This window comes from Peromyscus eremicus, chromosome 10, assembly GCF_949786415.1.
Source record: "Peromyscus eremicus chromosome 10, PerEre_H2_v1, whole genome shotgun sequence".
NCBI lineage: Eukaryota > Metazoa > Chordata > Mammalia > Rodentia > Cricetidae > Peromyscus > Peromyscus eremicus.
In genome coordinates, this window is record NC_081426.1 from 23,506,399 (window position 1) to 23,577,549 (window position 71,151).

A 71,151-nucleotide genomic window follows, 5' to 3' on the forward strand; every position below is an offset into this window, starting at 1 on the left:
GGGTACAGATTTATGAAAAGGAATGCAATTTTACACAATCATGGACAGGGCAAGATAAGAATTCAAGAAGCCATCGGAGAATTAAAAAATCAATTGGATCCATTTTTTTAAAAAATGGTTTTGCATGGAACCTGGACCAAGGACCCTGTCTTTTCTTTGCAGAATTGTTTTCCGGGATGCAGATGAATTCAGATATCAAAGCTTGAACTAGAATCCATTACTAAAATAGTTTAAAAGTTGGCAATTTTTTTTTTTTTTCAAAAAAACGAAAGCAATTTTACAATGGGGATTGCTGAGGTAGGCACAAGAAGTCAGGCATAAAGCACAAGACAGATTGTTTGAGTGGGTTGGTTGCTGCTCACTAAAGTTCTTCCCTTGATCTCTTAAGTATGGAGGTCATTACCAAGAAATGGCTTACCATGAGTGAGAGCTGGATCCCTATGGCTCCACCCTATGAGCTAGTGAATTATGGCTAATTCGGCTGTTACAGCCACTGGCTGGCTGCATTTGAAACTTTAAAACTTGACTATCTGCAAAAAGGAGCAGTGTGGCTACAAGCCTGAGCTTTAATGGAATATACATCCTCACAGAGAAGTTGGAAACAACCGGAACTGAAGTCTTAACTCACCTTCGGTGTCATCTGTGGATTTAGTGAAATACTGACCATCCTCAGGTCCAGAATTCCAGCATCATTTATTCTTTTAAAATAAATTTTTAAGAACTTGATCCATTGTATTCAGTACCTCACAATCAAAGTTGGCAAATGATGAATGAATGATTCAAGCATTGCACCCGGTGGAAGCTGAAATCCATCTGTGAATGGAACTGAAGTGAACGTGAATGCTGACTCTATCCTGGAAGCATTTTTATACCATCTTGAAATTTCAACAAACTGGCATTTGCCAGTTTATCCAGCTGTCTTTCAAGAATAAAAGTTGGGGTTTTCAAGGATCGCCTCTTCTATATTTTAAATGGATTTTCAGTATAAATGATTTTTCTAATCGAGTTAATCCCACCCCATCAAAAGGTATTCCTAGAAATGTCATAGACCTAGGCAACTTTGAATTGAATGGGAGCTAATGTTCTTTCCAAAGTTTTTCAGGTATTTGTGTGACACCTTCTCAAGAACCAGGAGGCAAGTAACCCCACCTCCACAATCTTAGTATTTCTTTTTAACTGCATGCCTGCCCTTTATTTGAGCTGCCTTTTTAATTTATTGCATATCCTTTTTATTATCTTATTTTGGTATTCAATCTATACAATCTTTTTGTATTTATTGGGAAATAAGTAATATACAAAAAGGTCATTTTCGTGTCTGTGGCTGAGAGGGAAGGAAATATTTGTGTATATAAAATTAGGCTTTGAAAAGAAATTAGACTGATTCAGAATATTATTGATCTTAGACTTAAAAATGGAGGAGCCACAAACATTGGTGCCCTTACAGACTATTTCTCTACTCTCATCGTCCACAGTAGAATTTTTAAACAGATTTTTTTAAAGCTTTTCTTTCAAATTTTTCTCCGTTGCAAAGAATGTTTCCTAAATTGTATGGGAGCAATAGTATTTTGATGTTCTAATGACATCCGTATACTTGTACTGTATTTTGTACTACAAGGCAGCTGTTTTCAATAATGTCCTGCTGTATTTACCTATGTGTTTTGAGTGTGTGTTTCTTTGCTGCGGAGAACAAATTCCTACTTTTAGTAAAGGAGCTGAGAAGCTAGCATTAGGTTGCAGAAACTGTTTATAGTTTCAAACTCTGAGGCAGCAATGAAAATTAAGGTTGCAGCTATTCATTGATTGCTGTAACGTTTTCATTTTCCAATCATGTACAATTCCTGTATAGACCAACTTGTTTTCTTGCTTCAGTGGTGGTTCTGTTGCTCAGCTGCAGTGAGCCAGTTCAATTTTGCAAAGGTGCAGTACCTCTCCTTTTCAAGGGGTTGGTTTTTGTTTTTTGTTTGTTTTTCTTTTTTCTTTTTATTTGGCTGAATTGCAGTAACTAGCCTTGCCTTTCTATTCTGTAGAAATGACAGGGTCTTCACAATCCTTCACCAGTGGCTACTAAGCTATAATTAGCTGAATAGAAAGAATGTGGAAGTGGTCTGAGGCATATAGAGTATATGCCAAGAACACTACCATATATGGCATCAGCTTTGGTTACCAGAGAAATTTTCTTAGTCATTAGACCATATAACAGTAATATATCATATGTAAATCTTTAGATATCAATTTGAAAATCCTCCAAAAAAAGGAGCAAAGAATGCATAAGCTATGTGTTGGCAAAAGTAATTTATATTAAAATTTTGACCTGCCTTTGTAAGATTAAGTGGTAAATGTCATAGTGGTGGGTTTTTAAGTCTTAACCAATCTCTAAGGTTTATTTCTCCTGCAGGGGGTGGTTCATGGCCTCTCTTCCCACTGTAGGAAGATAGCAGAAGGATGGGGATTAACTGTAGCATTTCACTGATCCTCATTCCAGGGACTAGGGACAATAGAAATCTGACAGTGTGAGAGTCAGCTCATATAATACTAGTTTTTTGAAGGCGCTGGTTTTTGTTAACCCCTGTCAGAAAATGGCCTTGTACAAATTATGAGAAGTACCAACTTTTCTGTTTTGTTTTCGAAGTGCTACTACGAATGGTTTAGAGTTGTATATTTTTTCCTTTTAAATTTGGCAGATATCCCAGCTAATGAAAATAGTCACATGCCCAAGAAGTTGGGGCAAGAACTCCATTTCAAATGTTGTTGATATGTTTGTTTCTCAGGCTACTGTATACAAAAATGTGTCTTTAAGAAAATCAAAGAGAAGAAGAAAATTCTATGCAGAGACCCTACTACTTCTTAATGGTTTCTATTGTCCCTACACATCATTTCAGCAAGTCTAACAGCAGTTCTTGTCAGCAAATTCTTCAGTGCATATGCTGCACAAAACAAAACATAAATCTGCACAGCACCAAAAATCAAACAAAAAACCAAAAACCCAGACACCCTATGTATCTGTTGGAGGCATGTAGGTGGTACAAATGACTGTAGCTGTGAAGCACACATGGCTACTGTCATGTCACTTTCCATAAGTATTTACTGCAAAGTGATTGAGAGGCTTTTGGTTCAGGCAGCCATTAGCCTCCTGCTTCCTTTGTTACCTCTGGATCACTTTGCAGTAAATTGCAGGTCTTTTAAAAGATTCAAGCTTCGGTTTTCTCAAAACAAAACAATTATCCTGTCTTACCTGAAAATGCGGGGTTGTGGGCAAAAGAGGCTGGTTATAATAATGCCCTCATATTGAGTGGTCTGTAAATGGCTGCACACTTCAGGCATTAGAGTTGCTGAGGATGCTTTGTTAATGTGATCTTGACTGGCTTTACAGGGGTGTAGAACAGTCTACACAGGCAACTATTTGCATCCACCTTGCTCTTGAGGTGGATGGAAGTAAGGAAAGGCTGGAGTGTGTAAGTCATGCACATAAGTATTCTTCACTGTAAATTTCGTTTTCATTTTTAACCCAATTATGGTACTTTGTCCAATGCACAACTGATCTCTCAGTAGATATTCATTTGAAAATAGTGTGGCCTTGACCAGTGAGAAGGGGAAGAAGTGACTTATGCTTGTGTTAAAATGACCTGTTTGCTGAGAGTGGTCGTTCTGCACACTCGTAATACCATGGTTTTGATTGGGGAGAGTTAATGGTTTTGACCCTGAATTTAACTGAGTTTTCTTCTATTTTTAGGAAGTATCAGAATTGCTCTGATGAGTAACAAAGTGAACTGCTTTGATGTCCAATCTCAGGTTTTAAAATATAGTGGTATAGAAGCCCACTGTTACTAATTCTTAAGATAATTTTAATTTAGTGTACCCTAAAAGTCACATGCATAAGGCCTGTTCAGAGAGCAGGGCCTCCACCTTTTTGCTCCTTTTCCACTTTGTACTTACTTCACTTGAAAAGATGTCAAGTGACTTTGCATTGTATATTTCCATTTTAATCCTGACGTAGTTCTCAAAGATGAAGCACTTTTGAACATGAAATACATGGATCATGTGTGATGTGGATCATGGTTTCTCAGGCCCCTAGATAATCCACTTCTGAGTATTGTTCTATGTAAGGAGAGTAGAGCTCTTTGCTAATGGTAGAAAGTTTGTATTCTTGATTAGAATGCACTTGCTAGTTTCCAATGGATGGGAGAGTAAACGATGCTGCATTCACAATTGAATAAGTTGCTCTCCCTTGAGCCTTAAGGTAGCTTTTTCTTTCCTGTCAACAACAGCACTGAAGTCATAGTGAGTGAATGAGATTGTCTGTTTTCAGGGTTGCTTTAGAGTACTGTAAATCAATTAGCTGTCTTCCTAAAGAGTCATAACTCCCTTCAATAGACAGGATGGTGGGTGTGGGGAGGGGGGCTAGGGAAGGGAGAGAGGTAGTTTATAGAAAAGAAAAAAGAAAAAAAGAGCCACGTTTACCTTAAAATATAGAGAAAAAAGAAAAAAAGTTCATGTCCTATCCTGTTGGAAATTTCAGATGTAAGGTGGAAATGGCAAAATATAATTCATTTCCCCTGCTTTTAATTTAGAAAACCTAAGTTATTTTCAAATATTAGCCCCCAGAAGTTTCAAGAGCTAGCTAGACTCATGAACGATGAATTCTAGAGCAGAACTTTCAAGAGGTAGCTACACTCATAAATGATGAATTCTCTAGGTATCTCTGACTTTGCTATTTAAACTTACCCTTTTCAGTCCTCACAATTTGAACCTGGTTTGATTACTGAAAGATTAAATAAACTTATATGTGAACAAATGGGATCCAGTTGTCAAGACTGAAAATTAAATTTGGAAAATGCAAAAAGAATGAAATTGCACCATAAAGATTTATTACCCTAGTGAGTCCCAACTTAAGGCCTTTATGAATGTATTTTATATTTCCTAATGAAATAGGAAATATTCACCAGTGTAATCATGTAACCACCTGTATTCACTTTTACTTTCATTTGAAAATCAAATGCCTCCTGAATTGGACATTCCAATTGGGATAGGTAGAGAGCCATGTTGAAACAATAAATGCCATGTTTGTAGTTTCAGTAGGACTTCTAAGAGTGAGAACAGAGCTTTGTTAGAAGTTAATAAAGCCTTTTCACGATTCTAACACTTTGGAGAAAGATTTTAACCATAAACATGAGGTTCTATGATCAAATTTGATGTCTGCTACATTACAACCCACTGGGATCAGCTTTGTGCTCTGGACTCCTGAGTCCAGCGTTCCGCAGAGAAAGCAGTAGTGGGTCTGTTCAATGTCCACTAGTGAAGTGCAGAAGGCACAGGTGTGTCCATTCTTCCCCTTTAGGAACTCTTCAGTGGCTAACTTTTTCAACAAAATGCTTACTTCTTAAAGGCAAAATATTTTGTGTCCTGTGTTGCAAGATCAGATGGTTAGTAAATCTTAGTGTTTGGAAATAGAGTGACAAGGAGTTTGTTTCTTCCCTTTTAAATGTCTGTCTGAGAGAAATACAGATGCCGGAAAGTCCAAGAAAATGAGCAGAATTATAGCCCTGAGCACAGTGTGTTGGAGGAGGTTTTATAATAAACCCTTTTCTCCAAGCCCACATCACTATCTGTTGAACCAAAGCTCTCAGGAGTCTGAAAAGTCAAGAGGTTGGGCAAAAAGTCTAGAGACTTGGCTGTAGGTCGTCATGACTTACATTTTACAAAGAGTCTGTGGTTTTGCGTGTTTTGGTGGCAGGCAAGTATATTTTAGTTACTTTTCCGTGACCTTGGTGTCTGAAATTAAGATTGTCGGTGTATTTGGACTTTTTTTCCTGAGGTTAGAACAGTTGTATTAGGCATTTACGCTTGTGAATCTTCATGCAGGCGTCTTTCCAGTCCTGTGAGTTCAGATGACACACTTTGTGTTCTGTAAGAATCTCACTGCCTGTCCTGTCTGCCAATGGCTCTGTTAAGCTAGGCTCTTCACTCCAAAGCTGGGGCTAATGTCCCAGTTGGGAATCTCCAGAAGTCATTTGAATGAGTTTAAGCCAAATCTCGAGCAGGAGACAGCTTCTTGCTCTAGATGTACAATTAGCTTAGGTTGGAAATTACTCTAAAGAGGGTTTGGAATGTCTTTAGTCTGTGTAAATACCAACATGCTTCTTCTGCATCGTGAACCAGTATGTATGCCTGTGTATGGGTTTGTAGAGCTGGTTTCTGCTTCAAGTGAAGCTGCACCTTTGTTTGTAAGGTCCCCTCCACCCAGAACCCTATAAACATTTGTAAATAGAACACTAAAATTTGTAGCGGTAGGATCAATTTGGGAAATATCTGCTGAGAGACCAAAAAGTTCATTTTTTTAAGTACCTTGGTTAAAGAGTAAAGATTATTCCTCTTATTTTTTAAAAGAAGAATGCACTTTAACAAACACAGCTGCATGGGCAATTCAACAATCCATGAAGTGCAGTACCCATCCAGAAACCACACTTCCTGAAAACCGTTCAAAGCAGAGTCCACACGGGCTGGTGGTCTCACCGCCTGTAGGTTGAAGCTTAGATTCTGATGAATTGTGAGACAAGCAGGGCTGCTTCAAAGAGCAATGTGAATACAGCCAGAAGCTTCAGACAGGTCTGTAAAATGGCGGGTCCCGTATTTACCACTAACTAGCAAAACTGACAGAAAAACTCATAGAAATACAAAGTTTAAGAATCCTTCCTGCTGGTGTGCACTCCTTCCAATAGCAGACTTTTGCAAATGGAGTTTTACAGTCTATATTTAAAAAATTGTATGTTTGTAACAAATAAAGTATGCGGAAAAGTGAATGACAGTCTTGTGTCGTCGTCTCTTATTTAAGGGATTGCATGGTGATTGGGGAGGGATCTGTTACCCATTGTGGTTCACAGATGGGTGTGGGTTGCAGGGAATCCCACCTGAAGTGGCTTGAGATCATCTGGGTTTCTGTGATCCTTTCTAGTAAGGCGTCTGTGGAGTAAGAGTAGATAGTTTTTTATGCTTTGGTCCATAACTACTTCCTCTTTTTGGTTGTGTTTAGAAGGGCTCACAAAAGCTTGCTGCCCAGATGTTCCCTTGTTTATCAACAATTGAAGGACTGACCAAGCAACAAATTAAGCCAGTCTTCTCTTGCCCAAACGATAAAGGAAAAACAAAATGATTGTGTCCAGTAGTCCTGGCCAGAGATTCTCAAACTGTCTCTGGAACTGCTTTACACTTCATATCCAAGGGAGTCTTTCTGGGCTATATCCATGGATACCTATCAGACTAGATATGGGATGTTTTTCTAGACAAATAGGCACACATTTGATCCACTGTCAGAATAGCGACACCATTCCATTTAGTTTCCGGAGCACACCATAGTCTTGGGAGAGTGAGAACGGCAAACATAAGCAAGCAGACTCGAGAAGGTCTCCGAATTCTGATCACCTTGGAAAACCGTCACACTAGGCATCAGTCTGTGTAAGTGACATCTCTGGAAATGAATGATGGAATTGGTGAAAATGGGAGCTTAGCTGGGTGTGGTGGCACAGGCTTTTAATCTGAACTGGATCTCAGTTCAAGGCCAGCCTGGTCTACATAGCAAATTCCAGGCCAGCAAGAACTACATAAAGAAGCACACAACTTTAATCCCAGCACTCAAGAGGCAGAGGCAGGCAGATCTTTTGCCAGTTCGAAGCCAGCCTGGTCCACAGAGGGAGCTCAGGATAGCCAGACTACACAGAGAAACCCTATCTAGAAAAACAAATCATTTAATTCTTTTTATGAAGTAATCTTACACAGAGAGAGACAACACTTGGATGCATACACATAATTTTCCTGTGATTATGCCTTTGTACAGTCCGGCGCTGGCTATCAGTGCTGAGATAGGGGTACTCACGTCCAGGCCAACTGGATCAGAATCTCGGGAGTATGAATTCTGGTGTGTGGACCTTTTTAAGCTCCCCCAAGGTGATTTTACTATGTAGTCAGGACCTAGAACCAGTGGCTTGTGGGATCTTAAGGTACAGGGAAGGGGACACGATTGAAGCCTTAGGGATCCTGCCAAAGCATTCCTCAGTGTACAGCATTTCCTTGTAAACCCCGACCCCATGCCTGAATGCTGCTTGCTAATGTGGAGGTTAAAAATAGAGGATGCTGAGAAATCCTCCAGCATGGTCTTCAGTCCCTTGACTAAGAAAACCTGGGGTGAGTTTTGCATAGAGAACCCATTGGCTTGCTTGCACTGGAGTTACCCAAAGCCTTGAACTACAGATTCCTGAGTTTGGGTCTAGGAAAGAAGCTGTACTTCTAACAAGCCGCCTGGCAGTGTTGATACTGTTGGTTTGAGTACTGAACTTAAAAGATGACCTACAGGACCAATGAGATGACTCAGCAGATAAAGGTGCTTGCTGCCAGTTCTCATGACCAAGGTTCAAATCCTGGGGACCACATGATGGAAGGAGAGAACTGACTTCCAAGGGTTGTCCTCATTTCCACTTATACCATGGTATATACCCACACGCATACACAAAAAATAAAATAATAAAGTCAGGCGGTGGTGGCTCATGCCTTTAATCCTAGCACTCGGGAGGCAGAGCCAGGCGGATCTCTGTGAGTTCAAGATCCAGAGCGAGATCCAGGACAGGCACCAAAACTACACAGAAAAACCTTGTCTTGAAAAAACAAAAAGCCGGGCAGTGGTGGCGCACGCCTTTAATCCCAGCACTCGGGAATCAGAGCCAGGCGGATCTTTCTGAGTTCAAGGCCAGCCTGGGCTACCAAGTAAGTTCCAGGAAAGGCGCAAAGCTACACAGAGAAACCCTGTCTCAAAAAACCAAAAAAAAAAAAACCAAAAAAAAAAAAAAAAAAAAAAGAAAGAAAGAAAGATAAACTGTAAAGTAAGGTGCCTTTAATCCCAGCACTCTGGGAGGCTGAAACAGGAAGATCAATGTATTTTAAAAAAAAAAAAAAAAAAAAAAAAAAACAGCGTTTCTCTGTGTAACAGTCCTAGCTCTCCTGGAACTCACTTTATAGACCCTGCTGGCCTTGAACTCAGATCCTTCTGTTTCTGCCTCTTGAGTGCTGGGATTAAAGTCATGTGCCATTGCCTGGGCTGCATAGCAAGACTGTATGTCAAAAAAAAAAAAAAAAAAAAAAAAAAGGTGTGAGGAGGGCCGGAGCAATGGCTCAGTGGGTAAGACCCTGGCTGCTCTTGCAGAGGGATTGAATTTGATTCCCAGCGCCAACATGGCGGCTCACAACTGTCTGAAACTCTAGTTTCATGGAAACTACACAGAGAAACCCTGTCTAGGACCCCCCCCCCAAAAAAAAAACAGAATAATTTAGTTCTTTTTATGAAGTAATCCTACACACACACAGACAACACTTAAATGCATACATGTAATTTTCCTGTGATCTTTTCTTCCCCATAAATTTCCTGTCCCTAGCCTTTAAGGACATTGCATATATGTGGTTCACAGACGTATATGCAGGCAAAACACCCATACACATAAAATAAAAATCTTTAATCTTTTTTTTTTAAAGGAGAAATCACAACTGTAATCCCAGCACTCAGGAAACAAAAGCAGGTGGATCTCTGTGAGTTCAAAGCCAGCCTGGTCTGTGTAATGAGTTCCTGAACAGCCAGGGCTATGTAGAGAGACCCTGTCTTAAAAACAAACAAACAAACAAACAAACAAACTAGTGTGCATCTGGAGGAGGATCTTTTGGCACATCAAAGCTTCTTAGGGCCTTCAAGCAAACCTCACTTGCAAGGGAATTGCTGAGACTTTGGAAATGAGCGTCCCCTGGTGGTCATGGTCAAAATCCCCTAACTGTATTTAGGCTAGATCATTCATAAATTCATTCATTCAGTTAGTTATTGGGTGGCTAGTATATGCTATACTAGATGTAGAAGACATTGTCCTCAGTCAGGATGGAATTCATAGTTTACCCAGGAGAAAGTGTTTAAGAAGCACTAAGACAGCAATGGATGATTTCATCACAGTTTAGCCAGGAGAAAGTGTTTAAGAAGCACTAAGACAGCAATGGATGATTTCATTGTCTGTTCCATTCCTAACTCAAACATTTGCTCCTTACAAGAGACAGTGGCAGAGAAACTGCAAGAAATGCAGGACCCCCACACCTGTAACCCTGCACTTGGGGGCATCTAGATCTCATAGTGAGCATGAGGCCAGCTGGGCTACGTGAGACTGTCTCAAATAAAACCAAGCAAATCCCAACAAATGCATACACCTCTTCTCTCCAAACGCACTATGTAAAGATAGCTGAAGGTAGCTGCTGTTGAAGAGTTTGGCATGCATCCTTTTGAATGTTTCGATAGGGTGCTTTTAAATCTCAACGTTGGTAAGTGGCCATTGCATTTACATATGCACTGATTTTTAATCAAGAAAAGAAGGACTGAAGAGATGGATCAATAGCTGAGTACTTACCGCTCTTGCAGAGGACCTGAGTGCAATTCCCAGTACCAAATCAGGACACCTCTGACCTGCACTCATGTGCTCATACCCACACATACACATAATTAAAAATAAAAACTTGGGGTGCCTTTAATCCCAGAACTTGGGAGGCAGGGGTAGGCAGATCTCTTAGAGTTTGAGGCCAGCCTGGTCTACATAGTGAGTTCCAGGACAACCAGAGCTACATAGTAAAACTCTGCCTCAAAAAAACAAAACAAAATGTAGTCGGGCATGGTGGGATTAAAAGTTTGAGCCACCATGTGCCACCACACCCAACTCTGAGATACTTTCTGATGAGCATGCCTTATTGTTAAACTGTGCCCCAGACACGTAACTATTATGCAGAAATTAAATTGAAAAATAATTTAATGCTTCCTTGTGTTAAGTTCCACTCTGACACAGATGAAATGAAATGTATTGTGTCTCTGGGGTTGACAGAAAAATGTCTTTATTACTCCGGCTCTGATAGAGCATTGCACACCACACATCTGCTCTCCTCTCTGAGGGAACACATTTCCCTTTCAGACAAGCACCTTGTTAACTTTGAGAAGACAATTTGTGGCACATGCCAGTCATCCCAGCACTCCAGAGACAGGAGCCAGAAGGTCAGGGCAAGTCTGCCACCAATCTGATCTACACAGTGAGTTCTAGGCCAGCTAAGAGCTGCATAGTGACACCCTCTTTCACCCACTACCCTCCACAAAACAAAAACAGCAACACTTGGAAGTGGAATGTTGTGGCACACATATGATCCCAGCACTTAGGAGGTGGAGGCAGGAGAATCATTACAGCTCAAGATCATCCTTGGTGGTATAATTTGTTGTAGAGTAGCCTGGGCTACACGAGACTGTCTCAAATAAACCAAAAGAAGAGCTGGGTATGCAGTACAGTTGGAAGAATGCTTGCCTAGCATGCACAAAGCCCTGAGCTGGCTTGCCAACTATGTAAATCAGGTATAGTGGTGCTCGCTTGTAATCCTAGAACTCAAGAAGATCACAAGTTCGAGGTCATCCTTAGCTATATAGGAAGTTCAAGGCTGGCCTGAAACATATGAGGCCTTCTTCCAAAAACAAGAAATGGGGTGGGGTCCTGAAGAGATGGCTCAGCAGAAAGAGCACTGGTTGATCTTCCAGAGGACCTAGGTTCAACTCCCAGCATCCATATGGTGGCTCACAACCATCTCTAACTCCAATTCCAAAAGATCCAGTGCCCTCATCTGACTTCATCCGACACTAGGTACACATGGGGCACACAGGTACACATGCAGGTAAAACACCCATACACATAAGACAAAATAATATTAATAAAACAATTTGAAGTTGGCTAGTGAGATAGCTTGGTGAATAAAATAAAAAGAGCCAAAAAGGAAAATTTGTCTGATTTATCAGTTTTTTCTATGACCTTTAGCATGGTTTGTTTTGTTTTGTTTTACCCTGTATAAAAACCTGCAACTGTCTACAGCTAGTTTCTGCTCCTGGATCTGAAGCTTTGCCATAAAGTTCAGAAAAAAATCATTTACATTTATGGACTTTAGGTAGAGGGTGTAGCTCAGTGGGAGGGCACTTACCTAGCATATATGAAGCCCTAAATTCCATCCATGGCACCCCACCCTAAACACATATGCCAAATATATACTCCATACACTGTATACTTTTGTTATTGATGGTATTTTTATTCTTTTATGTGTTATATGCTTTCTAAAAAGGCTTACATGTTTTCAATTATGTGTGTGTTGCATCTGTGTATGGAAATGTGCATGTCTGCTGGTGCCCTTAGTGATCAGAGGCATCAGTTGCTCCTGGAGTTACAGGTGGTTGTGAGCCACCGGACGTGAGTGCTGTGAACTAACTCAGGTTCTCTGCAAAAGCAATATAACTCTTAACTTCTGAGGTAGCTTCTTAAACCAAGTGTAATCTTGTTTAAGGACTATTTTTGTTCCGTTTATTTGTGTACGAATGTTATGGCACACATGTGGAGGTCAGAAGACAAATTATGGGAATTGGTTTTCTCCTTCCACCATGTGGACCCTGAGGATCAAATTCAGGTCATCAAGCTTGGCAGCAAGTGCCTATGCTTGCTAAATTAATCCCACCAGCCAGACCTTTATTACCTGTTGTAACACATAGTTCAGAACAGAAAGCTAGGTCCCTTATTCTTTAAGGCACACAGTATGGAAAGAGAGTGTGTGTTGAGTGCTCTGGAGGAATCATGAAAGCAGTCTTCTAAAGGAAGAAGAGCTGCTGTCCAGCAGTGGGAATGCAGGACAGCAGCTGCCAGTTTCCTGAGTGGATATCCAGCTGTGACATCATGGGGGCGAGTGCCTCATCAAGGCTGCAATCTCCTCTGCCCCAATCTGACAGTACACCGTTCTCTTTTGGATACAGTTGCTGGACTCTGGCAAATCCTCATCAGCTGGCCATTCTCTCTGTGGACTAGACTTAAGATGGAAAGAGCATGTAGGGGGTTCTGGGGGACTTTGTTACAATGTTTTCACAATCTAACCTCCACCACCTTGAAGAGAGCGGGCTCTTCCATTTCCCCTGCAAGATGCTCCTCTCTACCCTCTAGGGGCCAGGCCTGACGTCATTGCTAGGACGTAGTCTAGAGCAGGGCTGGAGAGAACAGTCTTTCTTTCTGTCATTAAACCCAACTGTGGGCACACACAGCCTTGGGATTAATACTGACCTTCCCCAGCTCCCACCAAGCCTAACCTTGGTCTTCCTACAATTCAGCAACTGAAATGAGTGACATATTTCACTATAAGAATCTTTTTGTTTGTTTGTTTGTTTGTTTGTTTGTTTTGAGACAGGGTTTCTCTGTGCAGTCCTGGAACTCACACTGTAGACCAGGTTGGCCTTGAACTCAGAGATCTGCCTGCCTCTGCCTCCCGAGTGCTGGATTAAAGGTGTGCGCCACTACACCTAGCGACTATAATCTTAAAACAAGAACCTATGTTCAGAACAGGTCATTTAGTGTCCAGAAGAAAGTACTGTGCTTTAGTAAGTTTCAATAACCACCAATAGATTACTGAGGATGTGTACCAGGCTTTTTCTTTTGGGCCACCAACCAGCTCCCAAATCGTGACATGGAGACTTATTATTAGTTACGAATGCTCGGCCTAGATTAGGCTCATTTCTGGCTAGCTCTTTTAACTTAAATTAAGCTGTTTCTCTTTATCTACCTTTTGCCTCAGGGCTTTTTACTATCCTTTCTTCTGTACATCTTACTTTCACTGCTTCTCACGTCTGCTGGCAGCTGGCCCTGGGCGTCTTCCTTGTTTCTCTGTTCTTCTCTTATTCTCTCTTATTCTTAGATTTCTCCTCCTATTTATTATCTCTGACAACCAGCCCTGCCTATCACTTTCTCTGCCTAGCTATTGGCTGCTCAGCTCTTTATTAGACCAATTAGGTGCCTTAGGCAGGCAAGGTGAAACAATGCAACACATCTTCACATAACTAAACAAATACAGTATAAACAAAAGTAACACACCTTTACACAGTTAAAGTAATGTTCCACAGCATAAACAAATGTAGCACATAAAACAATATTCTACAACAAGGAAGGTATCCATTTAATAACAGCTGTCCAGACTGACGCAGGCTCTAAGGGCACAGGCACACATACACATAATTAAAAACATAACATTACATACAAACATATACTTAAAAACATAACATACATACATATATACATACACATAATTAAAACCATATAAGCCCCTTTAAAAAGAATATAACATATAAAAGACAAAATAACCTCCACCAACAACAAAAGTATACAGTGTATGTAGTGTATTCTTGGTGTGTGTGTTTAGGTGGGGCCCTGGGGATTGAATTTAGGGCCTCACATAGGCTGGGCAAGTGCTCTAGCCCTGAGCTACACCCCACATGTAAAGTCAATGATTTTATAAATGATTTTTTCTGAATTGTCTACCAGAGCTTCAGGTCCGGGAACAGAAGCCAGCTGCAGGCAGATGCGCTGAGCTAACGCTCCACAGCTGGCACAGGTGCTGGACCCACTCTGTAGCACTGCAAGCTTACCTGGCTGAGGTGAAGAAGGTGAGTGTTCAGCCATGGAGGTTTCTTGGAGATTCAGGATATACAAATTTAAATGCTAAGTGGAACCTGATGGTGCCTATCTCATAAACCTGAACACTCAGGAAAGTGAGGCAGAAGGAGCCAGGTTCCAGGCCAGGCTAGGGTATATAGTTAGATCCTGTCTCAAAAATGAGGAAATCATAAATGTTTTCTAGATACTATATACTGTATTAGCATCAGCACAATAGAAACATGTAGCAGAAGAGGCTACTCACCTCATGGCAGCCAAGAAGGAGCGGGGAACGAGGGAGGGACAGAGGGGCGGGATAGTGAGTCTAGGTCCAAGATCTACCCTTCAAACATACATTTCCAGGAGCCAACTTCCTCCCACTAGTCCTGTCTCCTGGTATCCTGGTCAAGCCTATCACCAATGGATGTGGATGAGTCTGTGTTTGCATGTTTTTTTCATGGGCCCTACATACTAAACCACAGCAAACTACATACCAAACCACAGAAAAAGAGGTGTGAGTGGCCCATACTCACATGAAAACATGTCCAGTGTCATTTATAAGAAGAGAATGTACAGCCGGGCGGTGGTGGCACATATCTTTAATCCCAGCCCTCAGGAGGCAGAGGCAGGAGGATACCTGTGAGTTCGAGGCCAGCCTGATCTACAGAGTGAATTCCAAGACAGCTAGAGCTGTTACACAGAGAAACCCTGTCTCAAAAAACCAGAGAGAGAGACAGAGAGGGGGAGAGAGAGAGAGAGAGGGAGAGAGAGAGAGAGAGAGAGAGAGAGAGAGAGAGAGAGAGAGAGAAAGAGAGAGAATGAGAATGTACATGAGAACTGCATAAGGAACTGCTTCTCATCACCAAAGTGTCTACCGGCAGCTCCCTTGATGACTGTAGGAAACAGGCCCTTCATACTGCTATGGGGATGAACCACCCACTGGGAAATCTCTTAGCAACATCCAGAAAAAAAAAATCCAACAGTCAGATTAGCAGCCAGTGCGTCCTAAACACACTTGCGCTTTCTCTCTTCAGGTCCCCTTGGTCTAGAAGACACGTGCCTCTGATTCAACAGCAGGTCCACTCTGCTGAGTGTCAAGACACCCTGCTCCACGGAAGAACTTTGTCTCTTGTTCCCATCACAGACCACAGAACCCTGCTCTTGGCCGTGACTTTTTGTTTTGTTTTGTTTTGTTTTTTCGAGACAGGGTTTCTCTGTGTAGCTTTGCGCCTTTCCTGGATCTTGCTCTGTAGACCAGGCTGGCCTCGAACTCACAAAGATCCGCCTGGCTCTGCCTCCCGAGTGCTGGGATTAAAGGTGTGCGCCACCACCGCCCGGCCAGCAGCCATGACTTCTTACAGAAAGTTCCTCATGACTTGCTGAAGCAAGCACTCTTGCCTGCTGATCATCTCCCTACCCTCCAAGAGATTTTTCCGTTTTCATTTTCTTTCATGTGCATGAATGTGGGGTGTGTGTGTGTGTGTGTGTGTGTGTGTGTGTGCATGTGTACATGGACACACATGTGTCTGAGTGTGTGGAGGCCTATGGTTGACATGGGTATTTTTCCCCAATCACTTTCCACCTTATTCACTGAAGTGGGGTCTCACAATCGAACCCAGAGCTTGCCGGTATGCTAGCCAAGCTAGTGGGTTTGTTCTGAGCGTCCTGTCTTAGCCTTCCAACACAGGAACTACGGGTAGCTCCAAAGCGACACAGAGAGACCCTGTCTAGAAAAACCACAACAAACAAAAACAAAAACATGTCATGGCCAGATATGGAGGTATGTGTTTGCAACCTCAGCGCCAGAGAAGTATAGATAGGGGAATTCTGGGGCTTGCTGGCCAGCAAACAGCCTTCTTGGTGAGCTCAAGCCCAGTCGGATACTGTCTCACAAACAAGGCGGTGCGGGCCAGATGGCACAGCACATAAAGGTACTTGCTTGCCAAGTCTGATGCCCTGAGGTAGATCCTCAGAACCCATGCGGTGGAAGTAGATCCCCTCTGACACCTTCCAAATGTATGGCACATGTGTATACCCACACACATACATGCTTGCTCACAAACACAAAACAAATAAATGTCAAAAACTCTCAACAGGCAGATGGTATCCTAAGGACAGCCTTTGTCTTCGTTACTTTCCTGTTGCTGTGATAAAACACCGCCCAAGGGTGGCGCAGACCTTTAATCCCAGCACTTGGGAGGCAGAGGCCTCTGTATGTTCGAGGCCAGCCTGGTCTACAGAGTGAGTTCCAGGACAGCCAGGACTACACAGAGAGAGCCTGTCACCAAACAAGACTAAAGAGCCACCACAACCAAGGCAACTTCTGGAAGAAAGGGTAGATTTGGTTCACAGCTTCAGGTGGGTAGGAGTCCATCCCCGCGGGGCAGCATGGTAGTAAACACCGGGCATGGCCGCAACACTGAGAGTTCTGTCTGAAGCCACAAGAGAGCAAACCAGAAATGGTGTGAGGCCTGTCCCAGTGACGTGCTTCCTCCAGCAGGGCTCTGCCTCCTAACTGGGCCTCCAACTGGGAAGCAAGCAAGCATTCAAATGCCTGAGAACATGGGGGACATCTCATTCCAACCACTAAAGCCTCCAAACATGTGTGCACTTATGTACATGTGCACTCACACACAAACATGCTCATGTTATGTACATGTTCACTCATACACAAACATGCTCATGTTATGTTTACGTGCACTCACACACACAGACATGCTCATGTGAGATGTTGGGCATTTCATATACTGTTTATACTTGGTTTTCCCCCTTTTTTTAGTCTAACTTTTAAAATAAATAATATATTTACATAGCTAAAAATAAAAATAATACAAAGAAAAGGAGGGTTTTTTTCCCAATGATTTATTTTACAAGTATGAGTGTTTTTACTTGCATGAGTTTATGTGCACCGTGTGTGTGCCTAGTGCCCTCCAGCAGGCCAGAAGAGAGTGATAGATCTCCTGAAACTGGAGTTACAGATGGTTGTGAACCTCTGTGTAGTACTAGAACCAAACCCCAGTCCTCTGGAAGAGCATCCAGTGCTTTTAATGGTTGATTCATCTCTATAGCCCTGAATGAGAGGTCTTAATCCTATCTGAATAGCCTGCCTACCTTGAACAGCATTTTTTCGGAATAGAACCATTTTTTTTCTGTTGTCTTATTTCAGTATTTGTACCAGCTTCTCTAGTCTTACAGGACAAAATAGTAATTTTTTGTTTATTTGTTTTTTTTTTTTTGAGACAGGGTTTCTCTGTGTAGCTTTGGAGCCTGTCCTGGAACTCACTCTGCAGACCATGCTAGCCTGGAACTCACAGAGATCCACCTGCCTCTGCCTCCCAAGTGCTGGGATTAAAAGTGTGTGCCACTGCCATACAGCTTTTTTTTTTTTTACACCCTCTTCCCCCCACTGCACAGCTTTATTGGTTTGTTTTTTGAACAGGGCCTCAGTCCAGGCTGACCTAGAATTGCCTATGTAATTGAGGATGACCTTGAACTCTAGATCCTTGCTTGTGCTCTTCCTCCCAAGTTCTGGGGTTCCAGGCTTGTGCCACCACACCTGGCTGGTAATAAGATTTTTAGGGCAGGGATTAGTCTGCTAGAACTTTGACCTCTGAGCATGTCAAGGTCTATTATTGCATATCAGTGAACAGAGTGAACTCCTGTTGACTTTGAAAGGACACCCACGGCAGTCTCTCTGCACTTGACCTTCTTCAGACTCAATCTAACTCTTCCTCTGAGCCAGCAAAGACATACTTGCAATCAGTAAGAGTGAATAGTGGTGACCAGACAAGTGTTGAGCCTACAGTTTGAGATTAGTGGTAAATCACAGGTTAGGGGCACCAACTTCAGCTAGAGAGCTCTAAATGTGCATGCTTCAGTGTTTCTGTCACTCACTGTGTGGCAGAAACGCAATTATTGGTCATATGATAATACTTTTTCAAAAATTTTGCAATAATAGCAAGAGTGAGCTTTGAAAAGTATGTATCTAATAAAAAGTGAGCAAATTCTAAATTTATTTCTACATGGACTCCCACACGACTTCTGTGGATGTTTATAAACCAGCAGGGCCTCAGTGTCCCCAGGATCACCAAGAGACACAAATCTGCCGTATGAGTGTTAAGTGTTTACTTCAAAACTTGGGGACTGGAGAGATGGCTCAGAGGTTTAGAGCACTGGCTGCTCTTGTAGAGGACTCTCGGGCTCAGTTTCCAACACCCATGTATTGTCTCACAACCATCTCCAGATCCATAGGATCTACAAGTCTCTATTAGCCTCTGACAACACCATACAGGCATGTGATGCACAGATACATATGCAGGCAAAAGTCATACACGGAAAATTAAAAAACATACAAACAAAAAATTAAAGCTGGGTGGTGGTGGCATCTACCTTTAATCCCAGCACCTGGGAGGCAGAGGCAGGTGGATCTCTGTGAGTTCGAGGCCAGCCTGGTCTACAGAGAGAGTTCCAGGACAGTCAGGACTATATAGAGAAAGCCTGTCTTGAAGACAAAAAAAACCTGATAATTACTTTGAAGTACTTTGCCCATAAACTATGTTTTAATTAATAAGGAAGATGCATTTATAAATCACTTCATAAACTAAGGTTTTTCATTTAAGGTTTATTTTTATTTTATGTGCATGAATATTTTGCCTCCATGTATGTCTGTGTGCCACCTGTGTGCCTGGTACCAAAAGGGTCAGAAGAGGATGCCAGATACCCTGGAACTTGAATTGGATGCAGGGACACAATTTACAGCATGTCTGAATGTACTTTAATATATTCTACTGAGATGGGGAGCTATCAAGTTTGAATATGCTTTAGAATTCAACCAGTCTACAAATTGTGATTAAAGTAGATGTGAATCTGAAGTGTGCAGTGGCCATTTATTTTTCTTTCTTTGCTGCCCATCTCTCTGTTTAGAATTGTTTGGGTCTTCAAAAATAAGTCTACACAGCATTGAATTCTTATTTATATGTATGTGTGTTTTAGGTGCAGGAAATTGAACCAGGGTCCTCTGGAAGAGTGGCCAGTGCTCTTAACCACTGAGCCATCTCTCCAGCCCTGAATTGCTTTGTAAATGATGCTTTACATTTTGGTGGTGCTTTATTCAAAGTCACTTGGAAACCTTCCATCTAAACATTCAATGAAAGAGATGGTAAGAAACCTCAGTTTTTGAAAACAGGAAGACTTTGAACTAAATCCTCATAAAAGGTGGAAACAGAATGAATTAAGACAGAAAAGATCAGTCTGAAGTATCCAAGTTTGTGGAAACAATTCTTTTTTAGCAATCTCAGAAATTATGAAACTTATCACTGCCTTTCCCCACCCTGCTCAGAAATTAATTAGATCTGTTTAAATAAAAATCCATCTTATCAACCAAAAAAGAAATTCTTTTTTGTGTATAAGTGTATTGTATTTATTGTGTTTGAGTGTTTTGCCTGCATGTGCCTATGTGTCTGTACTCGACATGCATACCTGGTGTCCCCAGAGGTCAGAATATGGCATTGGATCCCCTGGAACTAGAATTATAGACAGCTGTGAGCTACCATGTGGGTGCCGGGAATTGGTCCCAGGTCCTCTGGAAAGTAGCCATGCTCTTAGAACCTCTGAGTCACCTCTCCAGCCCTCTTCCTTTTTTCCCTCCAAATTTGCTTTATATAATTGAGTGGATATAAAGTAATAGACAGAAATTAAGCAAGCTATACATAGCAATTTAATAGAACCTGAGAATCTAATTCCAGTATTTTTCAAATTCATCTGGAAGTCTTTCCATTCTGGGGCTCATTGTGAAATTAAACAATATATGAATACTTCAGGTGAATGTAAAGCTAACTATTTATGACATAGTTGTTTCCATAATGCAATTATGAAGGACCATCAAGAAACTTGTATGTAGAAAAGTTAGTCAAAATACTAAACATAATATAAAATACGAAGCATTTCTGATTTGCTAGATGAAGAGGCCTTTTGCTCATCATTTTTAACTACAATGTCATGGAGCTGAAGAAACCAGTCACCTTGTGAACATGAGGGAAAATAAACACATGCAAATGGATAAAATATTACAACTTTTCTAGACCATCTCTACCTTTAACACTTCTTTTTATTTAAAATATGTTTCTTATTTTATGTGCATTGTTTGTCTATGTGAGGGTGCCAGATCCCTTGGAACTGGACTTACAGACAGCTGTAAGCCTCCATGTCCCTGCATGGAGGTCCGGAGATGCCATTGCATGAAGCTGTGAAAGCGAAGCCTGGCTTTTGTTGGAGCACCTCCCCAATTGAACCACAGTCCTCTGGAAGAGTAGCCAGTGCTCTTAACCACTGAACCATCTCACCAGCCCCCTTTAGCCTTTCTGAAGTTTAGAGATGTAGAATATTCTTACATTAATTGCAAGAAAATTTAAGGGAGAAGGTCCTTTGAGATCACAACTATGAGTCACATGGTTATACAAACACTACTGCATTGGGGTGTGAAACATGAATCACATTTACCTTTCTTGTCAGTCATCTAGCAGAGCTTAACAGACACCTTTCTAAGAAACAGACCTGGTGTGTTTCTGTAAGGTCAGTGACATTAGCACTACAGTAATAAGAGATGCACTGTCCTTTTGTTATGGTTCCAGAAATTAGGGAAAGAGGTCACAGGAAAAAGAACCAAAACTGTTACAGCTGAGAAACTACTTGTTGAGTTTCACCATGGTGCCACCTTCATTTTTACATAACTATGATGGCATTGTTCAAGCTCAATAAATTAGAAATTTACTATTTAAATTTCAACTTGGCTTTCAGTTATCACAATATTAACAACCAAAACAATATAAAACACAAATGGGAGGGGCTATCAAACTGACTTTGCTAGAATCTCATTATGTAGCCCTGCCTGGCCTGGAACTCACTATGTAGACCAGCTGGCCTCAAACTCACAGACATTCACCTGCCTCTACTTCTCAAATGCTGGGATTACAGTCACCATGTCCAACAAAAATGTACAGTTTGAGGAGAAAAGGAGCACCAGGGAATGTAATGCTGGGGCTAAATCCTGTGCCCAAGGAGATGAAGTTCAAAGAAAGACCTGATGGTATATTAATAAAGGGAGTCTCTGGGTAAGACTCCACCCAGCTAATCCTGTAACCTGCAAAAGGGAAGCTTATGCAACAAAGGAAAACATCAACAAGTCAAAGCTTAGCAAATCTAACTCAAAGAAGACACCAGGTTCCAGCCCAAGCAAGCGGAACTTGGTGGCAGCAGGACTGGAACTGCGGAATCTTCCTCCGCGGTTCAAGAAAGCCACTGAGGCCAGGCATGTGCTAGAGTCCCTGCATGGAGGTCCGGAGATGCCATTGCACGAAGCTGTGAAAGCGAAGCCTGGCTTTTGTTGGAGCACCTCCCCAATATGTTAGAGGCTGCAGAGCCATGGGATGTCTGCAGAGGAGAGCTGCAAACAGAATGTGGAAACAGCCCAAGAGAGAGAACTGTTGCTGTCAGCAAAGCTGGAAGGAGTAGAAGGTCCAAAAAGCAACCCTTTCAGCCCTTTGACATCAGACATGGACTTACAGGATTTGGAGTCTGCCCCGCTGACCTGCTTGCTTTCTCCACTATACCCTTTTCTCCCTTGTAGAATGGTAATGGATATTCTGTGCCACTGTATATTGGAAATATGTCATTTGCTTTTGATTTTAATTTTACAGAAGGTTATAGTCAAGAGATTACCTTGAGTTTCAGAAGACACTTTGGGCTTTTAAAACTGTGTTGAGATTGTAAAAAGAAAAAAAAAACATGGGAATCTTGGAAGTTGAATTAAATACATTTTGCATTTATGATGTGGTTACAAGCCTATGGGAGAGGAATGTGGCGGTTTGAATGAGAATGGCCCCTATAGGCTCATATAATTGAATGTTTGGTCCCAGCTGGCAGACTAGTTAGGAAGGACTATGAGGTGTGGCCTTCTTGGAGGAGGTTTTACAGAGGGTGGACTTTAAGGTTTCAAAGGCCCATGCCAGGCCCAGACTTTCTCTGCCTCCTGCTTGTGGATCAGATGTGAACTCTCAGCTAATCCTCCAACACCATGCCTGCCTGCTGCCATGCTCCCTACCATGACGATCATGAGCTCGCCCACTGGTACTGTCAGCAAGGCCCCACCTAAATGCTTTCTTTTTTAAGTTACCTTGGTCATGGTGCTTTATTATAGCAGTAGAATAGTAACTAAGACGAATTATAACCTCAAACTGTGAGCCAAAATAACCTCTTTCTCCCTTAAGTTGCTTTTTCAAGGTACTTTTAGCACAGCAACAACAACAACAAAATAAATGACTAAATAAAGTAGCTAAGACATCTCCCCCCCTCCCCCGTTTGTTTGATTTTTGTTTTTCAAGACAGAGTTTCTTTAGCCTTGGCTGTCCTGAAACATGCTCTGTGGACCAGGCTAGCCTTGATCTCACAGAGATCCACCTGTCTCTGCCTACAAAGTGCCGGGATTAAAGGCAAGGACCACCTCTGTCCAGACTTTTTTTTTTTTTAAGATTTACTTATTTAGTATACAGCATGTATGTCTGCAGGCCAGAAGAGGGCACCAAATCTCATTACAGATGGTTGTGAGTCACCATGTGGTTGCTGGGAATTGAACTCAGGACCTCTGGAAGAGCAGTAAGTGCTCTTAACCTCTGAGCCATCTCTCCAGCCCCTGGTCTGACTTTTTATTTGAGTACCAGGAATCTAATGGAAGGTATTGCGCTTGCAAAGCATGTTACTCACTAAGCCATTTACCCAGCCACTCCATATTCATTTTTCATAAATTGCTTAATGGTGCACAACACAGATAGGCCAAAAATTTATCCTATTGTCCTTAAGAGTTAACCTGAGCCGGGCAGTGGTGGCACACGCCTTTAATCCCAGAATTCAGGAGGCAGAGGCAGGCAGATCTCTGAGAGTTCGAGGCCAGCCTGGTATAGCTGGAAGTTTTCCTGTGTCCCACCTGGCCCATGGTTGGGACAAATCTCTCACCCACAGTCCTGTAGCCTTTTATAAAATAATCACACAGAGGCTTAATATTCGCTCACGCTTAATACTGACTAGCTCTTACACTTAAATTCACCCATAATTCCTTGCCAGCAGCTTCAATAAGTGAGGATTTTTGATGTTATCTTACTAATTTTTCACCCATATTTTGTATGATTTCTATAACTTTGAGGTCAACTAGGGCTACATAGTGAGTTCCTGGCCAGCCTTAGCTATTTCCTGAAAGACCTTATCTCAAAGGAGAGAGGAAAGAGAAGCGGGGAGGGGAGCAGCGCAGTTTAGCAGGAAGAGGCTAATCTAAACATCTAAACAGCTGTGGGAGGAACAAGGCAGCCAAACGGCTCAAGAGAGGCCATGGCAGGAAGGACAGACAGCAAAGGAGAGTGAGGACAGAGAGCTGAGACTGAAAGGGTGCAAACGGCTGCACGGAGCCACAGAGCAGCAACCACAAGCCCTGAACACTGCAAGAGTCCAGGGAGGCAAGGGTTTAGGCCCAAGGAATTCAGTTACAAAGTCAAAAGCTGTAACACTGGCCTCACCTGCCTATAACCCCAGAACTGGGTCCAGAGATAGACGGGTGCTGAGAGCTTGCTGGCTAGCCGCAATGACAAGCTTCTGGTTCAGTGAGAGACCCTGTCTCAAGGGAATAGAGTGGAGAGAGATAGAGCAGGACACCTGACCTCCACATGTGTGTACAGGCACTCATACATGTGGACCCATGCCCGTATACACACATGCACAACCCTTTAAAATAGTGCTTGCCGGGCGGTGGTGGCGCACGCCTTTAACCCCAGCACTCGGGAGGCAGAGGCAAGTAGATCTCTGTGAGTTCGAGGCCAGCCTGGGCTACAGAGTGAGTTCCAGGAAAGCTACACTGAGAAACCAAAAGAAAAAAAAAAAAAGGTAGTGCTTATTTTCAGTCTTACAAACAGCAAAAATAGTTTACATAAATCACATGATTGGTAGGTAAAAAAGTCTAGACCCAGTCAAGTCTTTCCATAGATGACACTATCAGCAATTTAAATTTTTTTTTTTAAATTTAATCTATCAACTAACATTTCTAGAATACTAGGCAAAAAAAAAACCCTAAAAAGAAAAAAAAACCCTTACCATATATAATGTATGCTACAGCCATATAGAAGGGCACTCACCTCAAATTGATATGGAAATTTTTCTGGAAAACATCTGCAGTAAGCTCTTTCATTTTTCCTGGAGACAGGGTCTCTGCATGGAGCCCAACCTGGCCTTGAACTTGTGATAATTGCCTCAGCCTACCAAGTACTAAGATTACAGGTGTGTCCCACCATGTCTGGTTGTGTTTACTCTTAAAAGATGGTTAAAGAAGATAAGACAGAGGATTGTTTTATGAAAAGGCAAAACCATGTGCAAAGGCAAGATGGAGTTTAGGGTGATGGTGGAAGATATAAAAAAAACACGGTGAGCAGGGGTCAGAAAACGCAGGGCCTTCAATACTGTGCTAACGATTTGGATTCAGTCTTTGTAGAAAGATAATAGTTGGCTTATGTCTTGGTACACTGGTAATGCCATTCTCTGGTAGACCAATATGTCCTGAATTAACAGAGTACTGTCTAGTGAACTAACTCTGAACTCTGAACTCAGTTCTAGTCTCTGAGTACAGTGTACATTTATTTCCGGTTTCATTGGCCCCCTTCTCCTCAGACTTGTCCATATCTTCATTTGAGTTTTTTTTTTTTTTTTTCTCCAAAGTCAACTAGAAGTTCATCCCTTCCTCGTCTAGAATTCAAATTATTTTTTTTCCGGAAAGACTCACTTTCCCAGGTTGCTTCTTCTGATAGAGGTTAACTGTCAAAAGAAATGTAATTCAAATTTGGGGGCAGATATCGTCTACCTGGAGGTAAATTTCTAAACACACTGGCTTAGAAAAACCCAACCACAAGAATGAAGTCTCAAAACAAAACAAAAAAAAGTAGAGAATTATTTTGTTCACAATTAATTCCTAGAATTAGTCTGTTCTTCCATAGGCGAAAAGAATAAAGCATTTGAAGCTGGAACCAGTACGAAGTCTTAAGAATTCCGATGGGGGGCTGGAGAGATGGCTCAGAGGTTAAGAACACTGGCTGTTCTTCCAAAGGTCCTGAGTTCAATTCCCAGCACCCACATGGTGGCTCACAACCATCTGTAATGAGATCTGGCGCCCTCTTCTGGCCTGCAGACATACATGCAGACAGAACACTGTATACATAATAAATAAATCTTTAAAAAAAAAAAAAAAAAGAATTCCGATGGGCTGTATGTTAAAGACTACGATCTCCTAAGCTCATTTCTTCAGCTGAGAAATAGATGTGGCTCTCTCAAACCGCCCAGGTTCAATGATAATCACAAAAATAATGAAGCGTTTTAAAGTTGTATGAAGGGGTCGACGATAACTAGGGAATTTTACTACGTGCCAAGTGCGATTCACACACACTCCTAAATTTTCACAATAGCCTCCGCACGAAGATAATTGCACTTTGGACCTTTCCTTCCGTGCTAGTTCGACGTTACCCGTAAACTTCTAGTAATAGCAGAAAAACAAAGCGAACTAAGAAGGCCGAGCAGGCTCTTGAATGGGCGGGAAAGGCACAGCTGCGCCGAATCACTCCAGTCCATTGGCTCATCCCGCTGTTGTTCCCAGACTCCCGCCTCCGGTGCTGCCGGCAATGTTTTCATTGGCGTTTCTCTTCTCTCATTGGTTCTTTCTTCTGTTCATCAGACTCCGAGCCAGGAGAGAGGCGGAGAGCGCGTCAATGTTGGGGTTGGAGGCCCCGCCTCCAAGTGCCGTGTGCAAAAACAAACAGCCGTTAGGGAGGCGGTGCCGAGAGGGCGGGGTTCTGACTAGAAGGAGGCGTACAATTGGCCCGCCGCCGAGGTTCAAATGAACAACGTGAGCGGCTATTGGTGGCGGCGGCGCGAGGCGGGCCCGGGGCATTGTCCGGCTCCCGCAGCGGTGGTCCGGCTGCGAGAGCGGCGGCGGCGCGGGGCTGCGGTGGGAGTCTCGCGGCCGAGACCATGGTGAGTGCGGGGGTCATGCGGGGAGTAGGCGCGCGGAAGCCCCGAGCGGCATCTCCACCTATGGAGCCGGGAGTGGGCGGTGTCGCGGGGCCGAGCGGGAGCGCCAGCTGGGGCCGGACTCCGCCTGGGGGGCCGCGCCGGACGCGGGAGGCAGAAGCAGGGGCGGGTTCTGCGGCGCACGGAGGAGGTCCCGCTGCAGCCGTGCAAGTTCTGAGTCTTCGGTCCTGGGTTACGTAATGCCCCTGCGGAGGATCGGAGGAGTTCTGATCCTGCCCACCAGTCCCGCTCAGTCGGTTCGCGGTTTGCACCGGCTTGAGGCGGTCACTGGGTTGTTCCCCGACTTCTTTGCAACAGGAGTTTATTTACATGGCTTCATCTTAAAGTATCTTTTCATTCTGCAGTTCAGATCTAGTTTAAAGCGGATTTTAAGAAACGAAAGTGAATAAAACTTTAGCCCCATTCTAAAATTCAGGGGAAGGAGAAAGTGCTAAAAGCAACAGAAACCTTTGCGTTGAGTCAAGATTGTTAGAATGACGCTCACAAAATTTGGAATTGTATTTATGTCGGTATTCCTGTTTTAAGTATCCTTTTACTGTTACAGAAATAATATGCCTTCCCAGTAAGGATTCTCTCCACACACTTAAGAGATTAATTAAAGAAAAGCTCTTTAGTAACGTTTGTATGGCTGGGCTAACACCCCCAAGCAAGAGCCGGCCTTCAACGGAAGCTCTGACTAATTTATGTACATTTTAAGCTTGTGCTTTCCACAGACGTTGTCATCCTGAAATCTCTTTACGGGTCCCAGGTTACACTTCGAGCAATTAAAACAGAGGCAGGAGATTGCAAGTCTGGCCACTTAGGCAGATAGGAGATTTACACAGCAAAAATACTACATATTGCCAGGATTATTGTAAGTATGCCAGTGTTGTTCTCTTTCGAATAGTTGTTACCCGGGGTCATCTTGCCTGCCTGGCAGAATTATGTTTTTCTTGATGAGAGCACAAGGGAATAAATGGCAGAGTAGGACCTAATGATGGTTGTGACCACAGCTGTGCTCCTGCCTCCTTGAGCTGCCAGTTAGAGATCTGTCTTTGGGTATGGGAATCTGGGTTTAACTACTGGTCACAAATCAGTGCTGTCTCCTTTGTCATGGGAATGGAGTCTGATTGGCAGGATCAGTCCCAGTGAATAAACTACTATATCCTAGCACCTAAATTCCCCTTACCCCTCACAGGCCTGGTTAGCAGACTACTTATCTTTGGGGTATTTGGAGGCAGTGCTCCTTTAGCTAAATTTCGTTTGTGTCCATGTCTCCTGAACAGATCTATAGCAAATTCATTATAACATCAATTTTATTACTTTGAGTTTCATCTACATCTTCACAAGACCAGATACCTTCAACAGGTGCTGCTTGCTTAAAAGTTAAATCAACCCCAGGCTATCATTTCTCATACCGCAAATAATGTGATTTGTCTCATGTTGATGACATGTGAGGTGTTTAGTAGATGACTATAAGCAGATTGGCTAATGGAAAGTATCCAAGTTTGGACTGTAAAATTCTTAAACTTCGAACTAGCAAAGCTCTGTCAGCTGTCGTTGTTATGTGGCGATCGTAGGAAATTACTCTGACAGGCAGCACGGGGTTACCTGTTTGTAAATAGATTAATTTGCTCAAGCAGTTGGTTTTCATGATCCCCTTTTTTCTTTCTCAAATTCTGGTGAGAGGTTTTCAATATCTGTCCAACTGTACATAAGCATTAACTTTAGATTTAAAAAAATACTGGAACCATTGTTTTCCTTGGTAAAGAAATAAAGATTTTTTTAAATTGACAAGAAGTAAAAGTGTGTCTATTAAAGTAATAGCAAAGTATCCAGTTTCCAAGTTTTTCAGGAGTGAAGATATATTTCAGTGTGCTCCTTTTCCCATGAATAAACTTGTTTTTATTTAGAAGCATAGATATTTATTTGTAACAAAGGAGTTTGTGTACAGTGTTGGAAATCTGCTTCTTATTAAATTCACATTTGCACTTCACCTTCTTAAGCATTTATAATCATTATTTTATACCGATATAGACATGTAAATACAACATCGAGTTCAGTGGTCCTTCAGCATTTTCCACTTAAATGTTTTTTTTTTTAACATAAAAACAGGTTATAATTCCAAAGTCCAGAGTTATTTGAAACTGGAAAATATTGTCTCTGTAGAAAATAGTATAAATGATAACATTTCCCAATAAGCCTTTTTAAGCCAAATGATAGCTGAATTATACATATAAATATTTGTTAGATTCTGGGATACAGGAGAAACCTATCTTCATCTGTTCAGAGAGCTATGTTTTACTTAAGTTGTGTAAGTGAGATTCCTATTCATCTTCCTTTTCACTGTTGATTTATGGCAGACATTTTTTTTTATAGGCTAATCCATAATCTAAAAAGATTTTAGCCTCCCCTCCTGAAAGTACAGCCAGCATATCCTTTCATCAGCTTGATACGGTACAAATTCTTATCCTAAGAGTGAAATGTTTCACTAAAGCATGCCCAGTGATTGGGCAAAACCAAAACTTATTATAAGCCACAGTAATCATAGGGTCCTCCCTGCTAGGTAGCCTCCCTGTATCTGTGGGTTGCAGTCTGATTGTTCTTTGCTTTATATCTAGTATCCACTTATGAATGAGTATATGCCCTATTTGTCCTTCTGAATCTGGGTTACCTCGCTCATGATGATATTTTCTAGTTCCATCCATTTGCCTGCAAATTTCATGCTGTCATTGTTTTTCTCTGCTGAGTAGTACTCCATTGTGTATATGTACCACATTTTCTTAATCCATTCTTCAGTTGATGTGCATCTAGTTTGTTTCCAGGTTCTGGCTATTACAAATACTGCTGCTATGAACATAATTGAGCATGTATCTTTGTGGTATGATTGAGCATTCCTTGGGTATATGCCCAAGAGTGGTATGGCTGGGTCTTGAGGTAGATAGATTTCTAGTTTTCCGAGGAACCGCCATACTGATTTCCACAGTGATTGTACAAGTTTGCACTCCCACCAACAGTGGAGGAGTGTTCCCCTTGCTCCGTATCCTCTCCAACATTGACTGTCATTAGTGTTTTTGATCATAGCCATTCTGACAGGTGTAAGGTGGTATCTCAGAGTCGTTTTGATTTGCATTTCTCTGATGATTAATGATGTTGAGCATTTCCTTATATGTCTTTCAGCCATTTGAGATTCTTCTTTTGAGAATTCTGTTTAGCTCTGTAGCCCATTTTTTAATTGGTTTGTTCAGTATTTTGATGTCTAGTTTCTTGAGTTCTTTATATACTGTGGAGATCAATCCTCTGTCAGATGTGGGGTTGGTGAAGATCTTTTCCCATTCTGTAGGCTGTCTTTTTTGTCTTATTGACTGTGTCCTTTGCCCTACGAAAGCTTCTCAGTTTCAAGAGGTCCCATTTATTAATTGTTGTGCTCAGTGTCTGTGCTATTGGTGTTATATTAAGGAAATGATCTCCTGTGCCAATGTGTTCAAGTGTACTTTTTACTTTCTCTTCTATCAAGTTCAGTGTAACTAGATTTATGTTGAGGTCTTTGATCCACTTGGACTTGAGTTTTGTGCATGGTGACAGATATGGATCTATTTGTAATCTTTTGCATATTGACATCCAGTTATGCCAGCACCATTTGTTGAAGATACTTTCTTTTTTCCATTGTATAGTTTTGGCTTCTTTGTCAAAAATCAGGTGTTCATGTGTGTGCAGATTAATGTCAGGGCCTTCGATTCAATTCCATTGGTCCATATGTCGGTTTTTATGCCAATACCAAGCTGTTTTTATTACTATAGCTCTATAGTAGAGCTTGAGGTCAGGGATGGTGATGCCTCCAGAGGTTGCTTTATTGTACAGGATTCTTTTAGCTATCCAGGATCTTTTGTTTTTCCATATGAAGTTGAGTATTGTTTTTTTCCAAGTCTGTGAAGAATTGTGTTGTGATTTTTATGGGGATTGCATTGAATCTGTAGATTGCTTTTGGTAAGATTGCCATGTTTACTATGTTAATCCTACCTATCCATGAGCATGGGAGATCCTTCCATTTTCTGATATCTTCTTCAATTTCTTTCTTTAGAGACTTAAAGTTCTTGTCATGCAGGTCCTTCACTTGTTTAGCTAGTGTTACCTCAAGATATTTTATATTATTTGTGGATGTTGTAAAAGGTGATGTTTCTCTAATTTCTTTCTCAGCCCTTTTATCATTTGTGTTTAGGAGGGCTACTAATTTTTTTTTTTAGTTGATCTTGTATCCTGCCACATTACTGAAGGAGTTTATCAGCTGTAGAAGTTCCCTGGTAGAATTTTTGGAGTCACTTATGTATACTATCATATCGTCTGCAAATAGTGAAAGTTTGACTTCTTCCTTTCCAATTTGTATCCTCTTGATCTCCTTTTGTTGTCTTATTGCTCTAGCTAGAACTTCAAGTACTATATTGAATAAGTATGGGGAGAGTGGACAGCCTTGTCTTGTTCCTTGTTTTAGTGGAATCCCTTTGAGTTTCTCTCTGTTTAATTTGATAGTGACTGTTGGCTTGTTTTAAATTGCCTTTATTATGTTTAGGTATGTTCATTGTATTCTGATCTCTCTAAGACCTTTATCATGAAGGGGTATTGGATTTTGTCAAAGGCTTTTTCAGCATCTAATGAGATGATCATGTGTTTTTTTTCTTTCAGTTTGTTTATGTGGTGTATTACATTGACAGATTTTCGAAGGTTGAACCATCTTTGCATCCCTGGGATGAATCATACTTGGTCATGGTGGATAATTTTTTTGATGTGTTCTTGGATTCGGTTAACCAGTATTTTATTGAGTATTTTTGCATCAATGTTCATGAGGGAGATTGGTCTGTAATTCTCTTTCTTTGTTGCATCTTTGTGTGGTTTGGGTATCAGGGTAACTATATAGCCTCATAAAAAGAGTTTGGTAATTTTCCTTCTGTTTCTATTGTGTGGAACAATTTGAAGAGTATTGGTATTAGCTCTTGTTTGAAAATCTGGTAGAATTCTGCGCTGAAACCATCTGGTCCTGGGCGTTTTTTGGTCCGGAGACTTTTAATGACTGTTTCTATTTCCTTAGGGGTTATTGGTCTATTTAAATAGTTTATCTGGTCTTGATTTAACTTTGGTATGTGGTACCTATCCATAAAATCATCCATTTCTTTCAGATTTTCCATTTTTGTGGAGTACAGGTTTTTGAAGTATGACCTGGTGATTCTCTGGATTTCCTCATTGTCTGTTGTTATGTCTCCCTTTCATTTCTGATTTTGTTAATTTGGGTACTCTCTCTTTACCTTTTGGTTAGTTTGGCTAGGGGTTTGCCTATATTGTTGATTTTTTCAAAGAACCAACTCTTTGTTTCATTGATTCTTTGTATTGTTCTCTTGGTTTCTATTTCATTGATTTCAGCCCTCAATTTGATTATTTCCTGGCGTCTATTTCTCCTGGGTGAGTTTGCTTCCTTTTGTTCTAGAGCTTCCATGAATAAACTTTTTAAACGGAGAAGTTTAGCTCAGTCTAACACACAGTTTTTGGGATAAGAAATTTTGTATTGCCGGGCGGTTGTGGCGCACGCCTTTAATCCCAGCACTCGGGAGGCAGAGGCAGGTGGATCTTTGTGAGTTCGAGGCCAGCCTGGTCTACAGAGCGAGATCCAGGAAAGGCGCAAAGCTACACAGAGAAACCCTGTCTCAAAAAAAAAAAAAAGAAATTTTGTATCATTTCATTTTTTAAAGTAGGTATTTATTGTGTATATGTAAGGGTGGGCTTATGGAGGCCAGAGGACAACTTGCTGAAGTCTCTTCTCTCCTCCCACCAGTGAGTCTCAGGGGTCAAGCTGAAGTGGTAAGGTTAGTGCCAGTTATCTTGACCTGCTGAGCCATCTGCTTAGCCCAGTTCTTACAGGTTTTCTCTTTCTTAGTCATCAACTATTTTAATTTTAAAGTTGAAAGAATTAATTATATATGGCTTGGGAGATTGGGGCAAATAACAGTTCATTGGTTTTGTTCCTTTATTTGGTTTTTTTGTTTGTTTGTTTGTTTGTTTTTGTTGGGTTTTTTGTTGTTGTTGTTTTTCCCAAGACAGGGTTTCCCTGTGTAGCCCTGGCTGTCCTGGGAACTTGCTCTGTAGACCAGGCTGAGCTCAAACTCATAGAGATCCATCTGCCTCTGCCTCCTGCGTGCTAGAATTAAAGATGTGCGCCACCACCACCCAGCTAAAACGTCTATTTTTAAATACTGAGCTTTTTGCTCCTGTCTTTGCTCACAGCAGCTCGCAATGGCAGTGCCAAAGCTCGGTGCGCCATAGTCTTGAAAGCCCCTTCCCTCAATTCACTCATGTGACACCTTTAAATCAGCCTCCCCCAAAGTTTCAGGACACATACAAAATAGAGACAAATATAATATGAATGGCTCTTAGTCTATTTCCTAGTAGTCTTTGTTCCTATCTGAATCCCTGTATCTGTTGTGTATTTTGTTTTGGGTTTTGTTTTTGGTTTTTGGGTTTTTGGGGTTTTTTTTGTTTGTTTGTTTTTTTGTTTTTGGTTTTTCGAGACAGGGTTTCTCTGTGTAGCTTTGCGCCTTTCCTGGATCTCGCTCTGTAGACCAGGCTGGGCTCAAACTCACAAAGATCCGCCTGGTTCTGCCTCCCAATTGTTGGGATTAAAGGCGTGCGCCACCACTGCCCGGCCTGTTGTGTATTTTTAAATGTGCTTTATTCTTCTGAGCTCCACAGAATTGCTGGTTGAGTTCTGTTTATAACATTCTAGGGCTTCTATAGCCCACATCTCCAAACTCTTCCACATTCCTCCTGTAAATCAGTTTCAGAAACCTAAGAGCCACAGGTCAAGTATAGTCATGGCAATACCCCCACTCCTGGTACTAAATTTCTCTGTTACTTATTTCCTCATCAACACCACCAGATTCGTGACAGAAAGGTTAAAAGAAGGAAAGACTGCTGGGCTGTGGTGGTGCACAGCACTCAGGAGGCAGAGGCAGGTGGATCTCCATGAGTTCGAGGCCAGCCTGGTCTACAGAGAGAGTCCCAGCAGGATAGCCAGGACTACACAGAGAAACCCTGTCCAGAAAAGAAAAAGTGGAGGGAAAGACTTTGCCTCGAGGTTTCAAATGATTTGGTCCATGCTCACTTGGCCCCATACTCTTTGGGAAAGCGTAGTGGTAGCAAGAGTGTGTCCACTTCATGGCTGGCCAGGAAACAGTCAATTATAGTACATTCTGTAAGGACATAACCCAGTGACCAACAGCCTTTGTTTCTGTCCATTGCACTTTACTGATTCTGTTTGTTTGGCTGCTGGAAATAATGTACCTGTTTGCGGCTTGGCTTGTTAGAGTCTATAACCAGAAATGGAATTGCTATATGCTGAGGCACATCATTCTCTTCTTCAATGTTTGTTTTGTTAGCCTAAGTTTTGATAACATGGTTGCTTTGCCTCCCAGAAAAACTAAATTCTCAATTTTCTGTAGAAATAGTGTTATGCTGATTTTTTTGAAAAGTTAAATGTTTCTGAAATGCATGAAACTTACATGATCAATCAGAAATTTGCAAGATTTATACATACCAATTTATACATAACTTAAACTTTGAATAAGTGTTAGTGATTGATTTTTTTAATGTATTAATAGAAAGTAATATCATATATATTTACAATGAGGCAGGAAATCACCTAGATATCTTAAGTTTTCAATTTTTTATTAGAAAATTTTACCTAAAGCAAAAATTTTGTTTTGTGATTTTTATTTATTTATTTATTTATTTTGCGTTAACATTTTCAACTCCAAATTGTTTTCATCTAGGCTGGAGGCAAAGCTGGGAAAGACAGTGGGAAGGCCAAGGCTAAGGCGGTGTCGCGCTCCCAGAGAGCGGGGCTGCAGGTAATGAATGAATCCATTCTGTCACAGTTCCATGTTTTCTTTCCCTTCATAATTCATGAGCCGGAGATGGTTCATTAGTTACAGAAATGTCCTTTTATTATGATAGACCTTGAACGTGAGAGTAACTGCTTAAGACTTAAACTATAAAGCAGGCCATTCATTTGTGTTTTATGAGAGAACAAGATGTCTTAACAAACTTGGTGACTTTTTCCCTATTAGTATCAGTTCTTGGGCCTGGGAAACTGAATTGGCAGTTAAGAGTGTGTGCTGCTCTTGTGGAACACCTGGGGTCTGTTCCCAGCACCCACATCGGAAGGGTCACAGCCACCTGTAACACCTGCTCACAGACACGTAGACATAAAAACAAAATACATCTCTTTTTAAAATACTTGTTCTTTCAAGAATATAACTGTTCTTCATTCTTATAAACCTCAAGTGAGTATACTCTGGTTTTCCTTTTGAGAGTGTTTGCAATGGTTCATTGACTTTCAGGATAGGATACAATTAGAGGCCAATATTGGATTATTGCACTATTCTCTGAATATTTCCTAAAAGACCTCCATTGTAGACTGAGAAGTATGCTCTAAACTCCTAAGTATTTTCAAATTTCATGTATGTGAATTATTACAACTTTAGCCTACAGACTCAGATTTTTCTAGATGAGGAAAAATTATTCCCTGCACGCAGGAATGCTTTAAAAGGGGCTGGAAACTGGGTGGTGGTGGCGCACGCCTTTAATCCTGGCACTTGGGAGGCAGAGGCAGGCGGATCTTTAGTGGAGCGGGGGGGGGGCTGGGTAGTTGGCTCAGTGGTTAAGAGCATTTGCTGTTTTAGAGGACCAGATTCGGTTCCCAGAACCTACATGGTAACTCACAACCATCTCTAGCTCTATTTCTAGGGGAGTTATGCCCTCTTTGGGCACCAGGCACACGTGGTGAACATACATCAATGCAGGCAAACTCTCATACACATAAAAATAAAGGTACATAATTTTTGTTTGTTTGATTTTTATTTTTCAAGATGGTGTTTCTCTGTGTAGCCCTGGCTGTCCTGATACTCACTCTGTAGACAGGCTGGCTCAAACTCAGAGGCCTGACTCTGCTTCCCAAGTGCTGAGGTTAAAGGTGTATACCACCACTGCCTGACTAGAAATAGATACATCTTAATAATAATAATAATGGAACCCAGGCTTACACATTCTAGGTAAGTACTGAGCTATTTCCCAGGGGTTCCAGTGCCTCCTTTGGACCTCCGTACATGATGTGAATACACACAGGCAGAACAATCATACACACAAAATTAAACTAAAAATGAAAACAGCCATGGTGGTAGGGCGTGCCTTTAACCCAGCACTCAGGAGGCAGAGGCAGGCAGATCTCTGAGTTTGACGCCAGCCTGACCTTGGAACCCCTGGAACTGGAGTGAGCTGCCATGTGCGTGCTGAAAACCAAACCCAGATCCTCTGCCCATCAAGGGCAGTGTGTCCTCCTAACTGCTGAGCCGTCTTCTATAGCCAGGAACTTAGCTTTCAAGCATATATCGTGTATTCTAGGTCACTACTTAAATCTCCAGAATGTATTTCAAGGGTATTTAAGCTTGGCAGTAGTCAGTGGAGATTGTTGCATTGATTTAAGGAATAAACAAAGGGGTGGGGGGAGAGGGAGAAGAAGGAAAGGAAGGGATGGTGAGATGGACCAGCATGTAAAGGCATTTACCTCCAGATGCCTCCGGACCCAAATGGTGGAAGGAGATGTCCAGTTTCTGCAAGCTGTCCTCTGACTGATACACAGATAAGTAAGTAGGGGCCTAGAGAGACGGTTCAGCAACTCAGAGTGCTTGCTCCTCTTCTAGAGGACTACAGAGCTTCCCTGATCTCATTGGGCATCCCTTACCTTAAACTGTAGCTCCAACACCTGGGGATTCAGTGTCCTCTGCTGGCCTCCCTGGGTACACAGACACAAAGAAAGAAGTGTAGTAAACTTTTAAAGTAAGATGAATAATTTAGTGGTTTAAAGGGATTTTAAAAATGCATGCAACTGGCCAGCAGTGGCACATGCCTTTAATCCTACCACTTGGAAGGCAGAGGTAGGTGGATCTCTGAGCTCGAGGCCAGCCTGGTCTACAGAACAAGTTCCAGGACAGCCAGAGCCAAATAGGGAAACCCTGTCTCTGGGGAATAGGGAACAGGACACACACACACACACACACACACACACACACACACACACACACACACGCGTGCGTTCATGTAGGGGTTGGAGAGAACTCAGTAGTTAAGAGCACTGGCTGTTCTTCAGAGAACATGGGTTCAATTCTCAGCATGCCAATGGCAGCTACAATTGTCTGTAACTCTAGTCCAGGGGATTAGGCATGCAAATGGTATACAGACATATATACAAGGCAAAATCTTGTACAAATCTTTGTACACACAAAATCTTAAAACTAAAATGAGCATGGCTTTGTTAAAAAAAAAAAAAAAATCCATGTAACTAAGAGAGTTTGGTGTTGCTTGTGATACCAGCTGCTTAGGAGGCTGAGGCCAGATCACAAATTCAAAGCCAATCTGGGCTACATAATATGTTCAAGACTAGTCTGGGCAGCTTACCTCAAAAAATAGAAAGCAAGTCTGATATGTGGTACAAAGCACTCAGGAAGCAGAAGCAGGAAGATTTCTGCAAGTTGGAGGCCAACTCACACTCTGTCCAGCAAGATCAAAGACAAAATACAGAGAAAGGGAGGGATGTCACTTAGTTGTAAAGCACTTGCCCAGCATGTTGTAAGACCTTAGGTTCAGCCTCTAGAGCTACAAAAAAAGAAGGAGCGGCAGCAGATGGAAAGAGGTATAGAGTTGAACAAAAAAGGTTTCTCTAAGAGTTGGAACTTTCTAATCTAAAAGAGACATAGAAATTGTAGTATGAATGCGCTAGAAGATGAATGTAATGCCAGTCACTGAAGTTCACGGAAATGTATATTAAAATATCTAAAAGTGGAAACAAGTCCAGGTTTCTAAAGGTTTCAGATCGTTTATGTAAAGTTAATGTTGTGAGTGAGTGTCCTAATCTAAGAGACTCAGAAATACAAGAACATTAATGGTCCCTTTCAAGTATTTTTTCCTTGTTTTGGTTAGGGGCCAGTGTCCGTAGACAGGGTCCTGTAGCTTGTGGGCCTAATGTCTTCTCTCCCCAGTGCTGGAGTCCAGTTGTTTGCCAGCCACTAAGTTGTTCAAGGGATGCTTGGTCCTGTAGCTATGACCAAAGCAGAGAATCACTGGGCACATGCCTTTGCTTCCAAATACTCAGAAGTAGGAGGCAACAGAATCAGAAGGTCCAGGGCAGTCGGAGAAACTTAGCAAGGCCATGTCTTTTTGGGGGTGGGGTGGGGAGATGTTGAGACAGGGTTTTACTGTGTAGCACTGGCTGTCCCAGAACTTGCTTTGTAGACCAGTCTAGCCTCAAACTCAGAAATCTGCTTACCTCTGCCTCCCAGTGCTGGGATCAAAGGAGTGTACCACCCCATCCCCCACCCAAGACACTGTCTTAAAGACCTCATTGTAGGGGTCGAGAGAGGCTCAACTATTAAGAGAACTGGCTGTTCTTCCAGAAGATCCTGGTTTGAGTTCAAGCACCCATATGGCAGATCACAACTGTACTCCAGTTTTAGGGGATCCAGTGACCACTGAAGGAACTAGACTCTCATACTGTGCATCCATACACATAAAATAAATAGTTTAATTTAAAGTAAAGTTCTTTATGGTCTCTAAAGCTAAGTAAGAGATGGTTTGGGTGTCTTGTTATGTACCAGACAGCACACCTTACCAATAGTACAAAACAGGAGTGAGACATTGATTGTTTGTGCTCTTAAGAAAATTATAATTACTTCTGGAGATGATCTTTCCCCTTAAGAATGAGAGCTACAAGTGACTGCTAGATTTGGTAACTAAACATCCTGGACTTCAAAAATAGTACTTCTGGGGGTTGGGGATTTAGCTCAGTGGTAGAATGCTTGCCTAGCAAGCACAAGGCCCTGGGTTCGGTCCTCAGCTCTGAAAAAAAAAAAAAAATAGTACTTCTCAGAAGCCAAGTTTGGGTGGGGAGAAGTGAGAACAGAAGACTGAGGTGCAGGTACCAGTTGTAGCACATCTCTGGAACCCCAGTGCTACAGATGCTGTGGCCAGAGGATTGAGAAGGCAAGGCCAACCATGACATGTAAGATTACCTCAGACGAGTAAAGAAATCCACTCAAAGGAAAGGCCCCAGATTTGTTTTTAAAGTTTGCAGACCTGGATAGCCAGCGGGAAGGAAGGAATTTTAATTGTTGAAACAACGAGGCGGTAAAGTGGCAGAGAGTGGACTCTTGGAATGTAGCTCTGTGGTAGAGCTCCTTAGCATGTGCAAGGCCCTGGGTTGTATTACCAGCACCCCAAACTAAAACACACTTAAATAAGCAGATTAGAGAATGCAAGTAAGTAGGACTAGGGAATGAGAAGTCACAATGAAAAGGTGGGATTGATTTTTTTGGTTGGTTGGTTGGGTTTGTTTTGTTTTGGGGTTTTTTTGTTTGTTTGTTTGTTTTGTTATTTTGAAACAGGTTTCTCTGTGTAGCCTTGGCTGTCCTAGAACTAGCCCTATAAACCAAGCTGGCCTCAAACTCAGAGATCCGCCTGCCTCTGCCTCCCAAGTGCTAGGATTATAGGCGTGCACCACCACACCTGGCTAAGGGATTGATTTTTCTTAACTATCGGGTGACCTTTTGAAATTGAGGAAAGAACAGAGTTAGGGTCAGAGGAGAATGGTGGGGGTTCAACGTCATGTGACTTTATGTGAAAGAATTGATTAAATACAGTTGTGATTATTGGACTGCATTGAACATGTAATTGATAACATCATGGTATAATTTTCATTTTTACCGTGAAACTGTTGTGCACAAATTCAAGATTTAAGCCTGATTACCAGCACATACATACAGGCCCTAGACTATTAATTCCCGAGGAAATTTGGCCTGTGATATCATTAAGCGTTCAGTTACACTCAACCGTATGTTGTTAAAACTCTGCAGTGCTTCCCAACAAGACGTCTCTTTTTCAGTTTCCTGTGGGCCGCATCCACAGACACTTGAAGACTCGCACCACCAGCCACGGACGGGTGGGGGCCACTGCTGCTGTGTACAGTGCTGCAATTCTGGAGTACCTCACGGCTGAGGTTTGTGGGGGCCGTGTGGGGTCCGAGGCTACATGGAGAACACTTGTTTTAATTATTTGTTTGTGTTTTATGTACACTGGTGTTTTGCCTGTATTTATGTCTGTGTGGCCCCAAACTCCAGCATACAAAGGGTGACCATGAGCCTTTGATCCTGGTCTCCACCTCCCGGGTGCTGGGGTTGCAGAAGTAGACCTCCTCACTGGCTGCTGCATTCTTTCCTTTCTTTCTTTCTTTTTTTTTTTTTTTTTATTTAATTAATTTATTTTTTTAATTACACTCATGATATTCATTAATTACACTCATGATATCAATTACATTTGTGGTATTCATCGATTACATTTGCAGTATTCATTCAATAATTTTATTTATTTATTTATTTATTTTTTAGTTTTTCGAGACAGGGTTTCTTAGTGTAGCTTTGCACCTTTCCTGGAACTCACTCTGTAGCCCAGGTTGGTCTCAAACTCACAGAGATCCGCCTGCCTCTGCCTCCCGAGTGCTGGGATTAAAGGCGTGCACCATAATAATTATATTTATGATATTCACTAATTACATTAATTGTATTGATTTATTACATTCATGATATTATGTCCTGATACTACTGTCCATTTGTGGGGTTTTTCCATCACACAAAACAGAGATTCTGTACTTAGGAAATCATTGCTCTATATTCCTTTCTTCTCTATCTTGAGATAATGTCTAATCTTTCTGTCTCTATGAGTCTGTATATTCTATATATTTCAAGTAATACAATTCTATAATATTTGTCCCCTTTTTTGAATGGAAAAACATTTTATGTACAACTACAGAAGAAATAATACTCAGATAGTCTGAACATAAAAACAGGTTATAATTCCAAAGTCCAGGGTTATTTTAAACTGGAAAATATTTTCTCTGTATAAATAGTATAAATGATAACATTTCCCAGTAAGCCCTTTTAAGCCAAATGATAGCTGAATTATACATATAAATATTGATTAGGTTCTGGGATTCAGAAGAGACCTATCTTCATCTGTTCAGAGAGCTATGTTTTACTTAGGTTGTGTAAGTGAGATTCCTGTTCATCTTCCCCTTCACTGTTTGGTGTACGGCAGACATTCTTCTGTAGGCTAATCCCCTTCTTTCTCTCTGGGTCGCTTTCTGAGACAGCAGCTTCTGCTGACCTGGAACTCGCTCTGTGTTCTGCTTAGTTTGGGGAAGGTTTTGTTTGTTGATTTGGCTTGCTAGAGACAGATAACTCTGGCTGATTGGAATTCTGTGTAGAATAGGCCATCTCGTCAAGGTATCACTCTGCCAATTTTAAAAGGAGTCCTAGTATACTTGGTTTTGTTTTTTAACATTTAAGTGAGGGCCAGCAAACCACATTTTTTTTTTTTTTTTTAATTTTCCGGAGCTGAGGACTGAACCTAGGGCCTTGTGCTTGCTAAGCAAGCGCTCTACCACTGAGCTAAATCCCCAACCCCAAAGATTAATTAATGAATTAATTAATTTATTTTGTATACAGTGTGCCTGTGTGTCAGAAGAGGGCACCAGATCTCACTATTGATGGTGGTGAGCCACCATGTGGTTGCTGGGAATTGAACTCAGGACCTCTGGAAGAGCAGCCAGTGCTCTTAACCTCTGAGCCATCTCTCCAGCCCACAAACCACATTTTTAAGTGACACAATAAAGAAAGAAATATTGCCCGATATATATGTTAGTCATTTGGCAGTGTTCATGAGTCCTTGCCTAGCATACATGAAGTCCTGGGATTGTTTCCCAACACTTAAGAGGTGGAGGCAGGAGGATCAGGAACCCAAGTCATCTTGGCTACATAGTAAATTCAAAGCCATCCAGGGGTACATGAAACCCTTTCTCAAAAAAAAAAAAAAAAAAAAAACACCAAACCTGGGCTGGCGGGGGGTGGGGGGTAGTGGGCCGGACAATATTCATGAAGTTACAGCATGCCTTCTTAGTTTATGAAGATCCGAAATAGAATGATCCAGCCAGGCTGTAATCTTAGCACTCAAGAGGCTGAGCTGGAAGATTGTAAGTTTGAGGCCATCCTGAGCCATTTAAAGAGCCCCTGTCCCCAAAACAGCAGACAAAAGCCAGACTGTAAACATCAAGTACCTTCTGATACAGTGAGTAAGAGTTAGCATCCTTCCCTCCTGGTTACAAATGTGCCTCACATTTCAGTTAGATAAGTTACTTTGGCGAAACTTCTCACTAGGAGGATCCTGGCTCTTCTTTCCCCGTCTCTAGCCCTCTTCTGGAAAACACATAGGAAGGCATGAAATGCTGAAAGCTACATTCCAAACCAGGCAAGTAATGGAGTAGCAAGCAAGTCAGATGGTAAAGACAGCCAAGCCAAGCCGAAGATTCTTTTTTTTTTTTTTTTTTTTTTTTTGGTTTTTCGAAACAGGGTTTCTCTGTGTAGCTTTGCACCTTTCCTGGAACTCACTTGGTAGCCCAGGCTGGCCTCAAACTCACAGAGATCCGCCTGGCTCTGCCTCCCAAGTGCTGGGATTAAAGGCGTGCGCCACCACCGCCCGGCGTCAAGCGGAAGATTCTTAATGGGGAAGATGTGATGGGAGCCAAGCTGGGAAATGTGGCTGTAGTGCACGTTAATATCATTGCTGTCATTTAGTTCATCATCCTGTTGAGGGTGCAACTGTGATTTATGGGGAGTTGAGCTTTGCTGTGTTCTAAGGCAAAGGCTTCGTGGGGGCACTTTGATGTCAGTTGAGACACTTTCTTCTTTGGTCCTACCCCAGATTTGTAGTTTACTGCAGGCTCTGTGAAGATAAGCATTTTCATTTACGAGTGCTGTGGCACATAGAATTATAGCTCACACCATTTGAGGTCTCTCTACATTCCTATTTTCACATGTCAGGTACATTTTCTTTGTGGTACTTCAGATTGAACCCAAGATCTTGTGAGTTGGGGGACCACTCTATACTGATCTACATCCCTAGTCCTTTGGGTTTTTGTCTTGTTTTATTATTTTATGTATTTGGATGTTTTACCAGCTTGTATGTCTGCTTACCACCTGCTTTCAGTGCCCACAGAAGCCAGAAGAGGGTGTCAGGTACCCTGGGTCTGGAGTTAAGATGATTATGATCCACCATGTGGGTGCTGGGAATTTAACCAGGGCTCTGTGGAAGAGTAGCCAGTGTTCTTAGCCACTGAGGCTCCTTCATTTTTTTCTTTTCTTTTTTGTTTTGTTTTGTTTTTTGGGGTTTTTGTTTTGGTTTGGTTTGGTTTGGTTTTTCAAGACAGGATTTCTCTGTGTAGTTTTGGTGCCTGTCCTGGAACTCACTCTGTAGACCAGGCTGGCCTCAAACTCACAGAGATCCACCTGGCTCTGCCTCCCAAGTGCTGGGATTAAAGGCGTGTGCCACCACCGCCCGGCCATCCTTCATTTCTTTAAGGCAGTCTTGCAGACAGCCACAGCTGGCATTAGACGTGGAGTCCTTTCTCAGCCCCTCAAGTGACTGATATTACATGTTTCACTCACAACTGACCAAGGTTTTTAGGGTAGAATTAGACTTTCTACAAATACAGCTCGGTGAGAGAGTAGGTACATAGATAGCTTGTGTGAGGCCCTGTAGTTTTAGGTTGTTTTTTTTTTTTTTTTTCCAGTTTTTTGAGACAGGGTTTCTCTGTGTAGCTTTGCGCCTTTCCTGGAACTCACTTGATAGTCCAGGTTGGCCTCGAACTCACAGAGATCCACCTGGCTCTGCCTCCCGAGTGCTGGGATTAAAGGCGTGTGCCACCACCGCCCGGCGTAGTTTTAGTTTTTTATGCTTTTAATTTATCACCTCCTTTATTCTTAGAGTCAGCCTCATTGTTAGGACAGTGCCATTGTTACTCTGTCTTAAGTATCATGTCTTATATGCATCAAAACTCAGAATGAATCATGAATTCTGGGTAGCAAAGGGGGTTCAGTTTTGCACCTGTCTTCTATGTCTTTGTCCACCAGTTCAACAAAAAACAGGTGCTTATAGAAATGCACTTTTGGGGGCTGGAGAGATGGCTCAGAGGTTAAGAGCACTGACTGTTCTTCCAGATGTCCTGAGTTCAATTCCCAGCAACCACATGGTGGCTCACAACCATCTGTAATAAGATCTGGTGCCCTCTTCTGGCCTGCAGGCATACACGCAGGCAGAACACTGTATACATAATAAATAAATAAATCTTAAAAAAAAAAAAAAAGAAATGCACTTTTAAAGAAGCCAGCATGTTCTAGGTATTTAAATTTGGGGCTTTGACCAGCCAGTTGTGACTCATGCCTTTAATCCCAGTATTCAGGAGGCAGAGGCAAGTGGATCTCTGAGTTCCAGGCCAGCCTGGTCTACAGAGTGAGTTCCAGAACAGCGAGGGGCTACACAGAGAAACCCTGTCTCAAAAAAACAAAAACAAAAACATATATGGAGTTTTGTTATTTAATAGAGGTAAAACTGTGATCCCTAAGCCAACAGTTTATGTCAGGGGTAATCGTTTTTCAGGCTTGGCTTTCACTAGAACCTCCTGGAGAGCTTTCAAAACATACTGATGCAGGGCTCACTCTAGACCAGCGAGAGGCCTGAGGTAAGGCACTGGGAGGTTTTGAAGCTTGCCAACATTTGATTCAGATGTATGATATAGTCTCTGCTCTGCTTAAATGAGGATGCTCTGTAGAGTTATTTTTGTTACGTCTATCAAAGATGTAACAGTGCCCATAGAGCTGATGGCAGGTATAGACAGATAACAAATGCAGTGTTCGCTGGGCAAGCGGGTACACTGTAATCCCAAAATTCCAGACTATAGACAGCTGCAAAGAGGGACCATGTCTACAAACAGAGCAACAGTGCATTGCTGTGGTTGGCATGAAGCCCTAAGTTCAGTCTGCAGTGTCATTCATTGGGAGTGCAGTGGACACCTGTGATGTTTGCTCTTGGAGATGGAGACAGGAGGGATTAGAAGTTCATTGTCAGCCGGGTGGGCGCACCCCTTTAATCCCAGCACCGAGAGGCAGGGATCGCTGTGAGTTCGAGGCCGGCCTGGTCTATAGAGCAAGTTCCAGGACAGCCAAGGCTACACAGAGGAGCCCTGTCTTGGGAAGAAGAGATTTTTGTATGTTTCTCTATATGTTTGTGCAAGGAATGCATATGAGGGGCGTCGGTGGGAGGTACTGACTGTCGTAAAGCATACAGTGATACAGGAAGAACCGTACTAGATACAGGTACAGAGACTTGTTCTCCTGCAATTGGAAACCTACTGTTTCCTTAGTTGTGTTATTTCATGGATGCTTTATAGGTGCTGGAGTTGGCAGGTAATGCTTCCAAGGATCTCAAAGTAAAGCGCATCACTCCACGTCACTTGCAGCTTGCAATCCGAGGTGATGAAGAGTTGGATTCACTTATCAAGGCTACCATAGCCGGGGGCGGTATGTATTATTAATATATCTATCATTCAGATCAGTGATTCTGTGCATTTGAATGGTTAACTAGAAACCCTATGAATTGTAATTCCACAAGTGTTAAGTATACTACAGTTCTGGTGGTGGTGGTGGGGTGAACCTAGGTCCTCATAAATGCTACAGAAAATACTCCAATTGAGCCACAACTCAGGACCCTCCAGGCCTCTTTTCATAGTGATCTGAGTAAATCTTTGTTCTGTTGTCATGTGTAGTGCTGCTTTTATTTTAGCTTGGATACTTCAAGCCTAAGGTTTAAGATATTTCCTCACACATTGTGAACTATGCTAGAGAAATAACATGATCCTGAGAAGTTGCTTAATGTGGTAGACTTGGCAGGACCAAAATGATTGTGTATTGGGGATCTATAAAGGTGTGAGGTACGTTGCTGAATCCTTACAGAACCTTGTGATGGCTGTAGTTAGCTACATTTACTATTCCTGTCGAAGTGTTCATGGACTCCTGTGGGTTTAATAGGATCCAAATGTGAAAAGGGACTTCAATAAATTCCACCCTTTATATAATTGCCTGTTTGCTTTAGCATTAAAGCGTTAAGATATACCGAGTGTTATTAAAATAAAGAAAAGTACATTAAAATATTTTTTAAATTTCACTCTAGGTGTGATCCCACACATCCACAAATCCCTGATTGGGAAGAAGGGACAGCAGAAAACTGCTTAGGAAGTGTTGAACCAACCTGCTCTCCCTCACTGTCTGTGACTGGGACAGAACGCCTGCGGAAAAGCATAGACAAGATAAAAAACATTTGTATGTTTTTAGACTCTCGAAGTTTGATAAGTCCCTTTCCCTGTGGTCATGGTCATGTGGTGATTGACCAGGTTTCTCCCTTGTGTTTTATACAAAAATAGAATTGATAAAACATTTTTTACAAAATTAATTTGTCTCAGAATTTCTTCATGGTGTGTTGGAAATACTTTGCTCACACCTGGGCATGGCTGTGTTTCCCTGCAGCACCAGCATTTGGGAGGTGGGTGGGGCAGAACCTTCAGAGTTCACAGTGACCCTTGCCTACATGCTGAGTTCTAGGGCAGTCTGGACCACAAGAGACTGCCAAAAGACTCTTTTAAGAGAAAAAAAAAAAAAGTATTTTGCTCAGACATTGAAATTTTAAATAGCAAATTAGTCTTTCAGAATAATCTTAAAACAAAAATTGGGCCGGGCAGTGGTGGCGCACGTTCGTAATCCCAGCACTCGGGAGGCAGAGGCAGGTGGATCTCTGTGAGTTCGAAGCCAGCCTGGTCTACACAGTGAGTTCCAGGACAGCCAGGACTGTTACACAGAGAAACCCTGTCTCAAAAAAAAAAAAAAATTGGAAAGTAGTGTACCATGATTGGTACCGTGTTGAATCTTGAATACAGTCAAAGTTTAGTAATATACCATTACTTTATTACATGCAACCATGAAAGGAAAACTTTGTGAACTAATGCCAGCAATTAGGAGACAGATCTTTCTTGCAAGGGTGACAGACAAAGGGAGGTGGGTATTCAGGGTCAAAATCGGGTCCTGAAATGAGTTGACTCCTTTACCGAGCACTTTACCACGTGTGTGCCGATGCTGCCTGCTTCACCCATGAAGGAATTTTATTGCCCCACTTATGGGTATGATGCCTGATGTCCACAGGGATCGAATGACCTGCCCAGAAGGTGACTGAGCTAGTAGATAGGACAGTGGAGTTAGGTCTCGAGCCTAGACCTTCCTGGCTCCAGAATTCACACCTTTCCCTAGAAATGATGCTGCTTTACCAAACTGTCTGCTTTTGTCTTGCAGTTCTAACTTGTTGAAGTCTCTCATTGATCCAACAAGCCTGCAGTAACTTACAGTCTTTAAAGATTGAAGTTCATTCACTAGTGTATGTGCTACAGCCAAAATTCTATTTTTCTTCTATGGAAGTCTTTGTAAGAAAGTAATTGATATCTTATAATATAACAGTATCAAAATGATTCTTTTTTGAAGGAATATTTTATCCTGGAAATCCTGACAGATACACAGAAATAAAGAGATTAATGCCGGTGTGACAAAGCCATGTATTCCTGTCCTCTGACTTTAGTCTTGTGGTCAGTTTTAATCATGTCCCCATCTGCCGCCACCAGTGGATTGCTTTGGGCCCTATTACAGACTTTTCACATCTGTGTATTGTAGAGAGTTACTCAGTTTCCACTAAAGACAAGGCACCTCAGACAGCTAACAGTTCTAATACGAGGTACCAGTCAGCATTCAGGTTTTTTTGGTTTTCCTGTTTTGTTTTGTTTTTACAGATTGCTTGAATTAAGATCTAGACAGGAGGGGGCTGGAGAGATGGCTCAGAGGTTAAGAGCACTAGCTGCTCTTCCAGAGGACCTGAGTTCAATTCCCAGCAACCACATGGCAGCTCACAACTGTATATAACTTCAGTTCCAGGGAATACAACGTGCATGGCAAAACACCAATGCACATTAGACAGACAGACAGATAGATCTAGACAAGTTTGGGCTGGAGCTCAGTGGTTAAAAGTACTGGCTATTCTTCCAGAAGTCCTGAGTTCAATTCCTAGCAACCACGTGGTGGCTCACAATCATCTATAATGGGGTCTGATGCCCTCTTCTGGTATTCAGGCATACATGTAGGTAGAGCACTCATATATATATATGTGTGTGTGTGTGTGTGTGTGTGTGTGTGTGTGTGTGTGTGTGTGTGTGTGTGTATCTCTTTTAAAAAAAGAATAGATCTAGACAAATTCTATATTTTAGTTTTGGTATTTTGAGACGGCCTCAAATAGCCCACCCTGACCTCACTGTTTGGTAGAGGGTGTAGTTTAAACTCCCGGCCCTCTTGCTTTTACCTAACTGCTGACATTACAGGCATATGTCACCACACCCAGCCACTATTTTGCATTTGTATTTTCTTGGTACTTAAGTTCACTTTTTAATCTATAGGTCTATTTTTCTTGTACTTTAAGTTTTGAAGAAACTGAAGTTCTGTAGAATCGTTACTGAATCACTAATACATTTAAGGGACAGTGAGGGCTGTGTTCATGTGTATGTAGAGGCCAGAGGTCAACATCAGGAGACTTCCCCAGTCACTCTCTGCCTTCCCTTTGAGGCAGGATCCCACTGAACCTGGAACTTGCCTATTCAGCTAGCCAGGCTAGCCAGGGAACTCTGGGCATCCGCCTGGCTCCATCTTCTGGTGCTAGAGTTATTACAGATGTGCCACTGTGCTTGTGGGTTTTTGCTTTTTGGTTTTTTTTTTTTTTTGGTACTTCAAATTTTAGTATGTGTATGTGTGCCTGGCACAGTGCATGTATGCAGGTCAGAGGAAAACCATTGGAGTCAGTTCTCCCCACCTTTATGTAAGTCATCAGACTTACAAAGCAAGTTTTTCCCTTCTGAGCCATCTTACAGCCCCATACTAACCTTTCTATGTAGGTACTGCGTATCCAAACTCAAATCCTCAGGCTGACATAGCACTTTTGAACTGAACCATCTCTCTAGACCATTTTATATTGTTTTGTTTTAGAAGGTATTGTTTCTTGTTCTGTTAAGATTGATGATGGGCTCTGTCTCTGCTCCTGTGAAAGAAGGTCTCACCCAAACCTCATCCAAGAGATTTATTGGGAGGGAAGAATCCAGGAGAGTGGCTGTCTCTACCAGGGTTGAAAAAGGATGGCCACACGCTGAACAGATGCAGGGCTCATACAGGGCTTCTTAGGGGCAGAGTTTTTCTAGGGAGATCTTCAGGGTGGGAATTGGTCAGATTTCAGTCCTTGGGCTCAGATTGGCTAGATCTCATGCTCAGGGATTGGTTGATTTTCTGCTCAGTTGGTCAGGGGCAGATTTGGCTCTGGTTTCAGGGCAAAAGTGTGTTTCTTTCCCTGGCCCTTTTTAGTGTCTGACTCTAATTTCAGGGGCAGGGCATATTTCTTTCACTGGTTCTGATTCTAGGGCCAAAACGTGTTTCTTTTTCTGACTGGTTTCAGGGTCAGGGCATGTTTCTTAGGTTCTGGGTTCAGGGCTAAAGTGTGTTTCTTTCACTGGCTCAGGTCTTGAGGCTAGGGTGGGTTTCTTTCACTGGCTCTGGTTTCAGGGCCAGGGTGGGTTTCTTTCGCTGGCTCTGGTTTCAGGGCCAGGGTGGGTTTCGTCGGCTGGCCCCCTTTACCCTATACAGTTGGCATGAGTTTTCCATGTGTCTTCTGCTTCATTTGATGTTGCATTGTCTACAGCTTGTGATCAGTTTTCTGTTGACAAGGTTGCTCCTAGTTTATATGATGGAATTAAATATATTCTATGTAAAGAGGGGCGGGCTGGACTAAGCAGTCTTACAGTTATCCTCGGCACTGGCAGGATTGGATGGAGCAGGGCCGATGTCACCAGCCCTGGCCACCCAGGCCATGTAGCACTTTGGGAGCCTTATCATCTTATGATTTCCCATCTCCACAGTGGTAACTGTGGAGATAACAGCTCCATTTCACATACAGTAGATGGTTGAACACCAGAGCAATGTGTCTGAGGTGAGAAATAGATGAGAATGTGTCTGTTTAACTCCAAGACTTAACAGAACTGTTTTCTAGCTTTTTCATGGATCCAGGGATTGAACCCAGGGCTTTGCGACCTCCCAAATCCAAACATTTTCTTTGAAAACCAACTAGTAGCCGGGCATGGTGGTGCACATGCCTTTAATCCCAGCACTTGGGTGGCAGAGGCAAGTAGATCTCTTTGAGTTGAAAGTCAACCTGGCCTACAGACAGAGTTCTATGACAGCACAGCTACACAGTGAGACCCTGTCTCAAACAAACAAACAAAAAGTTAAAGAACAAGAAAGAGAACCGCCGGGCGGTGGTGGCGCACGCCTTTAATCCCAGCACTGGGGAGGCAGAGGCAGGCGGATCTCTGTGAGTTCGAGGCCAGCCTGGTCTCCAAAGTGAGTTCCAGGAAAGGCACAAAGCTACACAGAGAAACCCTGTCTCGAAAAACCAAAAAAAAAAAAAAAAAAAAAAAAAGAAAGAAAGAAAGAAAAAAAAAAAGAAAGAGAAGCAACCATCATGGCCAGTATGGATTTATCTCATTTCATCCCCTGAATAACTGGCAAATAAGGGCTAGCCAGCCTCATAGAAATTGTTTTCTTTAGATTTGTTTTCTGTATATGAGTCTTTTTAGATTTATTTTATGGGTATGAGTATTTTGCTCAAATGTATGTCTATGTTCTGTGTACATTCCTGCGGCCCATGGAGGTCAGAAGAGGTATCAGATCCCTCAGATCAGAGCTGTACTTGCGGATGGTTGTGGGTGCTGGAAGCCAAACCCCTGTCCTCTGAAAGAACAAGAAATGCTCTTAACTGTTGAGTTGTCTTGCCAGCCCCAGGCAGCCTCTTTTTACAGGCAAAATCAGATTTAAAAATATTTGCAAAGCCCATATGAATCCAGACCAGTCTGACCTCAGGCATAGGTTCTGTTGGTGCGAAGAGCTGACCATCCAAGGGGTTGGCGGCTCTGGACATGCAGTGTCACAGTGTCCTGGTTTTCCTGAAGATGCAGCAGAAATGTCACAAAGCTCTCATTCTAGAGTCAAGTGGAAAGCCGCGTGGTCAGAGCTTTGGTGATCTTAGATCTGTTCTCAGGTTTGCAAACAGTTCATAGAAGAGGTGTCTTCTAGATAGACTTCCTGCAGGCATAGAGGCAGAGGCCTTTTCTTGGTATGGCATGCAGTGTCCAGTTGTGCACTACAGAAGTGGCACACTGGGCTAGACTCCAACCTGGTCAGTGGGAAAGCGGCACACTGCAAACTTCCCAGAAACCTGAAGACTACCCAGGTGAGCGTGAGTGTGGATACGGCCGATGAACTGCCCCAGTCGTATATATCCATTGTGTGGACTTTAGCATCACTACCCTGGGATCCTGTCTTTACCCTAATAAAAGCGCTTGCTCTTCCATTCCATCTCAAAATGTCCCATTTCTTGGGGCTGGAGAGATGGCTCAGAGGTTAAGAGCACTGATTGCTCTTCCAGAGGTCCTGAGTTCAAGTCCCAGCCACCACATGGTGGCTCACAACCATCTGTAATGAGATCTGGTGCCCTCTTCTGGTGTGCAGGCATACATGCAGACAGAACGCTGTATACATAATAAATAAAAGTTAAAAAAAAAAAAAAAGCAGGGCGGTGGTGGCGCACACCTTTAATCCCAGCACTCGGGAGGCAGAGGCAGGCAGATCTCTGTGAGTTTGAGGCAAGCCTGGGCTACAGAGTGAGTTCCAAGAAAGGCTCCAAAGCTACACAGAGAAACTCTGTCTCAAAAAAAAAAAAAAAAAAAAAAAAAAATAGGACTGGAGAGATGGCTCAGCCGTTAAAGGCTAGACTCACAACCAAAAATATAAAAAAATAAAATCATCAAAAAATAATTTTTTAAAAACCTTATATTTTCAAAATAGAACAAACAAATAAAAACAAAAACTCAAACATATACACACACAAGGACTAAGAGTATATCACAATGAGAGGAGGAAGGAGGCTTATAACTGATTCAGGACAACGTCTTTTTTTTTTTTTTTGGTGGGGGGAAAGGTTTTTTTTTTTTTAGTTTAATTTTATTTAATGTATATGAGTGCTCCATCTAAATGTATGCCTTTATGTCAGAAGAGGGCATCAGGTCCCACTATAGATGGTTGTGAGCCACCATGTGGGTGCTGGGACTTGAACCTGTGTCCTCTGGAAGAGCAGCCAGTGCTCTTGTCAGCTTAGCCACCTCTCCAGCCCAAGGCCAACATTTTTTTTTTAAACATAATTTCTTTATTGAATCTTTGGGAATTTCACATCATGCACCCCAATTCCATTCACCTCCTAGTCCCTCCATATCTTCCCCTCATTCCTGTAGTGCCCTCCCAAAAGAAAATTAAAAAAAAAAAAATCAAAACAAAACAAGCAAAGAAAAAGATATCATAGATGCTGGGGTGGGCCAACCCCAGGCCCAGTGGGCCTGAGTGGTAGGTAGTTGAGCTGGTCAGTCGGGGCCACTGGGGCCACACACACTGCCCCCATCAGGTGATGGGCAGAGCTAGCTCCCCTAAGCCCATGCCATCAGGGTCAGTAGTCCCTCACCCATGGTGAGAGGTGGGGTCATCTCTCCTGAGTTTGGGGGTGGGAGGACAGCTCTCCCATGAGGGTTGGGGCTCCCTCTCTTGTTGCAGTGTACACTAAGGACCAAGGCCAACATCTCCCCCCCACACACACAAGGTTTCTGTGTAGTTTCGCGCCTTTCCTGGAGCTCACTTGGTAGCCCAGGCTAGCCTTGAACTCAGAGATCCGCCTGGCTCTGCCTCCCGAGTGCTGGGATTAAAGGCATGAGCTACCACCACCCACAAGGCCAACATCTTTAACTGATGTCAGAATAAACCCATCAGGTGAAAGGTCTAAGGAGAGGGTCTTTACCCCTTAGGCTACTTGTTCCACAGAAAAAATTAAATGGTACCTTTCCAAGCCAGACTTGGGCTCACACTGGTAATCCCAGCACTTGGAGAATGTCTGAGTCAGGACTGCTGCAAACTTGAGGCCAGCCTGTACTACATAGTGAGTTCCAAGCCAGGCTGAGCTAGAAAGTGAGAGCTTGCCCACCCCCCCCATCTCTCTGTCTCTGTCCATTTCTCTCTCTCTCTCTCTCTCTCTCTCTCTCTCTCTCTCTCTCTCTCTCTCACACACACACACACACACACACACACACACACACTTCCAATGAGTGATCTCTCAGACACCACTTTGTCTGTTTTCCTTTGTCTGTCTGTCTCTCTCTCTATCACACACACAATTTTCAGTGATCTGCCAAACACCACTTTAAACTCCCATTTGAATTTAGCCTTAGTCCTGGGTCAGCTTTTGATTTTATGCCTCTTGATGTGAGAAAAAATTCAGCACACAGCAGCATCTCTGAGATTTTTCCAATAATGAGCTTGAAGCTGAGCACAGTGGCCTGTGCCTATATCCCAGCACTAGAGGATTGGTTTGAATTACACAGTGAGATTGTCTCAAAAAGTAAATAAACGAATAATGAACTTGAATCCAATGAAGCTTCTAGACCTAAGTTCCATTTATTTTACCGAAAATAAATTGGTAGATCCTGGTAGAACAAGTAAATAATACAAACAAAATAATTAGGCAATCCTGAAGTAGCGCTGTTATAGACAAAACCAATATCCTGAACTTTTTATTATTTTTATATATTGAGAATTTCATACATCTACTCCCCATTTCCCTCCTTCCAAATCCCTCATGAATACTCCTTAACACCTCCCACACCCAATTTCATGTCCTCTTTATTTTTAAAAATAACCCACTGAATTCAACTAGTGTTGCTTGTATGTGCATGAATGTGGGGCTGTTTACTGGAGCACAGACAGAACAGACACTTTCACTGAAAAAGTTTAAGGCACCAGAGAGGCAGAGGCAGGCGGATCTCTGAGGGTTCAAGGCCAGCCTAGTCTATCTACACAGCCTGCCGAAGCTTCACAGTGAGACTAAGTGCAGCACGTGCTCTTAACAACGACTCATCTCTCCAGGCACCTAAAGTCACTTTAGGGGGAAAAGGTAGTCATCATGCTGGGGATGGTTCAGTGGAAGGACATTCACCTTGCACTTTCAGGCTCTGGTTTGTTGGTAACAAAGTTTCATTTAGCATAGACGGATCTGAAACTCATGGAGAAGCTAGCCTTAAACTTTTGATACATTGTCTCTACTTCCTAAAGTGCTGAAGGATGGGCCTATACCAACACACCTGGCTTCAGGCTCTGGGTTTCAATCCTCAGCACGCAGCCGGGCAGTGGTGGCGCACGCCTTTAATCCCAGCACTCAGGAGGCAGAGGCAGGTGGATCTTTGTGAGTTCAAGGCCAGCCTGGGCTACAGAGTGAGTTCCAGGAAAGGTGCAAAAAATAAATCAATTCTCAGCATGCTTTTTGTTTTTATTTAGTTTTTAAATTGTATCATGTATGAGGCCAAACATTCCTGGCTGCTACAGGTGTAAAGCAGACAGGTAGAGTTAAGAAACATTGTTTTGTATTTTGTTTTTCAGACAGGGTTTCTCTGTGTTGCCCTGGCTGACCTGGAACTTTGTTCTGTAGACCAGGTTGGCCTAGAACTCAAAAATTCTGCCTGTCCCTGCCCCCTGAGTGCTGGAATCAAAGGTGTGTGCCACACTGGGCTAGAAACAGCATTGCTTTGAGATCGGGGAACAACCCTTTCTTAAAACTAATTAAAACAAAACTGTTGAGTGTTTTGCCTGTGTGTATGGAGACGCACCCTATATACTTGGTGCTCATGGAGGTCAGAAGTGGGCACTGGATTCCCTGGAACTGGAGTTACAGATGGTTGGGAACCACCATGTGAGTGCTAGAACTCAAATCTAGGTCTTCTGCAAAAAACAAATGCTCTTAACTGTAGCTATCTCTTCAGTCTGTTTGTATACTTTTTAAGATAATAGGGCTGGAGACAGCTCAGGGGTTAAGAGTGTTTATTGCTCTTGCAGAGGATTCAACTTTGGTTCCTAACACTCACATCAGGTGGCTCACAACTCCAGCGACCCAACACCCTCTTCTGGCCTCCTGGGGTACCTGCACTCACAGGTGCATGTACACTCACACAAATACTCATGATGAAGACTTCTAGCTTGCTTTCTGTGCTGTGAACACCGTGACCAAAGTCAACTTGGGGAGGAAAGGGTCTATTTCATTTATACCTTACAGGCCATCATGGGGGAAAGCTATCAAAGAACTCTACACTGGAGGTTGAAGTAGAAATCATGGAGCACTGCTTACTAGTTTGTTCCCATGGCTTGCTCACCTGCCTTTATATAGCCCAGTCCTACCTGCCTAGGGATTGGCACCACCCACAATGGGCTGAGCCCTCCTCCATGAATATGCCCCACTGACATGCCACAGTCTAATCTGATGGAGGGGCAATTCCTCTATTGAAAGTCCCTTCACGAAATATGAGATCTCCTGAGTAAACTGAGGATGGGGGAGGGAGGGCAAAAGAGGGTAGGGGATGGGGGATAAGAATATAAGGGAGGCCAGGTGGTGGTGGCTCACGCCTTTTAGTCCTAGCACTAGGGAGGCAGGCAGCTGGATCTCTGAGTTCAAGGCCAGCCTGGTCTACAAAGTGAATCCCAGGACAGCCAGGACTTTTACACAGAGAAACCCTATCTTGAAAAACCAAAACCAGGGCTGGAGAGATGGCTCAGTGGTTAAGAGCACCGACTGCTCTTAACCTGAGTTCAATTCCCAGCAACCACGTGGTGGCTCAACCACTTGTAATGAGATCTGGTGCCCTCTTCTGGCCTGCAGGGACACACGCAGGCAGAATACTGTATACATAATAAATCTTTGAAAAAAGAAAGAAAAAAGGAAACCGTAAGGGAATGGGATGGTTGAACTAGAACAAGGATGGAGTGGGAAAGGGGGAAGGAGATATCTTGATAGAGAAAGACATCATGGGGACAGGGAGAAACCTGGTGCTAGGGAAGTTCCCAGGAATCCACCCCAGCTTAGACTAGTAGCAACAGTGAAGAGGGTACCTGAGCAGGCCTACACTGGTAATCAGATTGGTGAATACCCTGTCATCATAGAGCCTTCATCCAGTAACTGATGGAAGCAGATGCAGAGATCCACAGCCAAGAACCGGGAGTCCAGTGAAGAGGGATTATATGAGCAGGGTGTGTGTGTGTCAGTCAAGATCATGAGGAGGAAACCTAGTGACAACCGAAACAAGCTAGTGGGAACTCATGAACTTTAGATCGACAGCTGTGGAGCCTGCATGGGACTGGGCTAGGCGTTCTGCATCATCAGACAGTTATGTAGTTTGATCTGCTTGGGGGGCCCTGGCAGCAGGATCAGGATCCATCCCTGGTACATGAAGTGGCTTTTTGGAGCCCACTACCTGAGCACAGCCTTGATGCAGGGAGGTTTGGACCCGCCTCAACTGAATGTACCAGGCTCTGCTGACTCAACATGGGAGGCCTTCCCTTTTTGGAGGAGGGAATGGGAGGTGAGTTGGAGAGAGGAGTTGGAGAGAGGAGTGGGAGGAGGGGGGAGAGATCTGTGGTTGGTATGTAAAATGAATTAAAAAATTAATAATTTTTTAAAAAGTCCCTTCCCAGGTCTGTGTAGATTGGTAACAAGCTGACAAGAACTATGACACTCCATTCTAGTAATGTGATTCTGTTGTTGAAAGGGACATGTTTAACACTCTTAATTCCAATTAAATGTAAATTACATCTAAGTATCATTTTAAAAACATAATATAGGTAATATGAAATATTAGGAGTGGTCAGTGCATAAAAAATACTTGCCACAAAGCCTGAGGACCTGAGATCAAGCCCGTGAAACTATGGTCCAAAGATCCAAATCCTCAAACTTGTCCTAAAACCTCCACATGTATCCCCATCCCACACAGAATACAAACTAAACAGCATTTAAGAACTGGATGGATGGTTCAGCACTTGCAAAGGATTAGAGTTCAATTCTCAATAACCACATCAGGTGGCTTACAGCCATCTGTAACTCCAGCTCCAAAGGTCTGAAGCCTCCAGACCAAACACACATACACCAAAAGCAAACACAGAACCAAGATAACTTCTGAACTTGAGTGTTTTACCTATGTTTGTGCACCAGGTACCCTGAGACCAGAAGAGGCTTCACTGGTCAACTTTGGCCTTCCATCTTACATGGGTTTCAAGATTAACTCAGGTTTGTCAGGCTTGTATTCCATTCTACTCTCTTGATTTTCTGTCACTTCTGGGAGAATCAAATCTGGAGCTCAACGATGGCTTAGCTGGTAAAGGTTAGGACCCAGACTCCAAACTTACTCTGATACATACACATACACACACAAACACCCCGCAGTCCCCAGACATAAATCCACAGGATTTACATGTTTAAACACACCAAATGGTAACTTCCCATAGCAGTATGGGCTCATCTACCCAGTCTCTTGAGTCCTTTTTTTTTTTTTTTAAACATTTTTATTTTATGCACATTAGTGTATGTGTCTGTGTGAGGGTGTCAGGTACCCCAGAACTGGGGTTAGACAGTTGTGAGCTGCCATGTGGGTGCTGGGAATTGAACCCAGGTCCTCTGGAAGAGCAGTCAGTGCTCTTAACGGATGAGCCATCTCTCCAGCCCTGGTTTTGATTTTTCAAGACAGGGTCTCTCTGTGTAATAGTCCTAGCTGTCCTGGAATTCACTTTGTAGACCAGTCCTGTTTTTTTTTTTTTAGCACGCCCCTACCTTGGAATATTCAACAGCAGTTAAGACCTCTTGAGTTGCCAAGTGGTGGTGCCCGCAGATTAAGTGAGGTAGAGACAGGAGGTTGAGGCCAGCCTGACCTACAACAACAACAAAAGACCTTAAGTTAAGGAAGACAGACAAAAGCCTTCGGAAGTGCTGTTATCTTCATAGTCAAGTAACCTTGGTTAGAGACCTCTATGAACACTTCAATACAAACAAGGACAAATGGTTCTTACTTAGTTTTTATTCATAATCATAAACTTAACTCTGCAATCCAGCTAGACTTGGGAGGGGAATGAGGAGAATATGGAACCCAGAGAACTTCAGTGAGAGCGGAGATTACAGGGTACTGCGAGCAGATGGGGTGGGGGTGCTCTCCTGAGCTACAGAAGGAATGGTCTGGTGGGTAAGAAGCCCGCAAGTCGAAAGAATTAGAGTTGTCCACAGTCGGAAATGGTGATCTTCTTGCTGGTCTTGCCATTCCTGGACCCAAAACGCTCCATGGCTTCCACGATGTTCATGCCTTCTTTCACCTTCCCGAAGACCACGTGTTTGCCATCCAGCCTGTAGAAGAATGACCATCATCAGCAATTAGTGGAAGACAGCACACTAAGATAAGAACTGCTACAAAACAATCCAAGACAAATACATGCACACATACAGTCAGCACTCTTACAGACTTCATCTCCACTAAGAGATGGGATGAAAGAAACATTACACACGAGTCCCTCAGCAGGGCCATGCTCTTTCAAATACACATTCACTGTGTTTCTTACCACTCAGTCTTGGCGGTGCAGATGAAAAACTGGGAACCATTTGTGTTTGGTCCAGCATTTGCCATGGACAAGATGCCAGGACCTGTGTGCTTCAGGACGAAGTTCTCATCCTCAAATTTCTCTCCGTAGATGGATCTGCCGCCAGTGCCATTATGGCGTGTGAAGTCACCACCCTGTGACAGACAGAAATCTGTCACTTCAGGAATGTTAACTGAAAAGTCTGCAAGGTACAGCCTTTACAGATTTCTAATTTTTGTTGTGTGCACACAAGCCACAGGATCTCAACTCTGTTCTGCAAAGGTCATCCACTTTTTGTTCCAGACAAAGTCAAGTCTCTCACTGGCCTGGCGCTCAAAGTTTTGATTAGGCTAGTTGACAGCTCATGAGTGTCACCACACCCAGCTTTTACAGGGACTCTGGGACTCAGGTCCTCAGTTTTGGGATCCTTGTGTGGCAAGCACTTCACAGGGCTCATCCTAGTCCAAGGTAGAGTCTAGAAGGTTGGTGTGTAAGGACATCTGGAATCCCAGTACACAGGAAGAGGCCAGAGGATAAGCAGTTTAAGGCCAGAACAAAAACCTGTGCTGGGGCCAATGAGACGGCTCAGTGAGTAAAAGGAATCAGCCATTAGGCTAGAAGACCTGATTTAATCCCCAGGACATACAAGGCTGATGGAGAACTGACCTGTACATGTACACTATGTTATGACCCCCCACACACACACAAGAAAAAACGAGGTTAACTGGAAATGGTATACTACTGGCTCAGGTAAAGTGCAGCTGAAGCATCGTTCTGGCTCAATCCTATACTAAGGAACTAAAAATTCAGTCCATTCATACCTGGCACATGAATCCTGGAATAATCCTGTGAAAGGAGGAACCCTTATATCCAAATCCTTTCTCTCCAGTGCTCAGGGCGCGGAAGTTTTCTGTTAGAAACAAAAACAGTATGTACACACACACTTTCTCTTTAAAATTATTTTATCCATGAAACATGTTAAATTTAGAAAATTAAACCAACCTGCTGTCTTTGGAACTTTGTCTGCAAATAACTGTAAGGAAAAAGACAGCTAATTAATACACAGGTCAACATTCTCATGTTAATGCCCTTAGCTTTAGAGATTTGTACATCATAAATTTGTTTTCTCACTAGAACACTACTTCAGTAATAACCTTCATATCCCAGTAAGAATCACTCTTAAAAGCTTTAAGGGTTGGGTTGAGAAACATGAGAACCAAAAACATGCCAAAAATCTGGAACTGGTCATGACTTAGAAATAGTGACAGACTCCTTAAATGTGACTCAAGAGCTTTTAATACATCACACCTACTTCTGAATAGACTTCAGGCTTCTCAAATGTACATCACCTCCCCTAACTTCATGTTGGAACCTAAAATCAAAAATTCTGAAAGAAAGCACTGTCACACAATGCACAATCAGGTAAATAAGCTGTGTTAGTCACTGGCAATGAAAATGCTACCACCTTCAACCTGTCACGGCACACACATAGCTCTGAAGTATCAGGGAAGTGGTTGTCTTGGTAGCTAGGTCCCTTACCTACTAGTAGGTGCTCTGAACCTTTCCTCAATGTTTACAAGCCCTTTCATAGCCAGTTGAAAACCAGGGATTCTTTTTCAACTTACCAGACGACAGTAAATCAGTTGTAGCATCTGCATCCTCTCAGAGGATATATTTGTTTTAAATATATGGCTCTTTGAAAATGTCTAAACTCCTTTCCTCAGAGCTTTGCAAGCCCACATTTCTTTCATCGCAAGTACTACTTCAAAGCCCTGCTGGGCAGCTCCATCTCCATTGTCACCTACCGACCTGCACGTCTGGTCTCATTGCCATTAAGCTTTGGCTAACCTGATACTAGCCTGCTGCCCAGCACCAAGCTTAGGCCAAGTTTCCACACGAGCCCTTGTCAATTACCAGCTCTGACTACAGATAAGACTCTGGCTGAAGACTACGTACCTACTATGTGCTGCACTGTGGTAGCTTTGGAGAAAAAGTTTAATACGACAGACACTAAGCAACATTCTGTTTCTCTATGGCCTCAGGCCTGGCACTGGGGTTAACGAGAATAGAATATTTAATTTTATAGAAGAAACACACCAAGTGCTTAGGATCCTAATTACTATCTGTTCTTTAAGCAGCCATTTAACACCTCCAAAACCAATTAGGTAACTAACCACTGGCAATCCACCTTGGTCAACACCAGACTGCAGCGTGGCCAGTCCTAACATGCCTGTTCCACAGAGGGCAATCGGGAGGGGTTCCAGAGCGCCTCCCCCGCTGCGCCATCACTGCGACGGGAGGCGGTCCTTGGGCACCAGCAAAGGCCAGGCCTTTCCCGTTTCCGCTCGTGGGGTGGGGGCGGCAGAGGGCTGTTCTGGGCCTCTCTCTCTCTCTAAACAAATGCCGTCGCTTCAAACCGAACGGAGGCATGCCCAAGCCGCACTCGAGCACAGCCCATTAGCAAACCCTATCCTCCCAGCAGGAGCCACTAGATCTACCGGGGACTACCGAGCACGTACCGGCTCATCGAGCCTTCGTCCTTGAGACCTGAGGCAGGGGCTCTGCCCAGATCGCACTGCAAGACGGCGGCGGCGGCGGCCCGCGGGGTCTGCGGCGGCGCCGCGGCACAGCAGGGCGGGGCCCAACGGCTCCGAGACGGGAGCGGCGCGCCGAGCACGTGCGCCGGGCCGCGCAGGGCGCCACAGCGCGCAGCCACGTGCGCCGGCGGGCAGGCCGAGGCGGGCGGGGGAAGGGGCCGCCCCCTCCCCCCAACGGCCGCGCCCCGCCCGGCTTTGTCCGCCGCCCGCCCGGCCTCCCCGCGCCTCGCCGGCCTCCCAAAATGGCCCCCTCGTCAGGAAATGGCGCCGCCGCCGCCCGCGCTCGCTCGCTCGCTCGCTCGCTCGCTCGCTCGCTCCTCAGGAGGGTGGGCCAGCGCCCCGGGGGCGCCTCCCACCCCACCGCTCCCAGGACCCCACCCTGGAGCGCCACCGCCCACCCGACCTCGAAGGAGACGCGGCCCAGGGGCTCGCCGTCGGCCGTGATGTCGAAGAACACGGTGGGGTTGACCATGGCTGCAGCAAGCGGCGACAAGGGGACAGCGGCGTCTGCAAAGCGGCACGAGCCTGGCCGCCCGCTGCTTTTATATCCGGCCCGGGCCCCGCCCACTGCCCGGTCGCGCGCCTGGACCTTGATCAATCGCCATGGCTTCCCAGGCGGAGTGACGGCGCGGGCGGCCTATGGGCGCACGCGGGCGCGAGGTGGGGCGGGGAGTGAGGTGCGCGTGCGCTGTGGCGCGCGGAGGCAGGTTCCCGCCCGCGGGCTCCTACCGAGTGGTTGCGGCGCGGTCGGTGGGGGGGAAGAGTCGGAGGGCAGTTGGGGAGGGTGGCCACGCAATCTGGCTGTTCTTAGGAGTGGCGGTGGGGCCTCCCGCCCTTCCCTGCGATGACGCCCATCTTCCCATTGCACAGAGGGAGTAACTGAGGCAAACATGGACCTCAAGGTCGAGCGGCCCTTCAAGGTCGGGCGGGGTCCTGCGGCGCGGCCTGCGCTACGGAAATGCGAACAGGCATCCCTGGGCGGAGGTCCAGGACTCGCATCGGCATCCTGCACTGGCAATCGCTTCCTGCTCGGTTCCTTTGAGCGCCTCCGTTTTCTTCAGCTCGGGAACGGACACAAGCAGCCCCCTCATTTGAAAGATTATGAAATACTTTTTAAATGTCCTACTTTCCAAAAATATCTTGCTTTTTCTCCAGGAGGAAGCTATTTAAACAGGATCCTGGCCAGATTCTACCTGTAATTATTACACCCTCCCCTCCCCCAAAACAGGTCCTGGGTCTTTCTCGTTTCATCATGAGGCCTAAGGTGTACACTCAATACAAATGCTTCTAAACATGGTGACACGTGCCTGTAATCCCATCTCCAGGTAGGCAGAGGATCGTTGAGTTCCAGAGAGCCTGAACTGTTAAGTGTGGGACCCTGCCTCAAAAACAAAAGAACAAAAAAGCATGAATACAGGAGAGTCAGTGCTGGAGGATCCTTCAGTAGCTCACCAGCAGTCTGTGTAAGGCCTTAGACACAGAACCTCAGGAATGTGGGTCTGGCCCTGCCTTATTTGGACGAATCAGACCAAAAGCGCATTCGGTTGAACTACAAAGAGCCCTGATCTGCCAAGCTGGAAATTTCTGTACCAGTGTAGCCTTAATTCGTAGAGCATCCTGTAAACGTGCTTTTCTCAAAAACGTCTCTGATGGTAAAGCACTGCCTTTGGATCCCCAGCACCTATGCAAAAGCCAGGCCAGGGAAAAGGCTCTGTAAGCCCGGCCCTGGAGGGAGGGGAGACTGGCTGGCCAACCAGCCCCAGCCCAAACTGAACTCCAGGTTTGGTGAGACCCTCTCTCAAAAAGCAGGTGGAGGAGGGGTTGGGGAGATGGCTCAATGGTTAAGGGTACTTGTCATCTCACGGGTTCATTGCCTCCTTTTTAATTCACTGGTTGCTTTTGTTATAGTTGAGTTTTAGGAGTTCTTTACATATTCTGGGTTTAATTTCTTAGTAGACAGGTAATTTGCTGATCGTATGTTCCCCATTGAGAAAGCTGTCTCAGGCTTCTGCCAGCGTGCCGTTCCGCTATGGTGGATCGTGTCCTCAAACCGTGGGCCACGATAAATCCTTCCTTTCCTTATGTTGCTCTTTTAAAATTATTTTTAAAATTTTTATTTGATGGGCATGGTGGCACACACCTTTAATCCCAGCACGAGGGAGGCAGAGGCAGGCAGATCTCTTTGAGTTTGAGGCCAGCCTGGTCTACAGAGCGAGTTCCAGGACAGCCAGGGCTGTGTAGAAAGACCCTATCTTAATAAACAAAAATAAATAAATAAATGAATAAATAAATAAATAAATAGTACACAGGTTGAAACTGGAATGTAGCTCAGTTGGTAGAGTGCTTGCTCCTGGCATGTACAAAGCCCTGGGTTTCGTCCCAGCGGCTCATACAGGAAGCATGATGATACACACTCCAGTATGTGAGAGGTGGAGGCAGGAGGGTCAGGAGTTTAAGGTTATCCTGGCCTGTAGCTGGTTAGACAGTGAGACTAAGTCTTAAGAAAAAAGTGCACAGGTGTGTCTATGGAGCCATATCTCACATTCAACTGCAAAATAACCCACTTTGAGCCCTAATGTGCGGGATGGATCTTACCGCCAAATGTAAGGCTGCTATTTCCCAAGAGGCTTGGCTCTCCAGGCCCTGGGGTAATTGACAAAGCCTCAGCGGTACTGTCTTAACCTTAGGCTGAAGGAGCCGCAGAAGGCAGAGGCAGAAGGGGAAACAGGCAGGGAAGATTCAGGCCTCCACTGAATCTTCTAAACATGGTGTATTGTGTGCAGGCCTGGAGCAAAATGAAATGGGAAGTCAAAGACTGTCAAGTTTTCAAGATGGTGACAGTATCACAGGTCCCCTCTGAGCACGTCCAAGGGTGGTGGTACAGGGCACACTCCCGTGACTCTGGCCTTGCTATTAACCTTGGGAATAGGTTGTCCCTGGGGGCGAGGGATGGGAGTTTTCATCCACCCATTTTTTTTTTTCAAGAGTCACCATGAATTGCTTTTTAGAAAGATGAGAAGGTAGACCAGAGAACCAGAAGCCTCCATGTCCCAGATGTTGTTCAGGAACCACTAGATTAGGCCGGTGGAGGAGCAGTCTCAAGAGAAATCCAGTATCACAACACACACGTGCACACATGCAAACACACCTGTGTACATGCAATGTGTTTGCAGAGGCCAAAAGAGAGTCATTCCCCTGAAGTTGGAGTTACATGCAGTTGTGAGCTACCTAATGTAAGTGTTGAGAACTGAACTCTGGTCCTCTAGAAGAGCAGGGAGCATTCTTTTTTGTTTTAGAGACAGGGTTTCTCTGTGCAGATCTGGCTATCCTAGAACTTGCTCCGTAGACTAGGCTGGCCTCGAACTTGAAGAGATCTGCCTGCCTCTGCCAACTGCTGGAATAAAAGGCATGCATTCTTAACCACTGAAATATCTCTCCAGCTCCAACCTTGAACTTCTCATGTTCCTGTCTTCACTTCCTATGCTAAGATTAGGGCCAGCAAGATGGCTCAGCAGGTAAAGGTATTGCCATACAAGTCCTTGGGCCCATGTCAACAGCCAGATGAAATGGCTCACATCTGTGATCCCAGCACTCTGAAGGTGAGGTGAGAAGCAGAGAAGGAAACTGACAGAAGTCTTAGTAAGTAACCCAGCAGCACATACTAAGAGACCACACCTTGGGCTGGAGAGATGGCTCAGAGGTTAAGAGCACTGGCTGCTCTTCCAGAGGTCCTGGGTTCAATTCCCAGCACCCACATGGTGACTCGCAACCATCTATAATAGGATCTGATGCTCTCTTCTAGCATACAGCTGTACATACATGCAGAACATTCATACATAAAATGTAAATAAATTTTTAAAAAAGACCTTGCCTCGAAGCAAGATGGATGCCAGAGAGATGCTCCGAGAGGAGAGGGACTGGCCACCAAGCCTGACTTGAGTTTGATCCCTGGGGCCCACGTGTAGAAGGAAAGGACAGAATCCCACAAATTGTCCTCTGACCGCCACATACACAATTAAGTGTTAAAAAAAAAAAGAACCAACTTGCAAAAAGGTTTTCTTTAAGTTCCACATGTGCCCCCACACACAGATAGATAAATGTAAACACACAAGTAAAAAATGTAAACACAGAGAAATAAATGTGCTCTCCACACAAATAAATGAATAAACCTGAGTGCTAGGATTAGGTATGAGCCACCATACCCAGTTTATACAGTGCTGGGACTTGAATCCAGGCCTTCATGCATGCGGGGCAAGCAGTCTAGCAACTAAGCTACATCCCCAGCCCAACTCAAGGCTCTCATAGCAAGAACCTGGATCACAGGATAATTCTGTTTATTTTTTAAGAAACTATCGTAACACTCTCCCAGCAATTCATTAGGGTTCTGATTTCTCCATATCTTGAGCAATACTTACTATTCTCTCTTGGAAAAGCATGGAAGTTGAGGTATAGCTAAGTAGTTCCTTACTTGCCTAGTGCTGAGAGGGAAGGGCCTGCACCACACCCCGCCAGACATGTGCCAGGTAAAGGAGTTCTGTTGGGAGCTGGCCAGCCTGTGTAACACCGCACTGACTCACATAAGCCTGTGACAAGGCATTTGAGGCTTTCTGAAGGGCACAGGCACTAGGACCCATGTGTTATGGGGACAAAGGGACCTGGGAGAACTGCCCTAGGGTTCACCTGGGGCCTACACTGACTGCTCCAGATCAGCCATTACCAGGGGGTGGGGAAAAGGACGAACCAGGAAGACAGCACCTTAAATAACTGAAAGCTAGATTCCACAGCCTCTGTGGATGTGGATGTTCCTCGTACAGACTAGACGGACTTGACCCCGGTACTAACAGCCTGCCAGATGAAGCAGCTCACAGTTCTGCAGACAGAGCTACTCTTTAGTCTGCAGTCTCTACTCTTTGGGGTAGGGGAGAACAGGATCTTGCTATATAGCTTGGACTGGATTAGATCTTACTACGTAGCCCAGGCTGGCCTTCAAATCATAGTAATCTCCCCCTGAGCCTCCTGGGACCTGGGATTATGGGTGGGTGCCACCGCCTCTTCCCAGAGGATCTCGGCCTGTTTCAAGTTGACAAACACTAGCCAACATAGCACCCTGTCTTGTTCCAGGAGTTCCTGCAATGTATATGTTCCAGGTGGGGCCAGGTCCCTTCCAACCTCAGGATTGGGTAGCTCTAGAATGGAAAAGGATGGTATTTTCTTCAAAAAGTCGGGGCCTTCCCTAGGACTTTTGCTTAAGTACTGGAAAAGAGATACTCTTTCTTCTGGGGTGATGGGATGTGGGGTCTCTCTCCAGTGTAGTCACAGAACCTCATCTCTGGCTAGGTTGGAGTGGCTCCTGCCCGAGGCAGGGCCACTTCTGAAGTCTCAGCTCAGTTTCCTGCCTCCAGCAGCTTTTTTTCTCAGCTTCTTATTCCACTAGGACAAACTATAGAGGCCCTTTGTTCAAACATCTTGACAATTTTCCGGACAGTGTGACCTTTTCAAAGGCGGGTGGCCTCTGAGTCTGCTCTCTACCTGCCTTGCTTGCAACGCTACTCAGGCCCCAAGGGGGCGCCTCCAAGTACAGGACTCTCCTCCACTGTTCTTTGGGATCCTGTCCTCCAAGAGCAGCCCTGATGTAGCTGCCCTTTGTGTGAGGTCTGCACTCTTGATTCTGCCCATTGCCCCACACTACTCAGCTGACTCCAGAAGAAATATTGGGGTAGATCTGGAACCTTACTTCTTCCCGAGAGCACAGCTGTGCTGACCATGGCTAAAAGTCATGTTGCCTGTGTACAGGGTTGACAGGAGGCAAATTTCCTACCAATTGTTCTGGGATGGCCAGAACTAGAATACACATGTCATGTCATCTCTCTCTCTCTCTCTCTCTCTCTTCCCTTCCCTTTTCTTCCCTCTCCCTTCCCTCCCTCCCTCCTTTCTTTCTCCCTTCTTTTTTTTTTTTTTTTTTTGGTTTTTCGAGACAGGGTTTCTCTGTGTAGCTTTGCGCCTTTCCTGGAACTCACTTGGTAGTCCAGACTGGCCTCGAACTCACAGAGATCCGCCTGGCTCTGCCTCCCGAGTGCTGGGATTAAAGGCGTGCGCCACCACCGCCCGGCTCTCCCTCCTTTCTTTCTTTCTTTCTTTCTTTCTTTCTTTCTTTCTTTCTTTCTTCCTTCCTTCCTTCTTTCCTTCCTTCCTTCCTTCCTTCCTTCCTTTCTTTCTTTCTTTCAAGATAAGGTTTCACTGTTTATCCCTGGCTGTCCTGGAACTCACTCTGTAGACCAGGCTGATCTACCTCTGCCTCCCAAGTGCTGGGATTAAAGGCATGCACCACAACACCTGGCCACATGTTCCTTTTCAAAGGAAGGTTTCTATAGGAGCTACAGTTTGGGATTGCAATCAGTAGAACCAACTCCAGCTGAGTGGATCAATGGATTTATTGGAAGGCTTGCTCATAGCTTATGATTTGTTGGAAGAATAAGAGACTCAGGCTTAGAAAATGAACAAGGACTAGAGGCCTCACACCCAGAGCACAACCAGAATTTGCCATCCTAATACATTTATTGAGGATGCAACCTCTAGCCTTGGACACACCTACGTGTCCCAGCCCAGCTCACATGCTTGCTGGAGCTCATTAGCACAGGACGACTGAGCCCAAATCCTCACTCCCAGGGTTTTCTAGTTCTCTTTCTGTTGCTGTGATAAAACACTGTGCTCGAAAGCAACTTAGGGGGAGGAAAAGGTTTATTTAATCTTACATTACCAGGTCCATCATTGCGGGAAGTCAGGGCATGACCTAGGACCACCTGCCCAGGGATAGCACAGCCCACAGTTGGCTGGGCCCTCCTACATCAGCAGTTAAGACAATTCCACGCAGATACAGCCATGGGGTGATCTGATCTGGGCAATCTCCCAACTGAGACCTCCCTGCTGAGTCTCACAAATCACCAATCCTAGCCCAACACTTCCTCTGAACCTGCAAATATTCACTCCACATCTGTGAGCATCCTGGGCTGGCCAGCAGATCATACCAACACCGGCAGAGTACAGACCTGAGAGCTGGCCGGGGCTGGGGCTGGAGCTGGGGCCGTCTCCAGGTGTAATCACAGCAAAGCAACCTTTCGGGGTTAATTTCAACAAATGTTACCAGTCCCATGACAATCAGCGTGATGGTGACCCCAAAGAGTTCACAATTCAGCTGGAAAAGTTAAAGAGCAGAATCCCTTCTGGCTAAAACCTTTAACCCCTGCAGTACTGGAGATGGAACCCAGGGCCTTGCATTTGTTAAGCAAGTGATCTGGCACCAAGCTGCATCCTGTGCCCCTAAGAGTATTTAATCACACTTTAGTACAGATAGGAGGAGTACTGCTATACAGTAGAAGACTCTCATGGGACACCCAAGGGACAGTCTACACAGAAACATGCCTGAACTGATACGTAGTAAGTAATTTTTTTTTTTTTTTTTTTTTTTTTTTTGCGGGGGGAGCTGAGGATCGAACCCAGGGCCTTGCACTTGCTAGGCAAGCGCTCTACCACTGAGCTAAATCCCCAACCCCCAAGTAAGTAATTTTTTAAAGAGATTATTCTAGATTAAAAGAGACTAAAAGATTATATCTGACAATCAGATGCAAAATGAGCCTTGATCGGATTTCAGGCTGAAATGGGAAGTTTTGATGCCATGAGTAAATGATGCTATAGACTATTGGTAATTTTCTCAGGCACATGGGTTCTGTGGTTAGATGAGAGCAATCTTTTTTTTTGCATCCCCCCCCCCCTTGATAGGGTTTCTCTGTGTAGCCTTGGATGTCCTGGTACTCACTCTGTAGACCAGGCTGGCCTCGAACATAACAGAAATCTGTCTGTCTCTGCCTCCAGAGTGCTGGGATGGAAGGTGTGTGCCACCACTGCCTGGTGAGAGTGATCTTTTTTTGAATGTCTTATTGTGTGTGTGACCTTTGTGTGTGATGTATGGAGTGTGTGTGAAGGCTGCATGTGGAGCACACATGTAGAGGCCAGAGGACATCTTTGGGGAGCTGGTTCTGTCCTTTCACTGCGGGTTCTGGGGGTCACGCCAGGCTTGTGCACAAGCACTTTAATCCACTGAACCATCTGACTGGCCCATATGAAAACATTCTCATGTTTCTAGGAGGCAGTCTGAAGTATCTAAAGATTCCTGCACCTTCCTTTCCTAGGCTGGTAACAGGAAAAGTACGAAAATGCAGATACACCCAGAGGGAACTGAACTACACAGTCACGTGGCCAAGGGGTGATGGCGGCCCAGTCTCAAGGTCATGTGGGTGCTTGTTCTATTTTCATTTTTCTAGTTTTGTAAAAGTGATGCCTTTTTTAAATAAAAAGTTTTGGGCCAGGCGTGGTGGTGCAGCCTTAATTTCAGCACCTAGGAGGCAGAGGCAGACAGATCTCTGAGTTCAAGGCCAGCCTGGTCTACATAGCAAGTTTCAGGCCAGCCAGGGCTACATAGTGAGATCTTGTCTTTAAAAAAAAAATTCCGCCGGGCGGTGGTGGCGCACGCCTTTAATCCCAGCACTCAGGAGGCAGAGCCAGGCGGATCTCTGTGAGATCGAGGCCAGCCTGGACTACCAAGTGAGTCCCAGGAAAGGCGCAAAGCTACACAGAGAAACCCTGTCTCGAAAAACCGAAAAAAAAAAAAAAATTCCACACACCTTTAATCCTAGCACACTCACACTTGGGAGGCAGAAGCAGACATCTCTGTGAGTTCGAAGCCAGCCTGGTCTACAGAGTGAGTTCCAGGACAACCTGGTCTATACAGAGAAACCCTGTCCTGAAAAACAAAAACAAAAAAAGAGGGGAAATAATTACACTTAATTGATTATCTGAGCCCGGAATTAGGAAAGGCACCTCATAGAGGAAGTCCAGGCTGTGGTAGAAGGTCCCATTTAATCTAGAGCTAGCCGCCTCCCCCAGGACCTGGGTCAGATGAAGCCAAACTAGGCTGAGACTCTGAGAAATTCGGGGATGGGGTGTGGAGAGGTTTGGCAAGCAGGTACCAGGACTGAGGGTGGTGGGAGCCACATACACTTCCTCTTCTGTCCTGAGTTTGGAGAGGGGACTTCGGGGGTCCAGCCCCTCGATAGTCCCCTCCCGGGGTCCGGGAAGAATCTACAACCAGCTGATAATTAATCTTTGATGAGAAGAAATGAATCTATGTACACGAAACTCCTTAGTCCATATACTTTATTATTCTGGATCAGTTACAAGCTTATATTCTGCTCTCATATTTAGGTCTTTTCTTGCCTGATTTCTCTCTACACTTGTCTGCGGTCCCCTCTGGGTTCTATCTTAATTCCTTCATTCTGCCCCTTCTAGGTTCTCATCCATCTTGTTCCTTCCCATATCATCTCCTCTCCCATCTCCTTCTCTCCTCATCTGGCTCTTCCTCATCTTGTTCTTCCTCATCTGGCTCTTCCTCATCTTCCATCTCATTCCTCTAGTCCTCTCTTCTAGCCCTTCAATCTAGTTCTTCCCCATCTCAGTTTGTTCCTCTCAAGTTCTTACCCATCTAATTCTTCCATTCTCTTTTCTCTTCTCTCTTCCCCTGTGCCCCAGAAGTCCTGGTATATATACACTTACAAGCAGTAATCCCTTAGCAGTGCAAAGCCAGGCTTCCAGGGTCAAACGGAAGGGTGATAAGAATCACATAGGGAGGCAATAACTGTTAATTATCATTTGCAACCCCAAAGGGAAGTGACCAATGGGGAAATGAACTAACTAAAGGCTAAATTCAGGTAATATCTAAGAAGAGGGCTCTTATGTGCTCAACTATAATCTTAAACGTGATTGGTAGAAAATGTTAAGAATCTATAAGTTGCTAGGTCAATGGGAGAAAATGAAACTGTCTTCTTTTTTCCTGTGACTCATATCTGTCCAAGCTATCTGCCGTTTTTCTGCAGGGTGGGGGAAAGTGTGCTCGGTCGCTAGGCAACCTGAACAGCTAGATGCCTCTGGTGATAGTTAAAGGGAGATCTGGAACTAGAGGTAAGATTTGGGAAAGGAGGAAGTAAAGCTTAATTGGCACATCCGCCAGGCCTTCTCAAACAGGTAGCCCAGATGCTTAAGTCTGTTCCTAGAGAGTACAGAGGTATCTCTGATAAAGTGCTTTCCTCCATCTGGGGATGGACCTGGCCAATGATGATAATTACAGGGAGACCTGAACTGGGGTTCTGGCTGACCATAGCTGTCAGTGCAGAAGGTTATCTAAATATTCCTAGAAGTGGTTAGATAAGGAGTTAGAGGTCTATAAAGTTAGTAAGGCTGTAAGAAAAGAGGGTCTGAGCTAAAATGTGTAAAGCTATTACTGAACATCCACCTGACCTAGGCAGTGTCTCCTTGTGGAATTTACCTTAAATCAGG

The 71,151-nt window shown here is 43.7% G+C and overlaps 3 protein-coding genes and 1 non-coding gene across 4 annotated transcripts in view; 2 read left to right on the forward strand and 2 right to left on the reverse strand.

Moving 5' to 3' along the window:
• Purb (purine rich element binding protein B) overlaps positions 1-6,802 on the forward strand; it is an 8,269-nt gene extending 1,467 nt beyond the window's left edge. Inside the window, exon 1 of the mRNA XM_059275473.1 lies at positions 1-6,802. This exon is cut by the window's left edge and continues 1,467 nt beyond it. The gene's annotated coding sequence lies outside the window, so the exon portion shown is untranslated.
• Positions 6,803-26,419: 19,617 nt separating this feature from the next.
• Positions 26,420-46,013, forward strand: LOC131920962 (histone H2A.V). The gene is made up of 5 exons (XM_059275474.1): positions 26,420-26,549; positions 34,400-34,477; positions 39,562-39,675; positions 44,956-45,085; positions 45,735-46,013. Exons 1-5 carry the CDS (start codon positions 26,547-26,549, stop codon positions 45,794-45,796), a joined length of 387 nt encoding a protein of 128 aa, XP_059131457.1. The 5' UTR covers positions 26,420-26,546; the 3' UTR covers positions 45,797-46,013.
• LOC131921316 (small nucleolar RNA SNORA40) lies at positions 43,538-43,659 on the reverse strand. Its single transcript, XR_009381944.1, has one exon. It is a non-coding gene; the product is annotated as a small nucleolar RNA SNORA40 (small nucleolar RNA).
• Positions 46,014-57,600: 11,587 nt separating the features above from the next.
• Ppia (peptidylprolyl isomerase A) lies at positions 57,601-61,315 on the reverse strand. The gene is made up of 5 exons (XM_059275475.1): positions 61,169-61,315; positions 59,171-59,201; positions 58,990-59,078; positions 58,151-58,323; positions 57,601-57,938 (listed from the first exon to the last, which is right to left on the reverse strand). Exons 1-5 carry the CDS (start codon positions 61,235-61,237, stop codon positions 57,806-57,808), a joined length of 495 nt encoding a protein of 164 aa, XP_059131458.1. The 5' UTR covers positions 61,238-61,315; the 3' UTR covers positions 57,601-57,805.
• Positions 61,316-71,151: the final 9,836 nt, after the last annotated feature.

Bases quoted from the DNA above. Each gene is read 5' to 3' on its own strand.
- LOC131920962 (XM_059275474.1), top strand. The intron at 34,478-39,561 runs GTAATGAATGAA...TCTCTTTTTCAG, and splicing joins CCCAGAGAGCGGGGCTGCAG to TTTCCTGTGGGCCGCATCCA. The intron at 45,086-45,734 runs GTATGTATTATT...ATTTCACTCTAG, and splicing joins GGCTACCATAGCCGGGGGCG to GTGTGATCCCACACATCCAC.
- Ppia (XM_059275475.1), bottom strand. From the start codon at position 61,237: ATGGTCAACCCCACCGTGTTCTTCGACATCACGGCCGACGGCGAGCCC. The intron at 59,202-61,168 runs GTCGGGTGGGCG...TTTTCCTTACAG, and splicing joins TGGGCCGCGTCTCCTTCGAG to TTATTTGCAGACAAAGTTCC. The intron at 59,079-59,170 runs GTTGGTTTAATT...TGTTTCTAACAG, and splicing joins CAAAGTTCCAAAGACAGCAG to AAAACTTCCGCGCCCTGAGC.